Below are 72,089 nucleotides of genomic sequence, written 5' to 3'. Positions count from 1 at the left end.
ATTAGGAATGGGCAATAAATGCTGACCCAGCCGGCAACACACATGAATTAAAAAAACGATAACTACATTCGGTTAGTACTTCATTGGAGGTAAAGCGCTTTGGAACACCTTGAGATCATGAAAGGTAAAATATAAATGCGCGTCTTTGTGGCAACATAAAAAAGTCTCCGTCATAGAATCAATCGTAGAATCATAGAGTCCCTACAGTGCAGAGCAGGCCATTTGGCCCACCGAGCCTGCACTGACAACAATCACACCCTATCCCTGAAACCCCATGTTACCCTGCTAATCCTCCTGACACTCAGGGGCAATTCAGCATGGCCAACCCACCTAACCCGCCACATCTTTGGAGTAATTTAAATTGACATTGTTATTCTCTGTGTCAAAGTTAGGTGAGAATTTGCAGGTGTTATTGTTGTCTCAAATAGCCTTGACTACAATTCCAACAGAGGCAGATCAATGCTAAAGTGACAGCCCGTTGGTCTTTTTCGTAACAAGGCAAATGAAAACAGATTGAATGTTTTAAACAAACGCTCAGTCAGAAAACCGCTAAGTGAGTTTATCCGACTCATTCTGGATATTTGTCTTTTGTATTAACTCTTGTCTTTCCCTGGCCTTCAAGGTCAACATGCACAACTAGTGTGAGTTTCAATCCAAGTTTTCTTTGGACCTCGTGCCAGTTTTACTCAACTGATTTGGGAGAGATGAGATGCAGGATGTCCAAGTTAATGTACAAGACCGGTTGATATGTACGTCACATTCAAGAGGAAGTGAAACCCTTCCACACAGTTGCACCACGTCCCTATAGTTGTTTAGTTCAAAGATCAGATCGAGGACATCCAAAAATTTCCATTACCAAGAACTCACATGATTTTTATTTAATCAGTTGGATCTCTTATTACACAGTGGCAGGCACCAATAATAAAGAGAGCAAAGTATACACAAGTATACATTCATGTAGTGCTTTTCACACAATGAAACATCCCAAGGCTCTTCATTGCAGTGTTATCAAATCCAATTTGACATGCAGACACATAAACAGATATTAGGTTCGGCGACCAAAAGCTTTGCCAAAGGAACGGTTCTCAAGGAGTGGCTTAGAGGAGGAAAGAGAAATATCGAAAATCTAAAAGGGGAGGCGTATGGAACAAGCGTAATATTCACAAAGACCAAGTGGGTCAGGGTGAAGTTCCTCATGACTAGAGCAGCAAATAAATCCCCTTTTATCCTATATGTAAAAAAGAATCCAACTGCATTATGCAGCTGGAGGCCATTCAGCCCATTATGTATGTGCTATCCTGCCAAAAGAGCTATCCAGTTTATCAGCCTCCCCCCCCCCCCGACCTTTATCTAAAAGAATGTTTCTATTAAATCTCCTTCCGTCTGTTCAGACAATAATAATGGTTGAGTCAGCTAGATAATCCTTATCCCTCTCCACCGTCCCCCCCAATAAAATATTTGTTGCGGCCAAACACCTAAAAAGTGCTTAATGGGACAAAAATTGCTGATGGTGTTACTAAGAGTTGAACACCGATTTAAAGTGGTCATTAACTCTTTTATTGTCAATGCGTTCATTCTTGCAGATTGGAACAGTCAACAGAAGAAGGTCATAATATTGGACACGCAGCTAATAATATCACCGTCTGTAACTTTTGGCTGCGTTGTTTAACTGCTTGTGGCAGCTGTAACTGTTTCTGAGTTTAAGAGCACGTCAGTACTGTGGTGACACCGTGTGGTGGACAGTGTTGCTTTCTGCTAACTACACCTTTAGAGATTTAACGCTCTGACAATAAGTGGTGGCTGCCATTATGGGTTCCTTTTAAGAGGGTAAAGTCCGTCTCTAGAAAAGTCTTTTTTTCCAAGATGGCGTCTTCTTGCAAGCTGTGTCTAGCATGCGTTCTAACTGTATCTTTTACGCTTGTTCTATACTTCTAAAACTTCATTCTCACTACATTCTGCCCTCTCTCTTTTCCTGCTCAATGAACAGTATGCTTTGTCTATATAGCATGCAAGAAGCAATACTTTTCACTGTGTACTATTACAGGTGACAATAATAAATCAAACCAAAGCAAATCCAACCTATATTCCTGGGGGAGATGGTGGCATCGTGGTATTCTCGCTGGGCTAGTCTTCATATCCCACCACATCAGGATAAGAATTCACTAAAAATCTGGAATTAAAAGTCGAATTGATGCTCATGAAACCCAAAGGTTTTGCCAAATGAATGGTTCTCAAGGAGGAAAAAGCAACATTGAAAATCTGAGAGGGAAAGAGGCTCAATATTCACAATGGCAAAGTGGGTCAGGGTGCAGTTCCTCACGATCAGAGCAAAAAAAAACCCTTTCATTTCTTTATAAAAAACAATCTAATTATATGATGCAGCTGGAGGCCTGTGCTGTCCTACTGAAAGAACTATCCAATTTATCACACCCCCTCTCCCCTCAAACTTTTTTTAAAACATGTATCCAATTCCCTTTCGAGTTGTAAAACCCCATCTGGTTCACTAATGTCCTTCAGGGAGGGAAATCTGCCGTTCTTACCTTCTCTGCCCTACAAGTGACTCCAGGCCCACACCGATGTGGTTGACTCTGAAATGGCCTAGCAAGCCACTCAGTTCAAGGGCAATTAGGGATGGGCAATAAATGCTGGCTCAGCCAGTGATGACCACGTGTGAAATGAAAGACAAAAAAAATCTAATGATTACATTCTGTTGAATAATAAAAAGGGGGCATGGTGACACAGTGGTTATCACTGCTGCCTCATAGCATCAGGGACCCGGGTTCAATTTCAGCCTTGGATCACTGTCTGTACAGAGTTTGCATGTTCTCTGCATATCTGTGTGTGTTTCCTCTGGAGGCTCTGGTTTCCTTCCACAGTCCAAAAGACATGCTGGTTAACTGTATTGGCCGTGCTAAATTCTCTCTCAGTGTACCCAAACAGGCGCCGGAGTGTGGCAACTAGGGGTAACTTCACAGTAACTTCACTGAAGTGTTAATGTAAGTCTATTTGCGACACTAATAAATAAACTTTAATAAACTATTACGGGACAGTTGCAAATGTAGAAACAAGTGAAATAAGATACTGGAAGATACAGTAGGGAAATTGGAAACAGTAAGTGATTAATGACCTTGCTATGTTGCCTTCAGGTCCAAATTACCTGATAGGTGAGCAAGACAAAAGGAAAGCACAGCAATATCTTGCATTTACATAGCACCTTTAAATTAACCAAACGCCCCAAAGCATCACACAGTGGCATAATCAATAAACGTATTACTGAGCTACGTAAGGAGATATTAGAACAGGCCCCAGGTCAAGGCTTGGGATTGCAATGACTTATTAAAGGAAAGGAGAAAGGCACTGAAATGGAGAGATTTCAGAACAGAATTCCAGAGCTTTGGGGCTGAGATGGTGGTAAATACAGTCAGCAGTGATTGAGAAGGAAAGCTGGGAATGCAAAGAGCTGGGATAAGTGTGGGGCTGGAGGGTTAGGAAGGGGCGAGGCCATTCAGGATGGCACTGGAGTGAGACAACTTCTTACGAGCTGTCCCCAGCACACCCTCTAAATCTGTCTTTTACTCTCGTTCTATAAAACTCTACTCTAACTCTTATAAACTCTCTAACAATGCTACATTCTGCATCCTCCCCTTTCCTTCTCTATGAATGGTATGCTATGTTTTTATAGTGCACAAGAAACAGTACTTTTCACTGTATACTAGTACATGTGACAACAATAAATCAAACCAAAGGATGGAGAGATTTGAACATGAGGATGAGATTTTTAAATTAGCTTTATTGTTAGGCTGGGGGCTACTGTTGTTCAGGGAGTACAGTAAATAGTGAAGACTAATCGAACCAGTCAAAGGCTTTGCATTCTATTCAAAGTCTCCAAGCTAGAACGTTATCTCCTATGAGGAGTAACCTGGTGTGATAGAAAAGGGGGGAATTTGAAAGCAAGGTTTATTTTCACTTTTGCTTCCCTCCTGGCCCTGCAGTCATTAGAAAAAAACAATGGTTTGAAGTATAAGACGTAACCAGAGTCCACCTAAGATATACTGGATAATGGGACATTCACATCAAATATGATTCTCATTACTTTGCTCAATGACATACATTCCCCTGATATGTGCTCCTTTGTAAGTTGGCAGGATGAGTGACTCTCCCACATAGCCTGCGCTCTGCAGTCCCTTATCTTTTGGCTTAACACAGTGCTTGTTTTTCAAGTCTGACTGTGCTCATTCCTTAATTCGTAATTGGCAGGAGGAGTTGCTCAGAAGCTGCCTGGAATAATGAAATGTACTGGAGATCATGAACCGGTGCTGCGGTAGCAGAGAGCCATGTTGGTTCAGATGGAATAGCTTTAACGAGGCGGAGGGCAGAGAAATTTCACAGAATCGCTGAGGGGTAGGAGGAGGCCATTTGACCCATCGTGTCCGTCCCAGTTCTCCAAGTGACTTAGTGTCATTCGCCTGCCTGTATCCCTGCACATTGTTTCTTACTCTTTTATTCTTTTGTGGGACATGGGCATTGCTGGCTAGGCCAGCGTTTATTGCCCATCCCTAGTTACCCTTGAGAAAGTGGTGGTGAGCTGTCCTCTTGAATCACTGCAGCCTACGTGCTGTGTGTTGACCCACCATGCCATTCTATTCAAGTAAGCATCTAATGGCCTCCTGAATGTCTCGGGCCAGACCCTATGGACTGTCGAGTCAAGAAGCTGAGACAATCAGGGGCAAGGGCGCATATCCTGGGTCGAGGAGGTTCCACAGTTGGAGCCTGGGAGCAGAGTTGTACAGTTAATTCAATCTGACACTGTGATTGCATATACTTATTTATTGTTGGCAAAATTTGAGCCACCCTCGATTTATTACAATAGCCTTGTTCACCATGGTGTTACAAAGAACTAAGAAAATTACAGCACAAGAACAGGCCCTTCGGCCCTCCAAGCCTGCACCAACCATGCTGCCCAACTGAATTAAAACTCCCTACCGCTCTGGGACCATCTCCCTCCATTCCCAATCTATTCATGTACTTGTCAAGATGCCCCTTAAAAGTCACTATCATATCTGCTTCCACTATGTCCCCCGGCAGCGAGTCCCAGACTCCCACCCACCACCCTCAGTGCAAAAAAACTTGCCTCGTACATCTCCTTGAAACCTAGCGCCTCACACCCTTAAACCTATTCCCCCAGTAAATGATTTTTCCACTCTGGGAAAAAGCTTTTCCAACTCTGTCCATGCCCCTCATAATCTTGTAGACTTCAATCAGGTCGCCCCTCAGCCTCCATCATTCCAGTGAGAACAAACCAAGTTTACCCAACCTTTCCTCATAGCTAATGCCTTCCATACCAGGCAACATCCTGGTAAATCTTTTCTGTACCCTTTCCAAAGTCTCCACATCCTTCTGGTAGTGTGGTGACCAGAACTGATCACTATATTCCAAGTGCAGCCTAACTAAAGTTCTACAAAGCTGCAACATGACTTGCCAATTTTTAAACTCAATGCCCTGGCCGATGAAGGCAAGCATACCGTATGCCTTCTTGACTACCTTCTCCACCTGCGTTGCCACTTTCTGTGATCTGTGTACCTGTACACCCAGATCCGTCTGCCTATCAATAATCCTAAGGGTTCTGCCATTTACTGTATATTTCCTATCTGTACTATACCTTCCAAACGCATTACCTTACATTTGTCTGAACAGGTGCTGGGTGACTGGGGGAATTTCACAGTAACTTCATTGCAGTGTTAATGTAAGCCTTACATGTGACTAATAAAAAAATTTTAACTTTAATATCTTGGTGAATCTCCTCTGCACCCTTTCCAGTGGGATCATATCCTTCCTATAATGTGGCAACCAGAACTGTACACAGTATTCTAGCTGGGGCTTAATGAACATTTTATCCAGCTCCATCATAACTTCCCTGCTCTTATATTCAATGCTTTGGCTAATAAAGGCAAGTATCTGATATATCTTCTTACCCCCACCTAATCCACCTGTTCTGCTGCCTTCAGGGATCTATGAACATGTACCCCAAGATCCCTCTGGTTCTCCGCATTTCCTCGCATCCTACCATTCATTATGTACATTGTGGACTCCTCAGACCATAAAACCCCTCAGCCCTGCAATGCCTGAGTGAATCTCCTCTGTACCCTTTCCAACACTTTGACATTCTTCCTAAAGTAGGACACCGAAAACAGGGCACTGTCAGCAGTGTTGTGAAGTTAGTGTCTGTAAAAGTATTTTAAAAATTGTAAAAATGCTGAGAGTTGTAAAATTGCATTGTCTGTTTTAAAAAATGGTAGTTTTTTTGCTATGCTTAGAATTTTTTTAAAAATGCAGGTGCAAATGCAGAGAGACCCAAAGTGAAATGTTGTATTGAGAGGTTAGACAGTAGTGTTGCCACGTAAAGAAAATAGCAAAGAGAGAAGATTCCGAAGAAGACTAACCTGACTGTATTTTTAGGTTTAGATCACCAACAATCTGTCCTGATGCCCCCCCCCCCCCGCCCCCGCAATGCCGACACTATAGTTAAGAAAGCATACCACTTTCTCCAGAAGATTAAGGAAATTTGGCCTGTCAGCTACAACTCTCACCAACTTTTACAGATGCGCCATAGAAAGCATTCTTTCTGGTTGTATCACTGCTTGGTTGGCACGGTGGCACAGTGGTTGGCACTGCTGCCTCACAGAGCCAGGGACCCGAGTTTGATTCCCAGCTTGGGTCACTGTCTGTCTGGAATTTGCACATTCTCCCCGTGTCTGCGTGGGCTTCTTCCAAAGTGCTCCGATTTCCTCCCGTAGTCTGAAAAACATGCTGGTTAGATGCATTGACCCGAACTGGCACCGGAGTGTGGCGACGAGGGGAATTTCAGAGTAACTTCATTGCATTATTAAAATGTAAGACTTACTTGTGACTAGTAAATAAACTTTAACTTTAACTTTGGTACGGCTCCTGCTGTTCCCAAGACCAAAAGAAACAACAAAACGTTGTGAATGTAGCCCAATCCATCACTCTAACCAGCCTCCCATCCATTGACTCTGTCTACACTTCCCCCTGCCCCAGAAAAGCAGCCAGCATAATCAAGACCCCACGTACACCGGACACACTAATTTCCACCTTCTTCCATTGGGAAAGTATACAAAAGCCATCTTCCCTGACAGGGAACAAGCTGTTCTTGAGCCGGTCGGTACGTGACCTCAGACTTTTGTATCTTTTCCCATCAGACATTTGAATGGACCTACCTTGCATTAAGTTGATCTTTCTCTACACCCTAGCTATGACTGTAACACTACATTCTGCACTCTCTCCTTTCCTTCTCTATTTACAGTTTGCTTTGACTCTACAGCATGCAAGAAACAATACTTTTCACTATTTACCAATACATGTGACAATAATAAATCAAATCAAATTTTGAGTGTGACTAAAAGCTCTATTTTTTGTTAATGAGTGAGAATTGTATTTATCTAAACAGCACTCCATTAGAATAGTATTTTTTCAGTTTGTTAATAGTTGAGGTAACATGTTCATTGTTAGGTAAATAAAGTGTTATGTGTTTATTTTACAGAGAGAATCTCAGGTAGTTATTCTGGTTTAACCACTAAATGTTGCTGAAGAACGTATAATCCCTCTTCTCACACACATTAACAGGGAGATACTTCTCTTTGAGTGGTTGAGTGTTAGTTCTTCAAGAGGAGATCAAACTCCACTTTGTAACAGCACTAAATGAAGAGCATTTGTCATTGACCTCACTGGACTGTGTCACAAAGATTTATTCAGCTCCTCAGCGTTGATCTGCCCTAATCCAGCATCTGATGTGGTAGAACTCCCTCTGCAGGGGATCAGCATAATATCATACAAGTGGGAGTTGGCCGACCAGCCCCCTCGGACCTGCTTTGTCATTCAGTATGGTATGGAAGGAGAGTTCCCTTCCTGTTGGGGAACACTTCAGCTGTCAAGGGCACTCAGACTCTGATCTTTGGGTAAGAGTTCTCCAAGGCAGCCTTCAAGACACACAACGCAGAAACGCCGAGCAGAAACTGATAGCCGAGTTCCACGCACATGAGGATGCCCTCAACCAGGACCTTGGGTTCATGTTACACGACATGTAACCCCCACCATTTAGCCTGGGTTTGCAAAATCTCACAAACTATCCTGGCTTGGGGCAATTCACACCTCTTTAACTTGTCATTATCCCCCTCTCCACTTACACTGTCTGTACCTGTAAAGACTTGATTACCTGTAAAGACTTGCATTCCAGCCATTATCTTGCCATTGAGTCTCTATCTATAAACGCCCTGTCTGTGAACTCAGCTCTCCATTCACCAGGTGAAGGAGCTGAGCTCTGAAAGCTCGTGATTCCAAATAAACCTGTTGGACTTTAACCTGATGTTGTGGGGCTTCTTACTGTGCCCACCCCAGTCCAACACCAGCATCCCCACATCAATCAATATGATCATTGCTAATCTGATCTTGGCTTGAACTCCACTTTCCTGCCTGTTCCTCACAACCCTCGACTCCCTAACAGCCCAAAACCTTCTCGATCACAGTCTTGAATATATTCTGTCACTCAACAGCCCTCTGGGGTAAAGAGTTCCAAAGATTCACCATCCTTCAAGGGAAGAAATTCCTTTTCATTTGTGTCTTACATGAGTAACCGCTTATTCTGAATTCTGTCTCATTCAAGCGCTAAAGAATCATCAATTAAGCCGAAATACCGTCATGGCTCATATTCAACCCAAAAGCCTATCTTAAACTTCCTTGAGGAAGGATCCCAGAAGATTGTTAGGGGACTGTTACCACTTATATTCCCTGTTAGTTACCATTCATTAATAAGGCAACAGTTACTTAAATATCCTTTGACATTCTGTTTTTGTTATAGATATCTTAATCATAGAATCCTACAGTGCGAAAGGAGGCCATTCAGCCCATCGAGTCTGCGCCAACAACAATCCCACCTAGGATTCTATCCCCCGTAACCCCTTGCATCTACCCTAGCTCGTCCCCTGACACTAAGGGGCAACTTAGCACGGTCAATCCACCTAACTCTGGAGTGCGGGAGGAAACCAGAGCACCTGGAGGAAACTCGCGCAGACATGGGGAGAATGTGCAAACTCCACACAGACAGTGACCCAAGGCCGGGGTTGAACCCGGCCCTGTGAGGCAGCAGTGCTCACCACTGCGCCACCATGCTGGTGCAGGCTCGATGGGTCGAATGACCTCCTTCTGCACAGTAGTGATTCCATGAGAACATTAAACTCATTGTCTCCAATATCCCAGGATGCTCACTCATGCAGTAAACTGTTACAACTGGACCAATGCCGTGAAATGTTATCCCAACAAACTCATTGGCAGGAGTTTGTAAGCGCAAAGAGCGTTGTTTTCCATTTTCAATGATTGACATGTTTCTCAGAGTTTATGCTAAAGTGTTCAATTCAAAGTTGCAGATGTAGATGGACTGCGAAATGTCTGCAGGAGCCATTATTTTATCTTTCTCACTTACACTGGTCATTTTTAGCGCATTTCCTCTCAGACTGATTGTTGCACACCACCTAAAAGAGATAAAACTGGTTTCCAATCCTTCACCAAAGTACGCAGTGCTGACTGAAAGGTGTCGGCCAGTTATAGTTATTGAAATGTCAGTGTTGTGAGAATGGACCTCAATGCAGCAGATTGGAGTGTTTGACAACCACATGTGGTTTACCAGTGTTCGTGCGTGAGGCTTTACCTAACATTCTCTTGCAACGCAACAAAACGCTGCAAAGTATTTCTAAAACGTTTGCTGCCTGCTGATTTCTCTAAATGTTTTATGGGATTCTGTTGCCCCCAGCTGAAATGATTCGGAATAACAAGCGCTGCTCAAACCATGACGCATGTCAAACAATAGCTGTGACATTTATTTGCAGAGAGGAAATCTATGGATGTATTTACAAAGTCTGAAACAATTTACTCATCCTAGGCTCTGTTGCCCATTCGCTAACCCATCTTGTTCATCTGTTACCTCTGCTCACCTGTATATTGGCTCCCAGTCTAACAGTACATACATTTCAAAATTCTTGCGTACTAAACACCTCACAGCCTCATCCCTCCCTATCACTATAGCCCTATATAGAATTGTGGAATCCCTACAGTGCAAAAGGAGACCATTCAGCCCATCGAGTCTACGCAGATCATCTACCCCAGGCCCAATGTCCATTACCCTATATATTTACCCACCAATCTACACATTAGTGGGACACTGAAGGACAATATAACACGGTCAATCCACCTAACCTGCGCATCTTTGGACTGTGGGAGGAAACCAGAGCACCCAGAGGAAACCCTCTCAGACACAGGGAGATTATACAGACTCCACACAGACAGCGACCCAAGCTGGGAATCAAGCCCAAGTCCCTGGTGCTGTAAGATAGCAGTGCTATCCACTGTGCCACCATGCCACCAATATTTGAGATATCTCAAGTAAGTTGCACGCAGCCCAGAATCCTGTCCCTCCCCTGCACTCAATTGCCTTCAATTCTGTGTTGCAGGAAATGACCCAGATGCTCCGGGTCTGTCTAGAATCGCAGCCCACCCCTCCCTATCTGCCAAAACTCCAGAAGACAATCCGAAGATTCCTCGCAGGAAAGGCAGAAGGAAACCTCCGAGGCTGGCACCAGTTTCTACATCACCAATTCAGAGATTATCGCCTCAGTGGGTCAAGTTAATGGTGGGACTAAGAGAGAAAATGCCAGAAAATCTCAGTAGGTCTGGTAGCATCTATAAGGAGAGAAAAGAGCTGATGTTTCGAGTCCCTTTGTCAATGATTAGCAGCAGGGCTTCTGGATCACTCTGTGCACCCACAACACATCTGTTGACGTACATCAGGTGGAGGCGAGAATGTCTGAGGCCTCTGGCACGTGGAGATAAGGACTCAGCTGGCCCTATGCCAGATGTTGCACCTCTGCGATTGGTTCTCCCTCAGTTGCTGGAGATGCCAAATCACAGCAGGCCACAGCAGAGTGCCAGAGGGCCAAGGTCAAGTCACAGTGAGGCACTGGGCAGCCTAACTGAGATTCTGCAGCCCATGGCCAATAGACTCGACAGGTTGCAGGACACCCAGTGGGACAGTGCCAAGGCACAGCGGGCTATGGCCACAGCGGGACATGGCTTATGGGCGGCAGAGCATGGCCCAGTCTCTGGGGGGCACTTGCTGCTGCCATCGAGAGTTATCCCCAGACTCATAGTGCCATTGGCGAGGGTTTGCCAACCATGGCAAGAACACGGGTGAGCTTCCAGCTCTGTTCGAGCCAGGTGACGCTGGAACTTCTGGAGCTCAGTGCAGAAGCGCCACCATCCCCTGGAGATACCCAGGGTCCCATTGGCAACCTGAGGGAGGAGGAAAGGCCGCAGTCCGTGCTGGGGGCCTTCCACCCGGGAGACAGCGGCCGTCGCTGCGCCTTCTGACTCTCTTTTTTCTAACCCCGGTGCATCTCAAAGGCCGCAGGATGAACAGGGTGGCATGGATATGTCCCTGAAACCCGAATGCCGGCTGGAGGCCCTCCCGGTGTCGGATCTCCAGGGGATGGCCGCCAAGAACTTCACAGGCCACAGAGTGCACAACGCAGCTGATAACCTCCACCTCCAGTATACAGCCTGGGGACACACCCAGATGTAGTGGTAGGCCATGTAAAGTTGAAGTATCACCTTGGTTGAGGGAATAAAGCAGAGATAATTTTCAGGAGCACATGTTGAGAATGAGCATTTGTATATACACTTAACTTGATAAATAAATGTACTCCACAGTTGTGACGAATGTGTTTCTGATCATCCTCCAGCAGGGTGACCATACCCCAACCTTAGCCGGAGGAGATGGCAACAGTATTGTCTTTGGGTGAGGGCCCTCAGTGCCCCCGCTACTGCAATCCCCAAATCCAGGCGCGTGTTGCATACCTGTCACTGCACTTACAATCGAGGCACTCAAAACCATCCTTGCCACTTCCGGATGCCACGCAGAGCCACCGAGTAACTGAACTTGCCATGGGATCCCCAGAACAAGCAGCTGTTGATACCCTCTTGCCCACCACCCCCTCCAACCCCGTCCTGAGGCCCTAGGGTGGTAGCTCATGTTCCTTCATTCCCACCCAGACATGGGCCCAGTTGCCAGCATGCATGCAGAGCTCGGGTAGGAGTCAGACTTGTTTGTAGCAGGGCACCATCACATTGTGCCACGTCGCGAGTGGTCATCACCCTTCTGCTTTCAGTGTTATATCCCTAACACAGGTTGCCCAGGCCCATCATCCTGGTTTACTATGGCAGGGGGATTTCCTGAGGTTATAGCAGGAGGGTGGGAGCTAGTTTCCACCAGCTGCAACACATGGTACTGGTGTGCATGCCTGGTTGTGAGGAAGGCCTCCCTCGCCCCCCTCCCCCCCCCCAGGCACGCCAGACTCTTGGCTTTGTTTTGGGGGAAAGGGGGGAGACATTGAAAGGATCAATAAGGTCTACAACCAGCTAGCCCCATTCCCCACACGCTCCATTTCCCCATCCAACGCCCCCCCCAACAACCCACCCACACCACACGTCTCCCCAACCCCTCAGTCTCCACAGGCCTCCTTCTCCCCATCACCACATAATCCACCCACATCACCCAATCCCCCCCATCCCCTCCCACGCCCCCACCCCATCCCCCCCCACCCCACACTCCCACATGTCCCATCCTCCCACATCCCACCACCCCACACCTCACCACACCACACTATACCTCCCCCACCCAGCCTCAGCTCTACAGGCCCCCAGCCAGTGTTGCCACAATGCTGCTGCTTCCCCAAGCTCCCTCCCTCCCCGCACCCAGCATCCATATTAAATCAGTCTCACTTATTGCTGGCTGTGTGAGAACCCAAGATCAGCACTAACGTCTAAGGTCAGCGCTAAAACCTGACTTCAGACACCAGTGGCAGCTTGCTACCCCCAGTGGGTCATTAGCTACATGGAGTCTGCACGTTCTCCTCATGTCTGTGTGGGTTTCCTCAGGGTGCTCCGGTTTCCTCCCATAGTCTGAAAGGCATGTTTGTTGGGTACATTGGCAATGTTAAATTCTCGCTCCGTGTACCCGAATAGGCACTGGAGTGTGGCAACTTGGGGATTTTCATAGTAACTTCACTGCAGTGTTAATGTCAGCCTACTTGTGACAATAATAAATAAACTTAAACTTAAAACCCCCTTTAGTGTTTTCCATCTCTCTTGGCTGTCCATAGAATAGAATCCCTACAGTGCAGGAGGAGACCATTCAGGCCATTGAGTCTACATCGAACACAATCCCACGCAGACCCTATTCCCCTGCCCCTTCATATTTACCCTGCTAATCCCCCTGATGCTAGGGTTAATTTAGCATGGCCAATCAACCTAACCTGCACATTTTTGGACTGTGAGAAGAAACCCACACAGACACAGGGAAAATGTGCAAACTCCACACAGACAGTGACCTCAAGGCCGGAATTGAACCCAGGTCCCGGGAGCTGCGAGGCAGCAGTGCCAACCATTGTGCCAGCACACACAAGACCTTTCATCAGTGACTTATTTCCTACAGCCTTGGACAATCAAACAATGTACGCCTCTTAAGTTTCTGACTACTTACAAACTGTTGCTTGGAGAATTAAAACACAAGTCCACTTGCTGAAGCATATAAGTTAAATATGTCTGCACATTCCTCTGCACTTCAAAGGAAACAAACTTTGCTTGTCAATCAATGTTAGCTTTTGTTCTCCTTGTAGCCTTCAGAACACTTAAGAGGAACTGTATGAACATTTTCTAAAACATATCAATCCCTTATCTTCATGTTTTCAGACATCATGTCCCACAGTTTCTTTCGTAGATGTAAATCTTCTCCAAAGATGGACCCGACCTCAAAATGAATCAGAGCTTTTCTTTATTGGTTGCAACACATTTTATGACCTTTTGTGAGCTTCAGAATGTTTTTATCAGCAACTCTGTTCACCAACCTTGGAAATCAGCCTGAACTGTTACAGCAAATTTAAACTATTAATACCTCCCCCCGTAACTAGTTCCTGCAAATCTCCCACACAAAAAAAACCATACATTTTGATTCATTCGGCCAAAAAATATTATAGCCTCTTACAGAAAGTTGTTAAAAGAAGAAATGTAATGGCCAGGGGATTTTGTGGTCAACATTATCTATTCATTCCGCTGTGCATGGGAAGTTGTGGTGACGAGAGAATTGTTTTGCATGGCGCGCACACACACACACACACACACACACACACACACACACACACACACACACACACACACACACACACACACACACACACACACACACACACACACACACACACACACACACCTACAGGTCTGAGGTCTTCGTCAACAGGAAAATAGTTCATCAATCTCCGTAACCAAACAAACTGAAGATTCTTTACTGAATCACACCAAGGCTACCCCAGGAAATACAAGTAAAAATAGTAACTTTAAAGGCAAACAATATACAGAGAGCAAAGCAAGGAGAGGAAGAGGAAAATGGGTGTAAAAGTTTAAAGATGTAAAAGGAAGACTTGGGGTGGCGCAGTACCACAGCGGTTAGCATTGCCCGCTCACAGTGTCAGGGACCCAGGTTCAATCCTGGCCTCGGGTCACTGTCTGTCTGGAGTTTGCACATTCTCCCCGTGTCTGCGTGAGTTTCTTCCGGGTGCTCCAGTTTCCTCCCACAGTTCAAAGATGTGCGGGTTAGGTTGATTGGTCTGGCAAGATTTCCCCTTAAGTTGTGGCGGACTAGAAGGGTAAATATGTGGGGGTTATGGGGGTGGAGCCTGTGAGGGACTGCTGCTGGTCCAGGCTCGATGGGCCAAAAGGCCCCACTGTAGGGATTCTATGACTTTTCTTTAATTCCTGAAGCTCCAGGTCAAATCTGAAGGGTTGCTAACCCTACGGTGTGAATCTCATTTCAGTGGATCATAGAATCCCTCTAGTGCAGAAAAAGGCCATTCGGCCCATCGAGCTTGCACCGATAATAATTCCATCCAGGCCCTAGCCCACAACCCTATGTATTTACCCTGCTAATCCCCCTGATACTAATGGACAATTTAGCACGGCCGATCAACCTAACCTGCATATGTTCGCAGTGTGGGAGGAAACCAGGGCACCCAGAGGAAATCCACACAGATACGGGAAGAATGTTCAAATTCCACACAGACAGCGACCTGAGGCTGGAATCGAACCTGGATACTGGCGCCATGAGGAAGCCATGCTAACCTTTATGCCATTTTTTTAAAAATCATTCACTTGCAAATCTGAAGGTCAAGATTTGCAAGACCAACATTTATTGCATGTTCCTCACTGTCCTGTGGCGAGCTGCCTTCACGAATGACTGTAATCTATGCAGTGAAGACACACTCAAAGCGCTGTGTGTCTTCATTAGTACCTTGGGAGCATAGTGGCAGAACGTACCTGCTGCCAACACAACTGGGCCTGACCAGTGGGAGTCGCTCCAGTCCACACAAATATGCCTCCCCGCCCACCTTTGTAGAAATGTTGAAGGCAATTTGCCAACCAGGATATCCTGGGACTGTTTCATTTCTGGCTCCCTCAGGCACACGCAAACATTAAATTCACTCTGCTCACTAAAAGACTGAGACTATGAAATGAACTTTAATCTCTGACGCTTTAAACTCATTTATTAGTGTTATCGTAGCACACGAGCGCCAAGTAGATTGGCCAATAGTATCACTGAATGAGGGGTGTGGGGTGAGTCGTGTAAATAGTGGAGGAGTTGAGTATTATCTAACTGGGAGGGATGGTAGGCCAGGGGTGAATGCTGAGAGAGGCAAGGGAGGAAACTACTAGGACCTTGAGAGAAATCTTTGTATCCTCGCTGGCTACAGGGGAGGTCCCAGAGGATTGGAGAATAGCCAATGTTGTTTCTTTATTTAAGAAGGGTAGCAAGAATAAACTAGGTAATTACAGGCCGGTGAGCCTTACGTCAGTGGTAGGGAAATTATTGGAGAGGATTCTTTGAGACAGGATTTACTCCCACTTCGAATTAGTATTAGTGAGAGGCAACATGGTTTTGTGAAGGGAGGTCATATCTCACTAACTTGATCGAGTTTTTTGAGGAAGTGACGAAGATGATTGATGAGGGTAGGGCTACATGGACTTCAGTAAGGCCTTTGACATGGTCCCTCATGGCAGACTGGTGCAGAAGGTGAAGTCGCATGGGATCAGAGTTGAGCTGGCAAAGTGGGTACAGAACTGGCTTAGTCACAGAAGACAGAGGGTAGCAGCGGAAGGGTGTGTTTCTGAATGGAGGGCTGTGACAAGTAGCATTCCTCAGGGATCAGTGCTGGGACCTTTGCTATTTGTAATATATATAAATGACTTGAAGGAAAATGTAACTAGTTTGATTAGTAAGTCTGCAGATGACATAAATGTTGGTGGATTTACAGATAGCGCTGAGGGCCATCAGAGGATAAGTAGGATATAGGTAGTTTGGAGGCTTTGGCGGGGAGATGGCAGATGGAGTTTAATCCGGACAAATGTGAGGTAATGTATTTTGGAAGATGTAATAAAAATAGGAAATGTACAGTAAATAATAGAACCGTTAAGAGTATTGATAGGCAGAGGGATCTGGGTGTACAGGTACACAAGTCACTGAAAAGGCAACACAGGTGGAAAAGGTAGTTAAGAAGGCATATGGCATGCTTGCCTTCATTGGCTGGGGCATTGAGTTTAAAAATTGGCAAGTCATGTTGCAGCTTTATAGAACCTTAGTTAGGCTGTACTTGAAATATAGTGTTCAATTCTGGTCGCCACACTACCAGAAGGATGTGGACGCTTTGGAGAGGGTCCAGAAAACTTTGCCTGGTATGGAGGGCATTAGCTTTGAGGAGAGGTTGGAGAAACTTGGTTTGTTCTCACTGGAACAATGGAGATTGAGGGGCGACTTGATAGGATTCTTCAAGATTATGAGAGGCATGGACAGAGTAGATAGTCAGAAGCTTTTTCCCAGGGTGGAAGTGTCAATTACTAGGGGCATAGGTTTAAGGTGCGAGGGGCAAGGTTTAAAGGAAATGTACAAGGCAAGTTTTTTATACAGAGGGTAGTCGGTGCCTGGAACTTGCTGCTGGGGGAGATAGTGGAAGCAGATACAATACTGAATTTTAAGGGCTGTCTAGACAAATACATGAATCGGATGAGAACAGATGATATAAGAAATAGGAGCAGGAGTAGGCCATCTAGCCCTTCGAGCCTGCCCCGCCATTCAATAAGATCATGGCTGATCTGTCGTGGCTCAGTTCCACTTTCCCGCCCTCTCCCCATAACCCTTAATCCCCTCTCTTATCAAAAACCCATCAACCCGCGTCTTAAAAATATTTAGCGAGGCAGCCTCCACCACTTCAACGGGCAGAGAATTCCAGAGATTCACCACCCTTTGAGTGAAGAAGTTCCTCCTCAACTCCGTTCTAAACCGCCCCCCCCTTTATCTTGAGGCTGTGCCCCCTAGTCCTATTGTCTTTTTTGAGCGGGAAGAGCCTCTCCACCTCTATCCTATCCATCCCATTCATCATCTTATACGTCTCAATGAGATCTCCCCTCATTCTTCTAAACTCTAACGAGTACAAGCCTAGTTTATTCAGCCTCTCCTCATAGCTCGACCCCCTCAACTCCGGTATCAGCCTAGTAAACCTCCTCTGCACTCCCTCCAAGGCCAAAATATCTTTATATGATATGATATGGTCCCCGGAAGGGCAGCAGGTTTTAGTTCAGTCGGGCAGGATGGTTGACTTGCAGGGACGTAGGGTCTGTTCCTGTGCTGTAATTTTCTTTGTTCTTTGGTTGAGCATGGGCTGGAATGGAAGCTTAAGGAGGAGGCAAGGCCTGTAGGAGCAATGCTTATGGTGGACAATTGCTCTGCAGCAATGGTGCTTTTGGTCTTCAGGGGCTGGGGAAGGAACTATCACTATGGGCTGGCAATGTTATAGGGGAGAAAAAACTAAAACAAATAGTGTAAGTATTCATTGAGTTATTTCTTGGGGGGGGGTAATGTAGTTAATATTTCAGGTTGATGCCGAACTCAAGAAAGAAAGATAGAAATGTGAGAGTTTTTGAGCCAATAGAAAGGGGGAAGGACATGAGGAACTCAAAAGAAGGTCTATGGGACAGTGGAGGACATATGGTTAAATAACAAAAAGATTGTATGATGCAAACGCCAAGGGAGTAGTTATGGTTACGGTATCGAGGCAAGTGGGCAGTGATCAATGGGTAGTGATGCAGTTGGACTTTAACCTGCTGTTGTGAGACTTAGTGATCCAGTGGGCAGTGTGTCAGTGAGTATCTCTGGGCAGTGTTTGTTAGTGATCCAGTGGGCAGTGTGTCAGTGAGTATCTCTGGGCAGTGTTTGTTCGTGATCCAGTGGGCAGTGTGCCAGTATCTCTGGGCAATGTTTGTTAGTGATCCAGTGGGCAGTGTGTCAGTGAGTATCTCTGGGCAGTGCTTGTTAGTGATCCAGTGGGCAGTGTGTCAGTGAGCATCTCTGGGCAGTGCTTGTTAGTGATCCAGTGGGCAGTGTGTCAGTGAGTATCTCTGGGCAGTGTTTGTTCGTGATCCAGTGGGCAGTGTGTCAGTGAGTATCTCTGGGCAGTGCTTGTTAGTGACCCAGTGGGCAGTGTGTCAGTGAGTATCTCTGGGCAGTGCTTGTTAGTGATCCAGTGGGCAGTGTGTCAGTGAGTATCTCTGGGCAGTGCTTGTTAGTGATCCAGTGGGCAGTGTGTCAGTGAGTATCTCTGGGCAGTGTTTGTTAGTGATCCAGTGGGCAGTGTGTCAGTGAGTATCTCTGGGCAGTGCTTGTTAGTGATCCAGTGGGCAGTGTGTCAGTGAGCATCTCTGGGCAGTGCTTGTTAGTGACCCAGTGGGCAGTGTGTCAGTGAGTATCTCTGGGCAGTGCTTGTTAGTGATCCAGTGGGCAGTGTGTCAGTGAGCATCTCTGGGCAGTGCTTGTTAGTGATCCAGTGGGCAGTGTGTCAGTGAGTATCTCTGGGCAGTGTTTGTTCGTGATCCAGTGGGCAGTGTGTCAGTGAGTATCTCTGGGCAGTGCTTGTTAGTGACCCAGTGGGCAGTGTGTCAGTGAGTATCTCTGGGCAGTGCTTGTTAGTGATCCAGTGGGCAGTGTGTCAGTGAGTATCTCTGGGCAGTGCTTGTTAGTGATCCAGTGGGCAGTGTGTCAGTGAGTATCTCTGGGCAGTGTTTGTTAGTGATCCAGTGGGCAGTGTGTCAGTGAGCATCTCTGGGCAGTGCTTGTTAGTGACCCAGTGGGCAGTGTGTCAGTGAGTATCTCTGGGCAGTGTTTGTTAGTGATCCAGTGGGCAGTGTGTCAGTGAGTATCTCTGGGCAGTGCTTGTTAGTGATCCAGTGGGCAGTGTGTCAGTGAGTATCTCTGGGCAGTGCTTGTTAGTGACCCAGTGGGCAGTGTGTCAGTGAGCATCTCTGGGCAGTGCTTGTTAGTGATCCAGTGGGCAGTGTGTCAGTGAGTATCTCTGGGCAGTGTTTGTTCGTGATCCAGTGGGCAGTGTGTCAGTGAGTATCTCTGGGCAGTGCTTGTTAGTGATCCAGTGGGCAGTGTGTCAGTGAGCATCTCTGGGCAGTGCTTGTTAGTGACCCAGTGGGCAGTGTGTCAGTGAGTATCTCTGGGCAGTGTTTGTTAGTGATCCAGTGGGCAGTGTGTCAGTGAGTATCTCTGGGCAGTGCTTGTTAGTGATCCAGTGGGCAGTGTGTCAGTGAGTATCTCTGGGCAGTGCTTGTTAGTGACCCAGTGGGCAGTGTGTCAGTGAGCATCTCTGGGCAGTGCTTGTTAGTGATCCAGTGGGCAGTGTGTCAGTGAGTATCTCTGGGCAGTGTTTGTTAGTGACCCAGTGGGCAGTGTGTCAGTGAGCATCTCTGGGCAGTGCTTGTTAGTGACCCAGTGGGCAGTGTGTCAGTATCTCTGGGCAGTGCTTGTTAGTGATCCAGTGGGCAGTGTGTCAGTGAGTATCTCTGGGCAGTGCTTGTTAGTGACCCAGTGGGCAGTGTGTCAGTATCTCTGGGCAGTGCTTGTTAGTGACCCAGTGGGCAGTGTGTCAGTATCTCTGGGCAGTGCTTGTTAGTGACCCAGTGGGCAGTGTGTCAGTGAGCATCTCTGGGCAGTGCTTGTTAGTGACCCAGTGGGCAGTGTGTCAGTATCTCTGGGCAGTGCTTGTTAGTGATCCAGTGGGCAGTGTGTCAGTGAGTATCTCTGGGCAGTGCTTGTTACAATGTAGCGGGAAGCGGATGTGTATCCAAGATGCGGCTCTGAAGGGGGCGCAGCGGGAGAGAGGGGGGGGCAGCCAAGGGCCAGGTCGCGGAGCTAGGGGCGGGGCTAGAAGGGAGGGGGCGGAGCAAGGGGCCAGGGGGCGGGGATAGAGGCGCGGGGGCGGAGCTAAGCGCGCGGGGGGCGGAGCAAGGCGCGCGGGGATGGAGCTCGTCGTGCGGCGGGCGGAGCTAGGTGCGCGGGGGCGGAGCTAGAGGTATTGGGGGCGGAGCTAGAGGCGCTGGGAAGAAGCTCGACGCGCTGGAGGCAGGTCCAGAACGGGCGGGGGCGGGGACGGGGGCGGAGCAAGGCGCGCGGGGGCGGAGCTAGAGGAGTAGGGGGGGAGGGGCAGAGTGGGCAGGGGCGAGGCTAGGTCTGAGGGGGCGTGGCCGGTTCCAGAGACACGCAGGCAGCGGAGGGGCTGCCGGGTGCATCGTCTGGGTTGGTTTTGTTATAATGAATGGGATGGCGGCGTCGCGAGTTAACCCTTACCCACTGCGCAGCCAGACCGAGATCCAGTCGAAGAGGCCGCGGCTGAGCCCGGGCAGTGGGCGGCAGCAGCAGCAAGGCGCGGGGAAGGGGAAGCGGCAGGCGAAGGGCCCAGGCAAGAGGCTGAAGTCAGTGCAGAGTGATGGGCCGCGGAGCGGGCAGCGGAGGCACTTTGCCGCCCTGGTGCTAGCCCGGGGAGGCAGCAAGGGGATCCCGCTGAAAAACATCAAGCTGCTGTTTGGCATCCCCCTCATCGGCTGGGTGCTGAGGGCGGCTGTGGACAGCAAGCAGTTCGACAGGTGAGGGGGAGGGGGGGAAGGGAGGGGAATGAGGGGGAGGGGGGTGAAGAGGGGGGAGTGAAGGGGGGTTGGGGGGTGAAGAGGGGGGGGTTGGGGGGTGAAGAGGGGGGGGGTTGGGGGGTGAAGAGGGGGGAGTGAAGAGGGGGGGGGTTGGGGGGTGAAGAGGGGGGAGTGAAGGGGGGGTGGGGGGGGTGAAGAGGGGGGGGTTGGGGGGTGAAGAGGGGGAGTGAAGGGGGGGTGAAGAGGGGGGGTTGGGGGGTGAAGAGGGGGGAGTGAAGGGGGGGTGGGGGGGGTGAAGAGGGGGGGTTGGGGGGTGAAGAGGGGGGAGTGAAGGGGGGGTGGGGGGGTGAAGAGGGGGGAGTGAAGGGGGGTGGGGGGGTGAAGAGGGGGGAGTGAAGGGGGGGTGGGGGGGTGAAGAGGGGAGAGTGAAGGGGGGTTGGGGGGTGAAGAGGGGAGAGTGAAGGGGGGGTTGGGGGGTGAAGAGGGGAGAGTGAAGGGGGGGTTGGGGGGTGAAGAGGGGAGAGTGAAGGGGGGGTTGGGGGGTGAAGAGGGGAGAGTGAAGGGGGGTTGGGGGGTGAAGAGGGGAGAGTGAAGGGGGGGTTGGGGGGTGAAGAGGGGAGAGTGAAGGGGGGGTTGGGGGGTGAAGAGGGGAGAGTGAAGGGGGGGTTGGGGGTGAAGAGGGGGGAGTGAAGGGGGGGTGGGGGGGTGAAGGGGGGAGAGTGAAGGTGGGGTGGGGGGTGAAGGGGGGTAGGGGAGTGAAGAGAGTGGGGGGGGAGGGGGGGGAAGGGGGAGGTTGGGGGGAAGAGAGGGGGGGTGGGGGGGAAGAGGGGGGGGTGGGGGGGGTTGGGGGGAGAGAGGGGAAGGGGGGGTTGGGGGGAAGAGAGGGTGGAGGGGGGTAGGGGGAAGAGAGGGTGGAGGGGGATTTGGGGGGGAAGAGATGGGGGGTTGGGGGGGAAGAGAGGAGGGAAGGGGGGTGGGGGACGGGAGGGTAAGGGGGGAAGGGAGGCGGGGTAAGGGCGTGGAGGGGGGAAGGGAGGCGGGGTAAGGGCGTGGAAGGGGGAAGGGAGGGGGCGGGGTGGGAGGGGGAGGGGGGAGGGGGGGGCGAGAGGAAGGCGGGGGGAGGGCAGGAGGGAGAGGGGTGGGGGGGTGAGGGGGGGTTGAAGGTGGGTGGGAGAGGGGGGTTGAAGGGGGGTGGGAGAGGGGGGCTGGAAGTGGGGAGGAGGATGTGGGAGTTGGGGGAGAGGGGGAGGAAGTGGGGGAGAATTTAAGATTGTATGGGAGGGTTGGGGAGAGGTTGCGGAATCAGGTGAGGTCTGGGGTGGAGAGGGGGTGAGTGTGAGGTAGGGAGACTTGGGGAGGTAGGGAAGAAAGGATTGGAGAGGTGAGTGATGGGCTGCACGAGGGTTTGGAGGAACGATGAGGGAAGAGGTAAGATAGGGTTGGGGAATTGTGGGGGTGGGCAGGTGTATGATGTGGGGGTGAGAAGGGGGCTGGGATGGTTAGGCGGGGAGGGGTGAATGGTCAGGAAGTGAAGCAGGTCATTGAGATGCAGAATGCCCAGCTGAATACTGTCGTGGTCTCTCTTTGAAGTTGCTTTGACTTTGGCCAAGCTTTTGGTCACGTGTCCTGATAGAGTGGTGGTAAGGCAGGTATTGAGGGGAAGTATATGCTAAGTATAAGTTAATGTGGTTTGATGGCTATATGACAACTTTTATGGCATCTTTTGTCTGGTCTAAGACAACATATAACTGCAAGTTGGTGTGCTGCCTGTTTGTGCTGTTTTGTTGAATGTTTTGAATCAGGTGAGGTTATGAGTTTGCATTGTTCGCTGAAACGTGAACTTGAGTCACAAACAATGTACAGCATTGCTCGTGTATTCTTCCAAACCTTGAGCTGGAACGCAGGTGTCCCCAGCCCAAGTACAATTTCTAACACTGGGAGCAATTTGCTGGTCTCAACTGGGAAGGAGGGTTTGGGGTTATTTGAAGGGTTTTACAAGAGTGAGGTACCAGAGGTAGCCAAGAGCATATTTTTCCATCTGAGTTCCCTCTGTTCCATAACTTACCGGTGTGCTGAATCTGGGAGCAGCTTGGTGTTGCTAGGAGGTTTTTTCCCCCAGTACACCTGTTCTTTGATCTACCTGTTGTACCTGCAGCAGTTCCTGATTCAAAGGCAGAAACGTTTGATAACGTGTCCCTCACACAATTATGTTAATGCCAATACAGCAGAAATGCAAAGGACATCCAGCTCCCGAGTGCAGTAAAGCTCTTGTCAAAAAAAATCTATTTGGGAAGGGCTGTGAGAATTTAACTAGCTCAGCATGCTTCACCCGGAGAGTGGTGAATGTGTGGCATTCCCTACCACAGAGGCCAGAACAAAGAAAATTATAGTACAGGAACAGGTCCTCCACACCTGCATCTTCCATGCTGCCCGATTTACCTAAAACCCCTTACCCTCCTGGAGACTATATCTCTCTATTCCCATCCCATTCATTTGCTCGTCAAGATGTCCCTTAAAAGTCGCTACCATATCCGCATCCACTACCTCTCCCGGCAACGAATCCCAGACACCCACCACCCTCTGTGTAAAAAATCTGCCTCGTACATCTTCTTTAAACCTTGCCCATTGCACCTTAAACCTAGGCCTCCTAGTAATTGACTCTTCCACCCTGGAAAAAAGCTTCTGACTATCCACTCAGTCTGTGCCCCTCATAATCTTGTAGACTTCTATTGGGTCTTCCCTCAACCTCTGTCACTCCAGTGAAAACAAACTAAGTTTCTCTAACTTCTCCTCGTAGCTAATGCCCTCCATACCAGCCAACATCCTGGTAAACCCACTTCAAAACCTCCACATCCTTCTGCTAGTGTGGCAACTGGAATTGAACACTATGTTCCAAGTGTGGCCTAACTAAGGTTCTATAAAGTGCAACATGACTTACCAATTTTTAAACTCAGTACCCTGGGGGATGAAGGCAAGCATGCTGTATGCCGCCTTGACTGCCTTCTCCATCTGCATTGCCACTTTGTGGCCTGTGTACCTGTACACCCAGATCCTTTTGTCTGTCAATACTCTTGAGGGCTCTGCCATTTACTGTATATTTCCTATCTGTATTAGACCTTCCAAAATGCATTATCTCACATTTGTCTGGATTAAACTTCATCTGCTATCTCCCCGCCAAAGTCTCCAACTGATCTATGTCCTGCTGTATCACCCGATGGCTCTCATCACAATCTGTAAATCCACCAACCTTTGTGTTGTCTGCAAACTTACTAATCATTGAAGTTGCATTTTCCTCCAAATCGTTTATGTATATCACAAACAGCAAAGGTCCCAGCACTGATCGCTGAGGAACACCATTTGTCACAGCCCAGTCACAAAACATTGCATGATTTCAAGAAGAAATTAGATGTATCTCTTGGGGCTAAAGGGATCAAGGGACATGGGGAGAAGGCAGGATCAGGATACTGAGTTCAATAACAAAAAAAACTTGCGTGGGTTTCATGCCACCTCCGCAGTAGCCAACCTCTGATTAACCCACACAACCGTCAGTCACAGTGCAGATAGAGGCAGGGATTTCCCAGGGAGCCAGCACTCACTGGATTGATGGAGGCCAGGAGGCTGCTGGGCCCCAGTCAGATGACGAGTCTCTGGACTCAGTCATGCCACAGTTGCTGGAGCTCCAAAGTCGAGTCAGGAAAAGATGTCAGCTGCACTCCTCAAATTGAGAGAGAATGGAGGAATCCCAGTGCCTTCTGTCCAAGGCGACCGTGCTGATGCTCCAAGACAGCCAGGCCAACACTGCGAAGGCGGCTGCATCAGTGGGGGCCTTGGTGCAAGAGTTCTGTCCTGTACTGGCACAGGCTGTGCATTCCTTAGTGCAGGCACTTGTGGGCATCCATTGCAGGCAGAGGCTCAAAATTCCAACCAGGGGCTGGGTTTAGGTGCGACAAAATACATAACCCGTAATAATGCAACTATTTAGCCACATGGAGGAATTTTACAGAGGACACAATGAATAGGCTCACTTTGTACATTTGCTTACCAGCCATCACCATGTTAAACGAGTACAAAATTCACCATGGTCAAAGAATTATCCCTGCCCTTTACTTTTTGGTCTGTTTTAAAAATTCTTTCTTGGCATGTGGGCACCACTAGCAAGGCCATCATTTGTTGCCATCCCTAATTGCCCTTGAACTGAGTGGCTTGCTAGGACATTTTGGAGGTCATTTAAGATTCTGCCATATTGCTCGGGATCTGGAATTGCCTATAGACCAGGCCAAGTAAGGAAGGCAGATTTCCTTCCCTAAAGGATACTTGAGCTCTAATTGTTTGCGTGGCTTTCAGTTTTGGACTCCCACTTCCATAAGTTAATAATTGTTTTCATTGTGCCTTTTCATAGTAAAATACAAAAGTGAAGTTTAAAGTTCTTTATTGCTTGAAAATGTGTACTGGAAGAGGTTTCATGTATGTGTCAGAATTTCAAGTGTGCTATTTAAATGTAACTAACTTTGACATCCTGGTCCATAAATGAGACATTGCTTAGAAAGCTGTGTTTCTTTTAATTTATTTCTCAGTATATGGGTGTCAACTGACCATGAAGAGATTGCGAAGGTAGCAAACAAATTTGGAGCTCAGGTGCATAAAAGAAGCCCAAAAGTGTCAAAAGATTCGTCAAGTTCACTGGAAACCGTACTGGAATTCTTGAAAAAACACAAAGGTACTATAGTTCACATGGGATCACCAGCTAACAGTGGTATAAAAAGAGTGATGCTTTTCACTCCGGCTTTGCATGTAAAGTTCAGATAGGGGGTGATGTCTTGCTCAGGCTTAGAACTGAGGCCTTTGAGATGAGTAATCCAGAATGTGAAGCATAGAAATGCTACCTAAAGGGTCCACACCAGGAATTATGCTTCATGTGACCCTCCTCCCTCTTCAGCTAACCCCCTCAACAGAGCTTGAGATTTTTTTTGTCTCCTTCAGGCCATTACCAAACTCGCCCTTAAATGGTCCGATCAGTGAAAACATGCACGTTTAAATTGCTGCCTGGTTAAATATGATTTCCCTATATTCCCTAGTGGATATTTTAGTGACAATCTCTTATTTTTGGCCCTTAGTTTTAATCTTTTTGACGAGCAGGACCATATTCTCTCCACCTATAAGGAATGATTGGGGAAAGGGTGGGTTCAGTGACCTGCAGTCAGCTTTACAGAAAATAATTAGATATTGTCTATTTTTTATTCATGGGCTGGGGGCTTCGCTGCCTAGGCCAGTATTCACTGCCTATCTCTCGTTGCCTTGAGAAGGTGTTGGCGAGCTGCCTCCTTGAACTGCTGCAGTCCACTGCTGCTGGGAAGGAGCATCCAGGACACTGAAGGAACAGTGATATATTTCCAAGTCAGGACGGTGACTAGCTTGGAGGGGACCTTCCAGCTGATGCTGTTCCCATAATCATCTGCCCTTGTCCTTCTAGATGGTAACAGCTGTTAGTTTGGAAGGTGCTATCAAAAGAATAGATTTCTTCAGTGTAGCACAGCAGATGGTACACACTGCTAACTGTGTGTCTGGTGGAGGGTGAGTGTGTTTGTGGGTGAAATGCCTGAAGCCTGTAAGTTAAATATCAGGAACTTCACTGAATGTATCTTGCAAGTAAGCAGGATGGATCATTACCCTTGGGAATGAAAGGGAGAACAACCTCAGAAGCTAGGAAGTAAAACGCTTATCCTCCTCATGTGTCTACTGTCATCTGACCCACCATGGGGGAAGTGGTATTGTCACTGGACTAGTAATCCAGAGATTCAGGGTGATGCTCTGGGGACCTGAGTTTGAATCCCACCACAGCAGATGGTGAAATTTGAAATCAGTAAAAACCTGGAATTAAAAGGCTCATGATGACCGTGAAGCTATTGTTGATTGTCGTAAAAACCCATCTTGTTCACTAATGTGCTTTAGGGAAGGAAATCTGCCGTCAATGAGGCTACTAGGCGAGATTTAGGATACATAGGGTGGAGTAGGAAATTGCAGGGGCTGGGAACATCTGAAATGTGGAGCTTATTCAAGGAGCAGCTACTGCGAGTCCTTGATAAATATGTACCTGTCAGGCAGGGAGGAAGTGGTCAAGCGAGGGAACTGTGGTGTACTAAGGAAGTTGAATCTCTGGTGAAGAGGAAGAAGGAGGCTTACGTAAAGATGAGACGTGAAGGCTCAGTTAGGGCACTGGAGAGTTATAAATTAACCAGGAAGGAGCTAAAGAGAGAGTTAAGAAGAGCTAGAAGAGGACATGAGAAGACTTTGGTGGATCGGACCAAGGAAAATCCTAAAGCTTTCTACAGGTATGTCAAGAATAAAAGATTGGTTAGGGCAAGATTAGGGCCAGTCGGAGACAGCAGTGGGAAGTTGTGTGTGGAGCCTGAAGAGGTAGGAGAGGCACTGAATGAGTATTTCTCGTCAGTATTCACGCAGGAAAAAGTCAGTGTAGTCGAGGAGAATACTGTGATACCAGGTAGTAGACTAGATGGGATTGAGGTACATGAGGAGGTGTTGGCAATTCTCAAGAGTGTGAAAATAGATAAGTCCCCTGGGCTGGATGGGATTTACCCTGGGATTCTCTGGGAGGCTAGGAAGGAGATTGCAGAGCCTTTGGCTTTGATCTTCATGTCGTCATTGGCTTCAGGTATAGTGCCGGAAGACTGGAGGATAGCAAATGTTGTCCCCTTGTTCAAGAAGGGGAGTAGAGACCATCCTGGGAATTATAGACCAGTGAGCCTTACTTCTGTTGTGGGCAAAGTTTCAGAAGGAATTACAAGGGATAGGATTTATAATCATCTAGAGGGAAATAAATTGATTAAGGAGAGTCAACATGGTTTTGTGAAGGGTAGGTTGTGCCTCACAAACCTTATCAAGCTTTTTGAAAAGGTGACCAAAGAGGTGGATAAGGGCAAGGCAGTTGACGTGGTGTATATGGATTTTAGCAAAGTGTTTGATAAGGTTCCCCATGGTAGGCTATTGCAGAAAATGCAGATGCATGGGATTGAGGGTGATTTAGCAGTTTGGATCAGGAATTGGCTAGCTGATAGAAGACAGAGGGTGGTGGTTGATGGGAAGTATTCAGCCTGGAGTTCAGTTACAAGTGGTGTACCTCAAGGATTTGTTTTGGGGCCACTGCTGTTTGTCATTTTTATAAATGACCTAGATGAGGGTGTAGAAGGATGGATTAGTAAATTTGCTGACGACACCAAAGTTGGAGGAGTTGTAGACAGTGAGGATGGATGTTACTGTTTGCAGAGGGACATAGATAAGCTGCAGAGCTGGGCCGAGGGGTGGCAGATGGAGTTTAATATGGAAAAGTGTGAGGTGATTCACTTTGGTAAGAATAGCAGGAGTACAGAATATAGGGCTAATGGAAGGACTCTCAGTAGTGTTGACGAGCAGAGAGATCTCGGTGTACATGTGCATAGCTCCCTGAAAGTTGGCACCCAGGTTGATAAGGTTGTTAAGAAGGCGTACGGTGTGTTAGCTTTTATTGGTAGAGGGATTGAATTTCAGAGCCGTGAGGTCATGTTACAACTGTACAAAACTCTGGCGTGGCCGCACTTGGAGTATTGCGTACAGTTCTGGTCGCCGCGTTACAAGAAAGATGTGGAGGCATTGGAAAGGGTGCAGAGGAGGTTTACCAGGATGTTGCTTGGTATGGTGGGATGGTCTCCTGAGGAAAGGCTGAGGGACTTGAGGTTATACGAGGTGACCTGATTGAAGCATACAAGATGATTGAAGGATTGGATAGGGTGGACAGTGAGAGCCTTTTCCCTCGGATGATGATAGCTAACACAAGGGGACATAGCTTTAAATTGAGGGGTGGTAATTATAGGACGGATGTCAGAGGTAGGTTCTTTACTCAGAGGGTAGTAAGGTCGTGGAATGCCCTGCCTGCAGCAGTTGTGGACTCGCCAACTTTAAGGGTGTTCAAATGGTCAGTGGATAGGCATATGGATAATATTGGAGTAGTTTAGGTTAGAGGGTCATTAGATTGGTTCCACTGGTCGGCGCAACATCGAGGGCCGAAGGGCCTGTACTGTGCTGTAATGTTCTATGTTCTGTGTCCTTACCTGGTCTGGCCTACGTATGACTCCAGATCCACATCAATGTGGTTGACTCTTAAGTGGCCTAACAAGCCACTGAGTTCAAGGGGTAATTAGTTATAGACTAAAGGCTGGCCCAGCCAGTGATACCCAAATCCCATGAATGAATGTACAAAAAAAGTTATGAAAATGTGGAATGTGGCACTGTCCTGATCCTGAGGCTGCCAAATTTTGGACATTAATCATTTGGTTATCTCACCATAGAAGGGTAAATGAGGACTAATGGTGTCTTAAAATTAATATGACATTGATCTTGTAAAGAGTGCGATCCTTCTCTAGAATCGTGCAAAATCATTTGGCGTATATTAGATAGTAAACAAAATGTGGAAGTGGCTGTTTGTCTCAATGCAATTTAAATCCTTATTTTTAATTATTATTAACCAATGAATGATACTCTTTTATAGTATACATGTGAAAGGTAGTTTTTATGTGTAGCTGTATTGCCTGCTAATGACGGGGAAAGAGAAACCATATGTAAACTCACTGCAAAAAAAAAGAGTCAACTTCCATCATGGTCTGTTAAAGAACTTTGCAGTCAATGTCTGCTGCCCTGGATATATTGTTCTGTGCGTATATGGCTGCACAATGGGACTAGCAAACTTCAGGTGCCTCCATTTGAAAGATCTCCTTACTTCCCTCATTCTATCGTGGACTTTAAAAATGATAACCATTCTTCTCATTTCATTGGCAGACGTTGACGTGGTCTGTCAAATACAATGCACTTCTCCTTGTCTCCATCCGCACCATCTGAAAGATGTAGTGAAGATGATGAAGGAAGATGGATATGATTCTGTCTTTTCTGTTGTAAGACGCCATCATTTTCGCTGGCAGGAGGTGCCAAAAGGTAGACCATTTGTATATTCGTCTTTCAATGAAATACTAGCCGAGATTTTCCAACCTGATGATGTTTTGATGATTAAAAAATTAAAAAGATTAAAAGTCTGAGGTCACGTATCTTACCAATTGACTCAAGTACAGTTCTTCCTGGATGGCACGGTAGCACAGTGGTTAGCACTGCTGCTTCACAGTTCCAGGGTTCGATTCCCGGCTCAGGTCACTCAGTTTGCACATTCTCCCCATGTCTGCGTGGGTTTCCTCCCACAGTCCAAAGATGTGCGGGTTAGGTTGATTGGCCATGCTAAGAAATTGCCCCTTAGTGTCCAGGGAAGCGTAGGTTAGAGGGATTAGTGGGTATAATGTGTAGGGATGTGGGGGTAGAGCCTGGGTGGGATTGTGTTTGGTGCAGACTCAATGGGCCAAAGGGCCTCTTTCTGCACTGTAAGATTCTGTGATACTTCCCTGTTGCCATCAGACTTTTAAACGGACCTACCTTGCATTAAGTTGATCTTTCTCTACACCCTAGTTATGACTGTGACACTACATTCTGCACTCTCTCCTTTCCTTCTCTATATATGGTATCCTTTATGTAGCGCACAAGAAGCAATACTTTTCAATGTGTTCATGTGATAATAATGAATCAAATCAAATTCATTTTTGCTGGCTGCAAACCTCTTAAAGTAAATGGGTTAAAATAATGTAGATGGTGTAATCTAATCCCATTGGTTGCGCACGTGAAATGGAAAGTTTCACGGTAACTGTTCCCAGAAGTAACAGCGTGATTCTAACTGGCAATTCATCTTACAAAGCCGTTACATATGTTTATTACGTGCTGCAGGAATCTTGCACTTATCCCTGCAGGTGACAGCATGAATATTCTCTCACAGCGTCGCCATCCTAATACTTCTGCACTTGAGCTCCACCGTACCGACAGCCCCTAATGCTGATTTCTCTCCCCTCTTCACTTCTCCCCCTCCAATGCGAGGCCCCTGATCTGCCCTCATCATATCGCTGACCCGCCTCTAGTCTCCGATTTCTCCTGACCCTTGCCTCCTCGATCCAATCACCCCCTCTTTCGCCTGTCCTGAAATGTCCAGACTCCAATCTTTGCTGTAAAATTTTGTTTTCCAACTTTGGACCAGACCACTAGCTCCGCACTTCGGAGTTGATGTTTAGCTTGTGGAGTCAGACAAGTTTTTAAAGCAAGAAGTGTTTGGAACAAGATAAGGGGTCTTAAATCTGGGTGGAGGAGCACATTCGGCTTAAAGGGTGTTGCGCAATAGCTGTTACAGAAACCTGCCTACAAGCTGGACTTTGAACTGACTATTAAACAGGACAGAGAAACTGGAAGAGAGGAGGACCCATGTTGATAAAATACATACTTACAATAAGATAACGAAAGGCTTTTAGTAAAATTAACTCCTAAAATGAAGTGTGAATTGGGAAGCACAGCTGATTTTGCATAAAAATAATGAAGCACTTAAAGTACTGTAACTTTTGGTTGATGTAACTGGCTGTTAGTTTTACTCATGAGTGTTTTGGAGGAAAATGTAACTGGTTTAATTAATAAGTTTGCGGATGATGCAAAGGTTGGTGGATTTGCAGATAGTAATGAGGACCGTCGGGATACAGCAAGATATAGATCGGTTGAGACTTGGGCGGAGAGATGGCAGGTGGAGTTTAATCCACATAAATGTGAGGTAATGCATTTTGGAACATCTAATACTGATAGGAAATATACAGTAAATGGCAGAACCCTTAAGAGTATTGATAGTAGAGGGATCTGGGTGTATAGGTACACAGGTCACTGAAAGTGGCAATACAGCTGGAGAAGATAGTCAAGAAGACATACAGTTGGAGCATTGAGTTTAAAAATTGGCAAGTCATGTTGCAGCTTTATAGAACATTAGTTAGGCTGAACTTGGAATATAGTGTTCATTCCTGGTTGCCACAGTACCAGAAAGATGTGGAGGCTTTGGCGAGGGTCCAGAAAAGATTTACCAGGTATTGCATGGCATGGAGGGCTTTAGCTATGAGGAGAGTTTGGAGAAATTTGGTTTGTTCTCACTGGGGTGACCTGACAGAAATCTACAAGATTGAGGGACGTGGACAGAATAAATAGAAGCTTTTCCCCAGGGTGGAAGAGTCAATTACCAGGGAGCGAAAATTTAAGTTGCGAGGGGCAAGGTTTAAAGGAGATGTACAAGGCAAGTTTTTTTACGCAGAACATGGTGGGTGCTTGAAACTTGCTGCCAGGGGAGGTAGTGGAAGCAGATAAGAGAGTAACTTTTAAGGGGCATCAGGATAAATACATGAATAGGATGGGAATAGAGGAATATGGCCCTCGGAAGGGTAGGGGGTTTTAGTTCAGTCGGGCAGAATGGTCAGTACAGACTTGGAGGGCCAAAAGGGCCTGTTCCTATGCTGTAATTTTCTTAGTTCTTTAAGTATTGTGGCCTGTAGCAATTATGCTTCACTAATTGAATTTGAAGATAGGTTACCAGTGAAAAGGTATTATATCAGAGTGAGAGGGGATCTGATAGAAATTTATAAAATTCTAACAGGGTTAGAGAGGGTAATTAAGAAGGCAAATGGAATTTTGTCCTTCATTGCTAAAGGGATGGAGTTTAAAATCAGGGAGGTTATGTTGCAGCTGAATCAGAAATAATATTCCAGATGGCAGGGAGTCCAGAATCAGGGGTCATGGTTTGAGGGTAAGGATAAAATATTTAGAACTGAGATTAGTAGAAATTTCTTTACCTGGAGAGTGGTGAATGTGTGGAATTCACTACTACAGAATGTAGTTGAGGCCAAAATGTTGTGCGATTTCAAGAAGAAATTAGATATAGCCCTTGGGACTAATGGGAATCAGCTGAAATGGAGGGAAGGTGGAATCAGGATATTGAATTCGATGATCAGCCATGTTCAAAATGAATGGCGGAGCAGGCTCGACGGGCCGTATGGCCTACTCTTAATTTCTATTTCTGCAGAGATAATTTGGAATTGGGGACCGAGCATGATGTGTCCAAGCTCGCCGATGACACTAAGGTGAGTGGTAGAGCAACGTATGCAGAGGACACTGGATGTCTGCAAATGGATACAGATACTTTAAATGAATGGGCGAGGGTCTGGCAGATGAAGTACAATGTTGGTAAATGTGAGGGCGTCCATTTTGGTAGGAATAATAGCAAAATAGGCAATTATTTAAATAAATAATTATTTCAGTTAAAAAAAAAACCAGCATGCTGCTGTGCACAAGAGCCTGCGTGTCCTCGTGCAGGAATCAGAAAAAGTTGGTTTGCAGGTACAGCAGGTAATTAAGAAGGCAAATGGAATTTTGACCTTCATTGCTCGAGGGATGGAGTTGCAGCAGTATAAGCAGCTGGTGTGGCCACACCTGGAGTACTGTGTATGGTTTTGGTCCCCTTACTTGAAGAAGTATACTGGCACTGAAGAGGGTGCAGAGGAGATTCACTAGGTTGATTCCGGAATTGAGAGGGTTGGCTTATGAGAGACTGAATAGAGTGGGGCTATACCCATTGGAATTCAGAAGACTGAGGGAGGATCTTATCGAAACATGAAATTATGAAGGGAATAGATAAGAACGAAGCAGGGAGGTTGTTTTCGCTGGCTCGTGAGACTAGAAGTAAGGGCATAGCCTCAACATAAAGGGGAGCAGATTTAGGACTGAGTTAAGGAGGAACTTCTTGATCCAAAGGGTTGTGAATCTGCCTGGTGAAGCACTTGAGGCTACTTCATTATTTTTAAGGCAAAGATGGATTTTTGAACAGTTAAGGAATTAAGTGTTACGGTGAGTGGATAAATGAAGCTGAGTCCACAAAAAGATTAACATACTACTGCTCCTAGTTCTCATGTTCTTATTTATTAGTACCTCCATTGACATACAGGATTGGGTGCACTGTTGACTTAGTAATATGCCCGGTATTATTCTAAGTCGTTGGGGAGTAATACAAACAGAAAATGCTGATCTGGGGAGACAGAAACTGTGTTAACATCTAAGGATGATGAACCTTTGCTGGAATGCCAATATTCAGGATTGTAAAGAGATTTGGAGAGAGGAGGAAAGGTCGAGAGGGAAGGTCTGTATTGGGGTGGCATGAGATGAGAGATGGCTGAGATTAAATGACAAAGGGGTGGAGGGGCACAGCAAATGAAAGAACATGTTTCCTTCCAGTATTAACTGGAAGGAAAAGATGCTGCACTTCGCGGAGCTGCAAATGATGATAACCAGGATCATTGCTAACATCTGCAGAATGACAGAGACAGAGGTCATGATGTGAAATGGGGGAGCTTGGAATTGAGTCCAAAACGCAGCAAGTGCCAAAGTGGAAGATGAGGTGCTGTTTGCAGAGCTCCTGGTGAGCCTCATTAGGATGGGACAGGTGGCTGAGGCCAGAATGGGAATGAACAGCGAACTAAATGACTGGAAGCTCAGGGTCACGCTTGTGGCCTCGAGAGGTTTTTCACAAAGCATTTGCCCAATCTGCGTTTGGGTTTCCCAGCGTAGGGGGAAGGACGCATTGGGTCGCATCTGTTATTGTACATGCTGAATTGAGCAAAGCATGATATTCGTTTCATGTGGAAGGAGTGAAGAGGGGAGAAAGTAATAAGGCAGCTGATGCTTTTCCTGTGCTTGCAGGAAAAGGTGTCAATGTGGGGTGCTGCTTTTGGTGTGATTGTGGGGTCATAGAGGTTTACGGCGTGGAAACAGGCCCTTTGGCCCAACTTGTCCATGCTGCCTGCATTTAGCCCATATCCTTCCATGTCCCAATTGCCCACATTTGGCCCATATCCTTCCATACCCACCGTATCCATGTAACTGTCTAAACGCTTTTTAAAAGACAAAATTGTACCCGCCTCTACTGCTACCTCTGGCAGGCTGTTCCAGTCACTCACCACCCTTTGTGAAAAAATTGGACACTTTTGTATCTCTCCCCTATCACTTTAAACCTGTGCCCTCTAGTTTTAGACTCCCCTACCTTTGAGAAAAGATATTGACTATCTAGCTGATCTGTGCCCCTCATTATTTTATAGAGCTCTGTAAGATCACCCCTCAGCCTCCTACACTTCAGAGAAAAAAGTCCCAGTCTATCCAGTCTCTCCTTATAACTCAATCCATCAAGTCCTGGTAGCATCCTAGTAAATCTTTTCTGCGCTCTTTCTAGTTTAATAATATCCTTTCTATAATAGGGTGACCAGAATCGCGCACAGTATTCCAAGTGTGGCATTACCAATGTCTTGTACAACTTCAACAGGACATTCCAACTCCTGTATTCAATGTTCTGACCAATGAAACCAAGCATGCCAAATGCCTTCTTCACCACTCTGTCCACCTGTGACTCCATTTTCAAGGAGCTATGAACATGTACCCTTCGATTTCTTTGTAACTCTCCCCAGTGCCCTACCATTAACTGAGTAAGTCCTGCCCTGGTTCAATCTACCAAAATGCATCACCTCGCATTTGTCTAAATTAAATCCATCAGACATTTGTCAGCCAGCAGGCCCAATTGATCAAGATCCCATTGCAATTGGAGGTAACTTTCTTCACTGTCCACTATGCCACCAATCTTAGTGTCATCTGCAAACTTACTAATCATGCCTCCTATATTCTCAACCAAATATGAATGACCAATAACAGTGGACCCAGCACTGATCCCTGAGGCACACTGCTGGTCACAGGCCTCCAGTTTGAAAAACAATTCTCTACAACTATCCTCTGGCTTCTTGACACAAGCCAATTTTGTATCCAATTAGATACTTCACCCAGGATCCCATGAGATTTAACCTGATGCAACAGCCTACCACATGGTACCTTGTCAAAAGCCTTGTCGCAGAAGAAACATCTCCTTTGGAATGATGAAAGGGGAGGGAAGTGGGGTGTTATGCTGGAATGAGTAATAATGACCGTGGGTCTAGCATATGGAGGATGATGGGCAGAAGGTGAAGAAAAGGGGGAACCTATTGTGAGGGGAGGAGAAGGGGTGGTAGTAGAAGTGCAGAAAGTGGGATCAGCGTGAAAAGTAAAAGCACTGGAAGCACTGGTATGGAAGGTGGCATCGTCAGGGCTGATGGAGGGTCCAGGATAATGGAACGAGTCCCTGAAGCAAGTGTCTTGGGAGTTAGTATAATCAAGGTTGCTGTGGGAGTCAGGGTCGTCAGTGGGTACTAGTTGGCAGCCCAGTCCCAGAAATGGAGTTGGACAAGGTAGGGAGAGAGAGAGAGAATCAGAGGTTAACTTGAAGGGAAGAGAAGGTTGGATATTGGAAGCAGAGTTGGCAAAATGTTCTATTTGGGGCAAGAGCTGGAAACGGGACTTGTACAGCCTCCAGCGCACTGGAAAAGGAAGTGACCAAAGGAACTTGATTAGGATTGGAACATTGTAAATATTGAGTCTCACATGCACAGGCAGATATGGCTAGGACCCATCAGAGTTCCCACAGCGGGGCCTTCTTTGAGGAGGAAATGAGTAGGATGAAATGAGCGGTTGAATGATTTCTATTGTCTTTTTGTCTGCAATAGGTCAAATAACAAAGCCTTTAAATCTGGATCCAGCTCATCGACCCCGGAGGCAAGATTGGAGTGGGGAACTCTGTGAAAATGGATCACTCTACTTTGCCACTACAGAGTTAATTAAGAGTGGACTCCTCCAGGTAAATGGCTAACATTAAACATGAGAGGGATTCAGCTTCCATGTGACAGGATGGCACGATGGTTAGCGCTACTGTCTCACAGCGCAAGGGACCCGGGTTCAATTCCAGACTTTGACTGACAGTCTCTGTGGAGTTTGCACGTTCTCCACGCATTTGCATGAGTTTCCTCGGGTGCTCTGGTTTCCTCCGACACTCCCAACATGTGTAGATTAGGAGTATTAGTGGGGTAACTGCATGGGGTTACATGGAGTTCTGGTGTTTATATATATATATGTATGTTTTGTTTGCATCGCGCAACCTTGTTCACAGAGACTACTTATGCAGCTCCCAAGTCCACGATTTAAACAGCTGAGACAGACATGGGCAGTAGTTGAATGTGAGTGTTAGCACTTCCAAGTCTATGCATCATTTCAACCTGGAAATAAATCAATGATTTTGATTTGATTTATTGTGACATGAAATGTTATATAGTGAAAAGTGTCGGTTTTTGCACACTATTCAAGGCATACCGTTCATGAGAAGGAGAGAGTGCAGAATGTAGTGTTTCAGTCGTGGCTAAGATGTAGAGAAAGATCAACGTTCTGTACACCATAGCTGTGACTAGCTAAATCATACAGCTACCTTGCATTTAAGGTACAGTCCGTTTAAAAGTCTGGCAGCAAGGAAGAAGCTGTTCTTGAGTTGGGGTTGGTCTGTGTCCTTAGACTGTTGTATCCTTTTTCCGACAGAAGGTGGAAGAGAGAAAGTCTGGGATGCGTTGGATCCTTAATTATGCTAACTGCTTTTCTGAGGCAGCAGGAAGTGTAGACAGAGTCAATGGATGGGAGGCTGGTTTGCGTGATGGGTTGGGCTACATTCACAACCTTTTGTATTTCCTTGTGGCCTTGGGCAGAGCAGGAGTCATACCAAGCTGTGATACAGCCAGAAAGAGTGTTTTCTGTGGTGCATTTATAAAATCACCTTCATTGCTGTCGTGTCAAAATCCTGGAGCTCCTTCCCCTACAGTGTTGTGGGATAACCTTTTGTACACATGCTGCCGGCATTCATTCTTGACAGCATCAGACTCACCTGATGAAGGGGCAACGCTCTGAAAACTCGTGCTACCAAATAAGCCTGTTGGACTTTAACCTGGTATTGTGAGACTTAACTGAGGGAAATTAAGGAGGGGCAATAAAACATCTCCTGCCAGCAACATCCGCATCCTGAGTAAATAATATGCAGGTTCAGTCTGGGCTAGAGAGTCATGTTGATGCAATAGGACAAAGGTTGGATATCTGTCCGATGACTGTCGCAGTCCTGGTTAAAGAAATGCATGCTGATCCCATTGCTGTACTAACTACAGTGTACCATCAGAAATTCTTTGGTCTATCTGGTGTACTTGCTGCTTTTAGGAAGGAAAATTTAAGCCCCCATCTTACAGACAACATCAAAAATGCACAAAACTACTATCAGTGAAGAAAGTGTATGGCCTTCCCACTCCTGCCTCAATGCCTGAAAGAAACAAGTGTTATTTTCCCCTCAACTCACTCTGTACAGAGTGACATTTTAATGTTCTGTTCAAGCAATTTGCAAAATAGTTTCGTAACTGGAATCCCCAGAACTTGCTGCATGTTCGTTGTTCAGAGCTTCCAATAGTTAAGTATTTGATACTGTTGTCAATAGGACTTTGAAAATTTGAATTCAGAAAGCCAAAAAATAAAACAATTTTTGATCATAGTTGACAGCAATGTCCAAAGATTGTAAGATGTTGATTTGTACACTACTGCATGGAGTGGTTACTGGAACATGGCTTCTCTTTGCTGACCATAATTAAACAAAAGGGTGGCACAGTGGTTAGCACTGCTGCCTCAAAAGTGCCAGGGATCTGGGTTCAATTCTGGCCTTGTGTGACTGCAAATTACACAATTCTGCCTTAGTGTCAGGAGAAATAGCATGGTAAATATGTGGGATTATGTGGATAGTACCTGGGTGAGATTGGTGTTGGTGCAGGCTTGATGGGCTGAATAGCCTCCTTCTGCTCTGTATTGATTCTATGAAAACATCAAACCTTGAAACACTCGCTTTGGATCTCTCTATGGCAGAACATAGACAGTAGCTAAATTTGTGTCCAACATACTCACTGTTAGAGACTACTTTCATTTTTCCTATGTTGTAAAATTAATAACAAAATTGTTTGATTATTGGAACAGAAGAGACCATATATATTTATTACACTTAGTTTATGTATTTGTAAACACTTTGCAATGACGTACTTTTGAACTGTAGTCCCTGTTGTAATGTAGCAAGCAACATAAGGAGCAACAATAAAATACAATAATGACCAGATAATGTGTTTTAATGATGCTCATACTGGCCTTGACAGTGAGGCAGAACTCTTTTGCTCATCTCTGAACTGAATTTTCATCAGAGAGGAAAGATGATTTAATATATAGCGCAACTCAGAAGTTTAACTAGTCATTCATTTCATTGCTGGACTTTGTGTGCAACTTGACCGTATGTTTGCAGGATAAAAACTGATGTAATTCTTCTCAGTTCATCAGCTGTTGTATAACGAAAGTTGCTCCTCCTTTCTATAGCAACTTGCAGATAGGTAATGGCAGTAGGAGTTTTTTTTTAAGCCTTGATACACTTCAGAAGTGGAAATGGTTGGGGACATAAATGGAGGGAGAGGCTACGCGCAATGAAGCTCAAAGTCTGGTGGAAAAGTTGGGTTTTGAGGAAGTTTTTAAAGGCTGAAGTAGGTACATAACTGGGATAGGGAGGAAGTTGTGGAGACTGCGGCCAAAGTTTTGCCCTTCTGGCTGTCGGTGATGGGACACGGAGGTAAGGGGGGTGCGCATACTAAAGATGTAGAGAAGCATAGACATAACACTGGAGGTAGAATGAAATGATGAAAGCTTTCCTTTCCATTAAAGGAGAGAAGTATTCTTGGAGTAGATTGATACATTTTTGTCATTTTAAGGAATGCTAACGTATCGGAGATAAACAGCCATACTGCATTAAACCCTTTAACAAACTCTTCTTAAGCAGAAGGTGCTTTGAATTATTTTTTAAAAAGAATACATGATGTGTTTTCCTCATCATTTAATTTTTCTGTGATCCAATTTTACAGAAGTTTAAAGTTTATTTATTAGTGTTACAAGTAGGCTTACGTTAACACCGTAATGAAGTTACTGTGAAAATCCCCTAGTTGCCGCACTCCGGCGCCTGTTTGCTTACAGTGAGGGAGAATTTAGCATAGCCAATGGACCTAAGCTGCACATTTTTTGGACTGTAGTAGGGAACTGAAGCACCTGAAGGAAACTCACGCAGATACCGGGAGAATGTGCAGACTCTGCTCAGACAGTGACCCAAGCTGGGAATCAAACCCAGTCCCTGGTGCCATGTTCTATGAGACAGCAGTGCTAACCACTGTGCTGCATTAGGACTCAAATTAGGATTAACTTAGGTGGTTATTTTATTTTCCACATTCAAAATCCATGGAATGTTTCACAAGCACCCACGTACACATGAGGTTTTATATTACAGGATTAGAGTGTGGTGGCACTGGAATTAACGTTCTGGAGTGCTCCGGTTTCCTCCCACAGTCCAAAAATGTGCAGGGGTTAGGTTAATTGGCCATGATAAATTGCCCCTTAGTGTCGGGGGATTAGTAGAGTAAATATATGGGGTTATTATGGGAATAGGGCCTGGGTGGGATTGTGGTCAATGCAAACCCGATGGGTCAAATGACCTCCTTTAGTTTACTCAAGTTCCAGGGGAATTCCATTGAGAAATTCTTTCACGTTGGTGTTTGAATGCAGCTGGCTGAAGACCAGAGTTGTCGGTTTTGCTGCTTGGTTGGTGCTAATTCACAAGCTGAAGTAACTATGGAGAGATTGATTCATTTCTGTCAGTGATGGTACAGAATCTTCCAGCAGAGTTAAATTAGACAGCTAAGTTGTTGCTCTGCCTGGAGGAGCTGGCTTCTTTGTGGCTCACCAGTGGAATGTTAAATCAGGAGACTGGCAATGAAACACGGTGATGTCATGTTAAAACAGTCTAAAAGGCCAGAGGCTTGAATCAAGTGACCTGATCTATTAATGGTTAGTTACAGCCTAACAATCAGTTTCTGTGCTTCTGGCTAGAATTCTATTGTTCCATTGAGACAAACTAGTTATTAGCATCCCTTCCAGTATAATGAGTTTCGGTCTTCTCCTTTTCAGAGAGTTCAGGACAGAGGGACCAGCTTATTTGCCTTGTTCTGCTTTCAGGTGTTTTTGTTTACAATGAAGTATGGGATTCCAGAGATGGGAAAAGAATCATTTTGTTCTTGAAACTCCTGGTGATAGCTCCCAGACAAAGGGCCAACCCTGTGGTCAAATGACTTGTAGCAGCCACCCCTTTGTTCAGCAGAGTCCTCTTTTATAAAGTTTGGAACACAGTTTCTTTTCGTGTCGTAAGAACCCAGCAGGTAATCCTTTTTATTGTCTGCTGTGAGCCAGCTGGGTGCTTTGTTTTTGGACGGTGCAACGGTTGAAAGCCAGGCCTTACAAAAATGAATTATTTTATAAAGAACCTTAGCACATTATTCGTATGACTGAGTGTTTTTTAATTCCTATCATTGTGAATGTTTATCTTGATTACCTGTTTTCCTACCTAGGGTGGTAAACTAGCCTATTACGAGATGGAACCACAATTTAGTGTCGACATTGATGTTGACATCGACTGGCCTATTGCTGAGCAGAGGGTAATGAGGTAAGATGATAACCTCAAAAAAAAATGCATCTGAAGCTTTATTGATGCAATTAACTGCAGCGTACAAGTATTTTTGTGTGGCTATATAATTTCATTGTTGTGCGATGTCATAGAATCCCTACAGTGCAGAAGGCGACCATTTTATCCATCGAGACTGCAGCGACTCTTCAAAAAGAGCATCTTACCCAGGCCCTATTCTGGTAACCCCACACATTATCCTGCTTAGATCCCTAATCTACATCCCTTGAGACACTAAGGGACAATTTACCATGGTCAATCCGCCTAACCTGCACATCTTTGGACTGAGGAAGGAAACCAGAGGAAACCCACGCAACCATGGAGAGAACTGGCAGACTCCACACAGACAAGGTTGGAATCGAATCCAGGTCCCAGGTGCTGTGCCAGCAGTGCTCACCACTGATGACCTAGTTGCTTATTTCTGTGGTATGTTGATTTTCCAACAAGACTGCTTCCTCATTTATTCAGCAGAATTCTTCCATGCTGCAATTGAATGAAATACCAGCTCGTAAGATTTCCTAAAGAAAGCCTCAAAATTGGTCCAGAAATGACTTTAGTAATTAAACGTCCCATCCTAAGGTGTACCCTAATTTCCTTTGGAACAAAGGACTTAGGGCTGAATGGCCTATTCCTGATCTTTCGAGCCTGTTCTGCCATTCAGTAAGGTCCTGGCTGATCTGATTGTAGTCTCAACTCCACTTTTTCAGTCTGTCCCCCATAACCCTTGACCCCCATCCCTTGTCAATCAAAAATCTATCCAACTCTGCCTTGAATAATTGTAAACACCCTTCATCTATCGCTGTCTGGAGAAGGGAATTCCACATACTGAAGACCCTCTTAGAGGAAAAAAAATTTTCATGTGCGTTAAGTGGTACACCTCTTATTATTGAACTGTGTGCACTGATTTGAGTCTGTCCCACAAATGGAAATAGTATCCTGGTCTCTAGCCTATCCAATCCCTTTAGGATCTTGTTTCTGAGATCACGTCTTGTTTCTTGAAACTCCAAAGGGCATAAGCTTAATTTGTATGTTATGTGCCAGATGTCTGTTATGTGTGTTGTGTGTGTCTCAGTTGCTTTGTGAAAATTGGTTGATGCGTTAGTCTCCATTGCAATAGTAACCAACCAAGGTAAAGTCACCATAGTCCCAGGTGACCACATGCAGCTGTCTCCTTTGGGGAGCTGACTGATGGCAATTTATACCTTTGCATATTTTAAGGTTGTGAAAGATGCTATTTAAAGCGGGTTTACCTTTCAATTCCTATCCCTCCATTTATGAGCATAAATCTTGTTTCTATTCTCAGTCTCACAACACAAGCTATTTGACCATTTTGCGAACGCCTGTTTTAGAATCTTGTGCTCTAAGAGCAGCACAATGGTTAGCACTACTGCCGCACATCGCCAGGGACCCAGGTTCAATTCTGGCCTTGGATGACTGTGTGAAGTCTGTATGTTCTCCCCATGTCTGGGTGGGTTTCCTACCACACTCCAAAGATGTGCAGACTAGGTCAATTGGCCATACGAAATTGCCCTTTGGTGTCGGGGACTTTAGTAAATGCATTGGGTTACGGAAACGGCCTGGGTAGCAACATTGTTGGTGCAGACTCGATGGATCAAATGGCCTCCTCACAAGGGGTTCTATAACTTGAATTCAGTTTTATTTTTCCAATTTGCTACACGCATTAGTTAACTTCCAGTGAGTTTGTGTGTTGGGCATTGCATTGAAATATGGAACATGGAGAAGGACTCGCCAGGGTCATTCAACCAATAGTCCTTTGTCAAAATGACTCGATTCTGCCAGCAGCCAAACTCCATCCCCCCCATCCCCCCACCTCCCCAACGTGCAGGCCCACGCACAGCCATAGGATCTGTAAGCAAATGCTGAAGAGGAATTCTACAAGTACAGTTCAGAGTTAGACAGGATCCAAGGCCAGTGAGGGACACAGTCTGAGGTCATGTACCAACGACTCAAGAACAGCTTCTTCCCTGTTGCCATCAGACTTTTGAATGGACCTAACTCGCATTAAGTTGATCTTTCTCTACACCCTAGCTACGAGTGTAACGCTACATTCTGCAACCTCTCCTTTCCTTCTCTACATATGGTATACTTTATACAGTGCAAACCAAGCAATACTTTTCACTGCATACTAATACATGTGACAATAAATCAAATCAGAAATGAAATCTTTCACTCTGCAATTGTGTAGCTGACGAGGAAGCTTTGTTCCAGAGCTACAGATTGCCGCTTCTTACAGATGCTCTCCTGATGGTAGGTATTTTACTCTTTGATGTCTACGCAGATTACTGTTGGGGGGAAAGGGACATTCTTGGCATAGAAGGGGGAGGGCCATTTGGCCCATTGAATCCATGCTGGTTCTTCAAGTAGCTCAGTTGATTCTACTTATTTGCTCAATCCCGAAGGCCCCGCCCTTCAAACGCCCAAACAATTTTGTCTTGAACCAGCTGATGCTTTCTTTTCTTTCTCATTTAGCTATGGTTACATGGGCAAGGTCCCCATGAAAATAGAACTGCTGGTGTATAACCTGGTTCCAGATGTCCATGGTGGCTCAAGTGTGCTTAATAAATGTGATATTCCCATTCTGGAAACGCTAAAACACAGAGGTGTTAAGGTATGAATACTGTTACAGAACACATTATTTTTCTACTTTATTAACTTACCTTGTATATATTAATCACATTAAAAGCATTGTTTGGTGATTGCACCGCAGACAATTCTTGTGCCATTGCTGTATGAACATACCTTGTACATAAAATTGGCCTTGAATGTATTTAATAATCAAGCCTTCACTATTCTCTGGGGAAGAGAATTCCAAAGATTAATGACCCTCAGAAGAAATTCGTCTATCTCTCTGTTTTAAGAGGACCAAACAAAAACTCCCCTCAACATTACAACAGCTCGCACTTGTATAGCACCTTTAACATAGTAAAAGTGCTGCTCCTTCATCAATGACTCACCTGATGGAGCAGCACTCCAAAAGCTTGTGATTCCAAATAAACTTGTTGGACTTTAACATGTTGTTGTGAGACTTCTTACTGTGCCCATCCTAGTCCAATACTGGAATCTCAACATCATAGTAAAGGTGACCGTGGTACTTCACAAGAATGTCACCAAACAAAATGTGACACTGAACCTAATGAGGGAAAGATGATCAAAAGCTCTTGAAAGAGTGGGGGAGGAAGGGGGAAAGAAGGTGACATTGAATCCAGGGGCCCAGGTTCAATTCTGGCCTCGGGTCACCGTCTGAGAGTTCGCACATTCTCCCTGTTTCTGTGCAAGTTTCCTCCTGGTGCTCCAGTTTCCTCCCACAGTCCAGAGATGTGCAGGTTCGATTGATTGGCCCCCACTAAATTGACCCTACTGTCAGGGGATTAGCAGGATAAATGTGTGTGGTTATGGGAATAGGGCCTGGGTGGGATTGTAGTTGGTCGGTGCAGACTTGATGGGCTGAATGGCCGCCTTCTGCACAGTAGGCATTCTATGTCCTGTAACCATGTTTTAAAATGATGATCATAGAATTGTGTCTTTGAAAGAGTTATCTGTTAGTTCTACTCACCAACTTTTTCCCATTAGAGCATTTGGTCATGGTAGCCTTTCTCAATATAGGGGGCCCAAATGTTTAGGATTTGCACGCACACCTCCACTACCCACCTCCCCCACCCCAGAGAGGTTTATCAGTGTGCCCATCTGTTGGAATGTGCAGACCCAGTCCTAAATTCGAGTCGGGGAAATTCCTCAGCAAAGGATACTTCAGCACCAGCGTTCACTTTGAGGTCTGGGAGGGTGAAATGATCCACGCCTGATTCACCTCTGGCAAAAACCCTTCCCAGATCTTTTCTCATGTGAAAAGGAACTTGCAACTCCAGAGGAAAGCAGTGGCAAGGCTTTTCACACATTGGAAGAAGGCAAGCGGGGGAACAGATTGGGAGGCCAAGAGAGAGGGATGCAGTTGAGAAGATAATGATCAGTAAGAGGGTGCAGATATTTTAAGCGAGTACGTATGCAGTTGAGGAAGAGGACAAATTCAAGTGGTACTGCCAAATGTCAAACTATGTCGAGGAGAGGGAGCAAGAAATTTTAATGTCAGTTTTTTAAAAATGTGATGGAGAAAATAATAGCTGTGAAATTGTCAAGAGCCCAGATTGATAGGTTTTAAGGAGCTGGGCTACAGATCAAAGGCAGTTGAATGGAACTGGTACACATCAGCTGTGATCTGATTGAATGGCAGAACAGGCTGAGGGGGTTGAAAACCCATCCCATTCTTGTTCTAACCATTTGTTGCAGGAAAGAGGTTTTTCTCTTTCATGTCACCTCTGGTTCTTTTACAAATTCCCTTTAATCAGTGGGTGGTTAGCGCTGCTACTTCACAGCACCAGGTACCCAGCTTGGGATACTGTCTGTGTGGAGTCTGCATGGGTTTCCTCTGGGCCCACCAGTTTTCTCCCACAGTCCAAAAGACGTGCTGGTTAGGTGGATTGGCTGTGCTAAATTCTCCCTCAGTGTACCCGAGCAGGTGTCAGTTTGACAACTAGGGGATTTTCACAGTAACTTCATTGCACTGTTAATGTAAGCCTACCAATAAATAAATGAAAAAATGATTTACATTTATCGGCTCCTTCGTTGTATGATTTGATAACTGGTACAGACGAAGTGAATAGAGGGCCAGGCATTTGGGTGGGGGTGGAGGGGGCAGGCAGACTAGGTTAGGTTTACTAATGGATCTACTTATGTACATGTGAATATTACAGCAAATATTGGAGCGCAAGGATCACTTGAAATATATCGCCATAGTCTTGAGTGTTGTTTTCAGGCTAGTAACAAAAACGTTCTGCTTTGCTAAAATTTAACTTTGGTGTGAATCCAGTCAGTTGCTAACACTTGCCTATGGTGCCAGCATCTGGTATCTGCAAAGCTTCCACTAAAACTTAGTTGTTTCGCCAACAGAATTTAGTCAGTTTATGGTTTGTGTTACAGATATACCTTTGGGTGACTAAAGATGAATTCGTACTATAGGTTTCTAAATGGCGCATTGAACAGCGTGAAGTTGCTTTTCTAAGAAATCTGATACTTAATCATTCTGTCATATGTTGGGCTGCTTGAAAATAGAATTATAGGTTTCATTAAATTGTGTTTAAAGTTTATTTGTGTCACAAGTAGGTTTACATTAACACTGCAATGAAATTATGATGAAAGAATCTCATAGCCGCCACACTCCAACAGCTGTTCGGGTACACTGAGGGAGAATTTAGCATGGCCGATGCACCTAACTACGTCTTTCAGACTGTGGGAGGAAACCAGAGCACCCAGAGGAAACCCAGGCGATATGGGGAGAATGTGCAAAGTCATTACAGAGAGTGATCCAAGCTGGGATTCGAACCTGAGTCCCTGATACTATGAGGCAGCAGTGCTAATCATTGTGCCACCATGCTGCTCCTTTTGTCCATTTTTAGATATCCTTGCAATTTATTTGAATGTTAATAGTTGAACCTATTATTTATTTGTGAAGTCAGATATTTTTTCATGTGTACAGAATGGAAGCTGATTATGTGAGAAAATTGTCCATTTCTGGAGCATCTTAACACATCAGGACATCCCAAAGCACTTTACATTCAAGGCAATACTTGGAAAATATGGTCATTATTCTAATTTAGCACATAGGTGGCTGATTTGTGCTCCCACAATGTGACAATGACCAGATAATCACCTTTAGGGATGTTGATCATGGCGGAGAGATAAATATTGACGAGGTTGAGGGATAATCACAGGTACAATTTCAGCTTCTTTACACAGACTTGTGAATCCAAAAGAGTTGACATTTGAGGTTAAATTGGATAGGCCCGTGAAGGTAAAAAAAAGATAGAAGTGGGGAAGGTAAGTGTGACTCCCCTTTACAAGAACACCATTCTAAATGTTAATACACCTGTTTCCCATGTTGTAATATGTGCATGTGATACTCAGTCAGTGACACAAGGGCTGTTAACGCCTAGTTTCCACTCGCTTTGTAGCCCTCTGCCAATATGTGAATCTAGGCCTCAATTCAGAGCTAACTGGCTTTATATTTTTGAGTTAGGGAATGGGTGAACGAAGGTGGAAAAAAGCTTTTCATATGCAACGTAATAGTAAAACAAAGCCTATGTGAGGGACCCTTGTGTGGGGCAGTGTTCAATCCTCATCAAACTGTTTATGTGATTTAATGGCAGCCGGCTGAGTAGGGGAGAAAATTGAGCTAATCACTGTCTCCGTTCTCCTCAGGTGGAATCCTTTTCAGAAATCAACACTAATACATTGCATACAAAAGATGCCCAGACCAAGCTGAAAATTGTGCAAGACTGGGAGAAGGAACACCAAGTCACTTGGGAAAATGTGGCTTACTTGGGTGAGTTTTTCCACTGTAATCCAACTAATCAAAACAAATTAATACACCAGTCATTTCCACTGCACGTGCAATTCTTAAAGTCCTTGGAAGATACTTTCTGCCTTTTCAGCCTGCTTTTAACAGACTCCCCCAGTGTCCCCAGAAATACTTTCAAGCATTTACTTCTATAAAATCATGAGCAATGTTTTTACTTTAATGATAGTTGCCATCTAATTTTACCATATGTAATTACAGTAATTTAAGGTGTTTAATAAGATAATCTATCTTTAAGTCCCCAAAAGCTCTGTGCCGATTGCCTTAACTTGCGCAAAGTCCTGTTTCCCCTAACACCCCTGTGCTCATTGAACTTCACTAGCTCCCATTAGGCAAGCACTGTTTGGATTTTAAACTCCCAGCGTATTTTAAAATCTTTTCCATCTCTTCCCTCCCAATTTTTGTACTTCCATCCAGTCTCGCAAACCTCTGACATTTCTGCGTTCTTCTCGTTCTGGTTTGTGGTGTACTTCCATTCATATCTGCGTCACCACTGGTAGTTGCCCCAGGCTCTGGAACATCCACCCTCTGCAGCTCTTTACCTTGCCAGCTTCTTTTTAAGATGCTTCTTAAAATTCCTTGTCCATCTGATTAAATATCAGTTATTATGGCTTGGATTATTGTAGTTTTAGACTAAGACCATGAAACGTAGAAGCAGGAATTTGGCCCATTGTCTCTGCTCCACTATTCAATGAGATCGTCTGTGACTCCACTTTCCCGCCTTATCCCTATAACCCTCGATTCCCTTACTAATTAAGGATGTTCAAGATTTTTAATGACCCAACCTCTATAGCCCTCTTCAGTAAAGGATTCCACAGATTCACAACCCTCTGAGGCAAGAAATTCTTCCTGATCTCTTTCTTCAATGGGTGACCCTTTATGCCATCCAATCCTAGACTCTCCCATGAACCAAACTCTCAGCATCTACCCTGCAAAAGCCGCCAGAGAATCTTATATCGCTCCATAAGGTCACCCCTCATTCTTCTAAACTCTAATGACATTAGTACAGGCCCAATATACTCAAACCTCTCCTCATAAGAAAATCCCTCCATATCCAAGATCAGCCTAATGAACCTTCTGTGGACTGCCTACAATGCCCATATATCTTTCCTAGATAAGGGGACCAAAACTCTTCAGTATTCCAGGTGTGGTCTAACTAGTATCTTGTATAGTTTAACAAGACTTCCCTATTTTTATACTCCCTTTTCAATTAAGGCCAACATCCCATTTGCCTTCCCAATTACCAGTTAAACTTGTATGCTATCTTTTTGTGAATTCTGCACAAGGATCCCCAAAATCTGTGCTACTGCTTTCTCCGTTTAAATAATATTCGTGGTTCATTTATTCTTCCTATCAAAGTACATAACTTCACATTTTCCTACGTTATATTCAATGTGTCAAAGTTTTTGCCCACTCACTTAACCTGTCATCCTCACCACTTGCCTTCCCACCTATTTTTGCATCATCTGCAAATGTAGCAAAATAGTAATTTCCCTTGACCAAATCATGTATATATGTTGTAAATAATTGCAACCCTAACATTGATTTTTGTGATATTCCACCAGTTACAGGTTGCTATCCTGAAAATGCCCCTCTTAGCCCATCTGTCTACCTTCTATCAGTTAGTCAATCCTCTATCCATGCAAATATACTACTCCCACCACCATGCGCCTTTTGTAATGTTCCTCTGAAATGCATTGGGACATTTAATTATGTTAAGTGCACAATATAAATAATTGCAAAAGCTGTATAGTTTTACAAGATGGGCAGCTGTTCTGAGCAATGCATTCAGGTCATCTTTAAATAGAATGTGTCTTGGATCAGAATGTTTGGGTTCAAGTCCTAGCACACAATCTAGGCTATCTAATCAAGGCATTAGTGATGGGGAGTGCTCTACTGTCAGAGCTGCCACCTTTAAACCAAAGCCCTACCTGCTTTCTCAAGTGGATGTAAAAGATATCATGGCACCATTTGAAGAAAAACTGGAGAGTTTGCCCAATGTCCTGGCCAATATTTATCCCCCCAGTCTACACTTGAGCAAAAAAAGTACTCCAGTCATCATTTTACTGACTGTGGGATTTTACTATCACATTTCCAACATTACAAGACTGACTGTAAAGATTTCTTGGGGGTTTTGGGCAATTTTCCTGCATGCAATCATATCTGAAGTGTAGCTAGAGTTTTTTAATTGTTTTGGCTGAAAATGCAAAATAAACGTTAACACGTGGAAGTTTGAAAGTCTGCCTTGATCCTGTACTTGGAATTACTGTGGCACCTGATGGCAGCAGCATAGTGGTTAGCACTGCTCCCTCACAATACCAGGGGCCCAGGTTCGATTCAGACCTTGGGTGACTGTCTGTGTGGAGTTTGCACGTTCTTCCCATGTCTGTGTGGGTTTCCTCCGGTTCTTCCAAACTCCAAAGACGTGTAGGTTAGGTGGACTGGCTGTGCTAACTTCCCCTTAGTGTTCAAAGGTGGGTAGGTGAGGTGGATGAGCCTCAGTAAATGTGCAGAGTTACAGGGATAGAGCGAGCAAGTACAGATTAGCGTGGGTGAGATGTTCTTTTGGAGAGTTGGTGCAGACTTAATAGGCCAAGCCGCCTCCTGCACTGGAGAGTTTCTATGATTCTAACCATAGAGACCCTCTAGAAACCATAGAGGAAGCCTACTCATTCTAGTCATTTAACATGATAGAAGATTGGGCAGGATGTCTTTTCCCCCTCTCTGTCTTGGCAAAGATGAAATTCTCATTCTGGAGTTCAAATCTCTCCATGCCCCTCTCCACCTCTGGAAAGTTGATGATCTTCAGTGCAGGGTATGCACAGTCTATTTTTCAAAAAAATAAAATTGTATTTCCTCTTTCTCAAACAATAGGAATCGCTGAATCTGACCTGGAGTGCATAAGGAAAGCTCAAGTTAGAGGAGCTTCTCAAGATGCAGCACCTGCTGTTCAGGAGGAAGCACACTACATCAGTAAGCACGATGCTGGCATCCGATCAGTCGAGGAGTTTGCTGAATATGTTCTCGTGCTGCTTAATCAATTTGAAAAGAACTCAAACAGTGAAAAGATTGCTCTACCTGCAAATTAATGATAATATGTAAATATTAAATTAATTAGAATATTTTAACTGACATCCCTGTATTTCTATGTACATATAGAACACTGAACATTACAGTGCAGTACAGGCCCTTCGGCCCTCGATGTTGCGCCAACCAGTGGAACCAATCTAATGACCCTCTAACCTAAACTATTCCAATGTTATCCATATGCCTATCCACTGACCATTTGAACGCCCTTAAAGTTGGCGAGTCCACAACTGCTGCAGGAAGGGCATTCCACGCCCTTACTACCCTCTGAGTAAAGAACCTACCTCTGACATCCGTCCTATAATTAGCACCCCTTAATTTAAAGCTATGTCCCCTCGTGTTAGCCATCACCATCCGAGGTAAAAGGCTCTCACTGTCCACCCTATCCAATCCTTTGATCATCTTGTATGCCTCAATCAGGTCACCTCGTAACCTTCTCTCCAATGAAAATAACCTCAAGTCCCTCAGCCTTTTCTGATACGACATTCCCACCATACCAGGCAACATCCTGGTCAATCTCCTCTGCACCCTTTCCAATGCCTCCACATCTTTCTTATAATGCGGCGACCAGAACTGTACGCAATACTCCAAGTGCGGCAACGCCAGAGTTTTGCACAGTTGTAACGTGACCTCACGGCTCTGAAATTCAATCCCTCTACCAATAAAAGCTAACACACTGTACGCCTTCTTAACAACCTTATCAACCTGGGTGCCAACTTTCAGGGAGCTATGCACATGTGCCCCGAGATCTCTCTGCTCATCAACACTACTAAGAGTCCTTCCATTAGCCCTATATTCTGTACTCCTGCTATTCTTACCAAAGTGAACCACCTCACACTTTTCCATGTTAAACTCCATCTGCCACCCTTGGCCCAGCTCTGCAGCTTATCTATGTCCCTCTGCAAACTGTAACACCCATCCTCACTGTCTACAACTCCTCCAACTTTGGTGTCATCAGCAAATTTACCAATCCATCCTTCTACACCCTCATCTAGGTAATTTATAAAAATGACAAACAGCAGTGGCCCCAAAACAGATCATTGAGGTACACCACTTGTAACTGCACTCCAGGTTGAATATTTCCCATCAACCACCACCCTCTGTCTTCTATCAGCTAGCCAATTCCTGAACCAAACTACTACATCACCCTCAATCCCATGCATCTGCATTTTCTGCAATAGCCTACCATGGGGAACCTTATCAAACACTTTGCTAAAATCCATATACACCACGTCAACTGCCTTACCCTTATCCACCTCTTTGGTCACCTTTTCAAAAAGCTCGATAAGGTTTGTGAGGCATGACCTACCCTTCACAAAAGAGTGTTGACTATCCCTAATCAATTTATTTCCCTCTAGATGACTATAAATTCTATCCCTTATAATTCTTTTCAAAACTTTGCCCACAACAGAAGTAAGGCTCACTGGTCGATAATTCCCAGGATGGTCTCTATTCCCCTTCTTGAACAAGGGGACAACATTTGCTATCCAGCAATAATGTAACTCATTATTCATTCAGCATTGAGTGCCATGCCAAGTGGCAGAGCAATCCATTGCCTTTCCAGCTTCCTGATCGTAGCAACAGTGGATGACCTTGTTGTTGGAGTTCTGGTTAAGCCCATCTTTAATGTTGTCGATCTGCTTCCTTCACTGCCAACCTCTTGCACTTCTTCCGTTAGCCCTTCTGGTGGTGATTAACTTCCTCTGATAACATTTCCAAAGGACTCAATTTATCATCTTTTGATATATTTTAAGGGTTCTCTTGTTTTTCTGACCTCATTCAGTAATTCTTTGTTGATTCTTTTCTTCGCTCAGCTAACTCTTAGGCTGCTTCTTCACCACATTCCAAAGCTGTTGCTTTTCCTTTCTTCTTCTTTCCTGATGCACTAAGCTTCAAAATTCATTACTGACCAGACATTTCTTTTTTAAGATTTGAGCTGCAGAAGGGCACCAATTTAACTAAGAATGTCCCTGTGCATTAGTGCAGCAAAAGATATGAATGTACCTGTTAATGGCATCTCCCACCTGCTTTTTTACCCCAATAACAATTAGTGCTATTATGTAAGTAACCTCATAGTTAACACTAAACCAATATTGTGAGCAATTAGCTGTTCCTTTGTTTACAGTGCTTGAAATTTGAAGCAAAGTAATTGGAATACTCCCTATTCTAATTCAGGTAAGCAAGTATGTGCCCTATGAGAAGAGACCAAGACTTGGGTGATGTTAATTGCCTGTTGGCCTTGGTTTCTGTCTGATAAGCAAGGTTCAATATTTCCCTTTGCTAGTTCACAATTTTCAACACACTTTTATTGCACGTTCTGTAAGATCTCGAGTTTAGAAACTAGAAGCAGGAGTTGGTCGTTCAGCTCCTCGAGCCTGCTCTGCCATTAATGTTATCATGGCTGATCTTCAGTCAATATCCTGATTTTGCCCACCCCCACCACCACCCCAAGATCCCTTTACTTTCAATGGTGGGGGGGGGGGGTAGGGGTAGTGGGGGGGGGGGGGGTAGGGGTAGTGGGGGGGGGGGGGTAGGGGTAGTGGGGGGGGGGGGGTAGGGGTAGTGGGGGGGGGGGGGTAGGGGTAGTGGGGGGGGGGCGGTAGGGGTAGTGGGGGGGGGGGTAGGGGTAGTGGGGGGGGGAGGGGGTAGGGGTAGTGGAGGGGGGAGGGGTAGTGTGGGGGGGGGGGAGGGGGTAGGGGTAGTGGGGGGGGGGAGGGGGTAGGGGTAGTGGGGGGGGGAGGGGGTAGGGGTAGTGGGGGGGGGGAGGGGGTAGGGGTAGTGGGGGGGGGGAGGGGGTAGGGGTAGTGGGGGGGGGAGGGGGTAGGGGTAGTGGGGGGGGGAGGGGGTAGGGGTAGTGGGGGGGGGAGGGGGTAGGGGTAGTGGGGGGGGGAGGGGGTAGGGGTAGTGGGGGGGGGAGGGGGTAGGGGTAGTGGGGGGGGGAGGGGGTAGGGGTAGTGGGGGGGGGAGGGGGTAGGGGTAGTGGGGGGGGGGAGGGGGTAGGGGTAGTGGGGGGGGGAGGGGGTAGGGGTAGTGGGGGGGGAGGGGGTAGGGGTAGTGGGGGGGGAGGGGGTAGGGGTAGTGGGGGGGGAGGGGGTAGGGGTAGTGGGGGGGAGGGGGTAGGGGTAGTGGGGGGGGAGGGGGTAGGGGTAGTGGGGGGGGAGGGGGTAGGGGTAGTGGGGGGGGAGGGGGTAGGGGTAGTGGGGGGGAGGGGGTAGGGGTAGTGGGGGGGGAGGGGGTAGGGGTAGTGGGGGGGGAGGGGGTAGGGGTGGGGGGGGAGGGTAGGGGTAGTGGGGGGGGGTAGGGGTAGTGGGGGGGGGAGGGGTAGTGGGGGTAGTGGGGGGGGTAGGGGTAGTGGGGGGGGGAGGGGTAGTGGGGGGGGTAGGGGTGGTGGGGGTAGTGGGGGGGGTGGGGGTAGTGGGTGGTAGTGGGGGGGCAGAGGGGGGTAGGGTTGGTGGGGGGGCAGAGGGGGGTAGGGTTGGTGGGGGGGCAGGGGGGGTAGGGGTGGTGGGGCAAGGGGGTAGGGGTGGTGGGGTAGAGGGGAGTGGGGGGGTAGGGGTGGTGGGGGGGTAGGAGTTGGGGGGATAGGGGTGGTGGGGGGGGCGGAGGGGTAGGGGGTAGTTGGGGGTTAGAGGGGAGTGGGGGGATAGAGGGGAGTGGGGGGATAGAGGGGAGGGTAGGAGTGGGGGGTTGGGGTGGTGGGGGATAGAGGGGAGTGGGGGGATAGAGGGGAGTGGGGGGATAGAGGGGAGTGGGGGGATAGAGGGGGTGGTAGGAGTGGGGGGTTGGGGTGGTGGGGGGTAGAGGGGGGGTAGGGGTAGTGGGTGGGTGTAGGGGGTTGGGGTGGGGGTTGGGTGGGTGTCCGGGGTTGGGGTGGGGTGGGGGGTGGGTGTCGGGGGTTGGGTTGGGGGGGGTGGGTGTCGGGGTTTGGGGTGGGGGGGTGGGTGTCGGGGTTTGGGGTGGGGGGGGGGTGGGTGTAGGGGTGAGGGGGTAGGGGTAGGTGGGGTGGGGGGCAGGGGGGGTTGGGTGGGAGGGGGGTGGGTGTGGCTTTAGCTGAGTTGTGGTGGTGGAGGCTGCCTCGCTAAATATTTTTAAGATGCGGGTTGATGGGTTTTTGATAAGCGAGGGGATTAAGGGTTATGGGGAGAGGGCGGGAATGTGGAACTGAGCCACGACAGATCAGCCATGATCTTATTGAATGGCAGGGCAGGCTCGAAGGGCTAGATGGCCTACTCCTGCTCCTATTTCTTATGTTCTTGCAGAAATTGGGATGGGCACGATCCTTCTCCGCTGTACCCATTCTATGTTTAAAATTATGAATATAATTGGCAACGAAACTGGACTAACTCCGGTTGTGGGGTTTAGACAAAGTTATAAAACAAACGTAAGAAAATTAAAAGAGAGCAGGAGGAGTTTCATTACAGTTATATTGGTCATTGTTAATTGTATCAAAATAGCAGAGAAAATTATTTTGTCATGCATCAGGTACTGTGGTGATAGGCAGGTAAAACATCTCATCATAAATTATAGAATCAGGCACTCATAGAATACCTGCAGTGCAGAAGGAGGCCATTCAGCCCATTGAACCTGCACCAACAGCAATCCTATCCAGATCTTACTCATGCCGTCCCACATATTTAAGCTGCTAATCCCTCCGACACTGAGGAGCAATTCAGCATGGCCAAACAAGCGAACCCGCACAATTTATTTGCACAAGTGTGTGCAGTACGGTTTGAAAAGCATGGTGATCTGTTCCAATCATCATGTATCCAGATATGATCTAATGTTACAGATGTAATGGAAGATGGTATAGCTGCCTGCTTTCTTCATTGATTGGTAGCATAAAATGCAAAGACTGCCGTCATTGTGCTCTGCGGAGAGGTGATCTCACCAGAGGGCATGGATCACTGCAAGACTGGGAAAAGTAGAACGTGAATCATCTATTAGTGGGATTGTATTTCAAAAATTCTCCACTTAGTGCTCTGCCCTGCCCCCTCCCCCCACTTTGCTCTTAGAATCTCCTAATTGCTTATCCGAATATACCTGGTATCAGTCATTCCGATCATGGCTAAAGCCACGTACATTTCTCAAAAATCGGAGTAGTTGATTCTGCACCTTACTGACACACATTCTGCAATGTCGGTAGCACTGGGAGGGTTGGAACATTGAGAGAGTCATTTATTTTGTCAGTAAAGGTTACTATTAAGCTAGGCGTAACCAGAATGAATTGTGGAGACGATGCCAAAGAGCTGCCGCGTTTTGGGATGTTTGGTGGCAAATCCATTTCCACTACTGTTCACAAATAAAACCAATTACCCTTCTTCCATTCCCCACACCCCAACCCCACCTCCATTCCCCATTCCCCACACCCCAACCCCACCTCCATTTCCCATTCCCCATTCCCCACACCCCAACCCCACCTCCATTCCCCGCACCCCAACCCCACCTCCATTCCCCATTCCCCGCACCCCAACCCCACCTCCATTCCCCATTCCCCACACCCCAACCTCCATTCCCCGCACCCCAACCCCACCTCCATTCCCCATTCCCCGCACCCCAACCCCACCTCCATTCCCCGCACCCCAACCCCACCTCCATTCCCTGCACCCCAACCCCACCTCCATTCCCCATTCCCCGCACCCCAACCCCACCTCCACCTCTGTACATTGGTGCAAATACAATGCCTTCAATCAAAGCTCGACAGAATCGTGGCGCAATAGATTTTCATGGACACTTCCGTGCTGAATAGTGCTCTACATGAAAGATAGGGAGTGATCATTGAGTGGAAGGCCAATATCGCTGCATAATCCTCAGTTGTTATCCCACAAGGGATCCTGTATTTTTTTAATTCATTCTTGGGACATGGGCTTCGCAGCTGGCCAACATTTATTGCCCATCCTTAGTTGCCCTTGGAGGGCAGTTGAGAGTCAACCACATTGCTCTGGAGTCACATGTAGGCCAGATCAGGTAAGGATGGCAGATTTCCTTCCCCAAAGGGGCATTAGTGAATCAGATGGGTAGTGGTATTGAGTATCTCTGTCTCTGTTATCCCATGGAGGAGGGTGTGCACCATGGGGTGATGCACTCATGATTGTACCCTGTTATCCTGAGATCCCCCACTCTTCTTTGTATCCTTTCATTATCTGTACAAGAGGAGACACTGATTGCAATGAACGATAATTAGAATCATTTGTAAAAATATTCACTGGTCTTTTCTGTATGTTTATGAGGAGTAATGGTTGCTTTATACTGCACTGGATCCTGGATTTTTGTTGCATTTTGTGGAAAATGGAAACCTTCTAATAAAGATATTCTGTAAAAAAAAACTTGCAGGCAAGGGTGTTGCTATTGATGTCTGGTGTGCTGACCTCTGTCTCATAGAGGCTGAGCACCAACTCTCAGACGCTTCCTCCTATTTCCCCCTGGACCTGGACCATGGCCTCACCACCCAACATCAAGCCACTTTTTCCAGGACTGTCACTGGTCCCCTCCGGAGATCTTCCCTTCACAGCCTCCGACCTCATCATCACCCAACCCCAGACAGTCTGATTCTACTCCCTTCCCAAAATCCGCATCAGGCTGGCCTGCCAGACGCATCGTTTCAGCCTGATCCTGTCTCACTGAAATTATTTCTTCCTAACTTGACTTTTTTTTTTCTCACCCCGAGGCCCTTCCCACCATGTATTTTTGATTTTTTTGATGTCCTACATCACAGTCCCAAGATGTGTAGGTTAGGTGGATTGGCCCTGCTAAATTGCCCCTCAGTGTCAGGGGGACTAGCTAGGGTAAATACATGGGGATGGGGCCAGAGATGAGATAATTGTCAGTGCCAGCTCAAAGGGCCAAATGGCCTCCTTCTGGTCTGTAGGGATTCTATCATTCTGTCAGATCAATTATTTCCAGTTTCTTAGCCCTGGTTCCCTCCTCTTCACGAGGGATGGTCAATCTTAAGACAGTACAACAGAAATGAGTCCCTTGGCTTGAAGGACCAAATGGAAATGAGAGTGAGTGCTGACATCAGAGAACGGGGGAGTCCTCTCTTGGGCATTTTACTTCTGAAAGTATGTTGTAAGCATATAGAACCGGGCTCTGCCTCCGTGCTACCTACCAAATTCTCTTACAATAAATACCTTTTGTTCCTTACAAAATCTGGAACCTCTTGACAACACCATAATAGCCACAACATAGCAGAGGGTCTGAGGGCTCCCTGCTTCTGTACATTCACTGGTCTTTTCTGTGTGTTTGTGAGGAATAATGGTTGCTTTGTATTGCACTGGATTCTGGATTTTTGTTGCATTTCGTGGAAAATGTGAAATGGAAACCTTCAAATAAAAATATTCTAAATAAAACTTGCTGGCAAGGGTGTTGCTGTTCTTGTCTGGAGATGTGGAAGCATTGGAAAGGGTGCAGAGGAGATTTACCAGGATGTTGCCTGGTATGGTGGAAAGGCTGAGGGACTTGAGGTTGTTTTCGTTAGAGAGAAGAAGGTTAAGAGGTGACCTAATTGAGGCGTACAAGATGATCAGAAGATTAGATAAGGTGGACAGTGAGAGCCTTTTTCCTCGGATGGTGATGGCTAACACAACGGGACATAGCTTTAAATTGAGGGGTGATAATTATAGGACGGATGTCAGAGGTAGGTCCTTTACTCACAGGGTAGTAAGGGCATGGAATGCAGCAGTTGTGGACTTGCCAACTTTAAGGGCATTAAAATGGTCATTGGATAGGCGTATGGATCATATTGGAATAGTTTAGGTTAGAGGGTCATTAGATTGGTTCCACTGGTCGGTGCAAGATAGAGGGCCAAAGGGCCTGTACTGCGCTGTTATGTTCTATGATCTACTGACCTCTGCCTCACAGAGGCTATGCATCAACTCTCAGATGTGGCACAATGGCACAGTGGTTAGCACTGCTGCCTCTTTCCTATAGCATCTGTACTTTGGAACATTGAGCTGCCAGTCCTGTCCCTCCCTTCGCCATGTTTCAGTAATTGCTATAATATCCCAGTCCCATGCACCACCCATGCCCTGAGTTCACTTGCCTTGCCCATCAGACCTCTTGCACTGAACTAAATGCAGTTTAATTTGGACTTCCCTTGCTCTCTGCTCTGCAGAGGACTGGCAACTCGATGTTCCAGGGTACAGATGCTATAGGAAAGATAGAACAGGAGGTAGAGCAGGAGGGGGAGTTGCACTTTTGATTAGGGAAAGCATCACGGCAGCACCGAGAGGGGATATATCCAAGAGTTCGCCCACTGAGCCTACATGGGTAGAATTGACGCACAGATTAGAGGGATTAGTGGGGTAAATAAGTGGGGTTACAGGGATAAGGCCTAGGAGGGGTTGATGCCAGTGCAAACTCGATGAGCCAAATGACCTCCTTCTGCACTATAGGATTCTATGATTAAACTCGTTACATTTCCCCCTCTCTGGATTTATGAGGAATATGGGACTCTTTACACAGATGCTGCCAGACCTCCAGAATTTTTCTGCCTGTTTCTATTTTTATGTCAGATCTCCGGCAGAATTTTTGCGTTTATGATTACAGACATGCTTTCTGCCCCAGCCGTCAAACCAGGAAATGGCCAAGCTGTCAGGCTTCAGTTCTGCACCAAACTCTAACCCGTTCCACAGGTGTTGGGGCTGAGGAGCACCAGATTAAAGTGCCGCTGGAGTTACCCTTGTGGGGGACGAAGGTGCAGGAGTGTTTTCCAGCAGCTCCAGCTGGGAGGACCACCTTGCAGGAATGTGACCTCTTCCCCCCACCCCACCCCACCCACCCCACCCCACCCCACCCCAATTACCATGCTTGTGACAGCCCTTAACCAACCTTGCTGGATCAACCACCTCTCCCCACCCATTCACCCAAAAGCCAAAACCAACTCCAAATTCCAGCAGATCTCCTCGCTCACAGCTTGTAGAAGCCATCCAATTTCAAAATCAGTAGATATGAGAACCAGACAGGATTGATCATAAGTGACTAAATATTTCACCCACTTTATTAGGGCAGCTCAGTGGCACTGCTGCTTCACAGCGCCAGGAACCTGGGTTCAATTCCCGGCTTGGGGTCACTGTCTGTGTGGAGTTTGCACGTTCTCCTGCGTGGGTTTCCTCCGGGTGCTCCGGTTTCCTCCCACAGCCCAAAAGACGTACTGGTTCGGTGCATTGGCCATGCTGAATTCTCCCTCAGTGTACCCGAGCAGGCACCAGAGTGCGGCAACTAGGGTTTGCACAGTAACTTCATTGTAGTGTTAATATAAGCTTACTTGTAACACTAATAAATAAACTTTCAACTTAACCCCACATACCTAGAAAGATTAAAAGAAAAACTGACCCCAACTTCCATGTGGTAACCAACAGGTTTTAGGAGCTATATTTTCCCATCAGAAATATTAGATTCAGTTCACCTGAAAAACGCTGGAGATTATAAATTATTCAGTCTGTAACTGAACCAACAGGCCCAGGGGAAGGGGAAGGGTTGTATTCTGACTCCCTATCAATTTGTGATTTTGTTTGAGCGTCACAGCAGATATAATGTCAGTTTTTCCAGTTCAACGTGGCACCAGTGGCTTAATAACGTCAACCCAGCAATTTACAAGGCAAACAATTCAATTAGCTTAAGTAATTCCCTGACACACCCTCCCAGGGATTTAAGTCATACTTGGGTCACGAGTTAACTTACAGCTGCAGACTGAAGTGTACCCAAACAGAGGCCAGAGTGCGATGACTGGGGGATTTTCACAGCAACGTCATTGCAATATTCATGTAAGCCTACTTGTGACACTAATAAATAAACTTAAGCTTATTCATAAGAACATAAGAAATAGGAGCAGGAGTAGGCCATCTAGCCCTTCGAGCCTGCCCCGCCATTCAATAAGATCATGGCTGATCTGAAGTGGATCAGTTCCACTTTCCCACTTTCTCCCCATAACCCTTAATTCCCCTGTCTATCAGAAACCTATCTACCTGTGACTTAAATATATTCAGTGAGGTAGCCTCCACCACTTCAACAGGCAGAGAATTCCAGAGATTCACCACCCTTTGAGTGAAGAAGTTCCTCCTCAACTCTGATCTAAACTGCACCCCCCCTTATCTTGAGGCTGTGCCCTCTAGTCCTGCTATCCTTTCTGAGCGGGAAGAATCTCTCTACCTCTACCCTATCCATCCCCTTCATTATCTTATACGTCTCTATAAGATCCCCCCTCAGCCTTCTAAACTCCAACGAATACAGACCCAGTCTATTTAGTCTCTCTTCATAGGCTAACCCCCTCATCTCCGGTATCAGCCCAGTGAACTTTCTCTGCACTCCCTCCAAGGCCAATATATCCTTCCGCAAGTGTGGCGACCAAAACTGCACACAGTACTCCAGCTGCGGCCTCACCAGTGCCCTATACAGCTGCAGCAAGACCTCCCTACTTTTATATTCTATCCCCCTCGCTATAAAGGCCAACATTCCTTCCATTGATGTGAACCTAAATTGTAGATCCTGTAACATTTGGGCATTTAGAAAAAAAAATCAATGACAGGATTACCTTGAGGACCATGCTGCCACTCCCGTATGCATTTATTAAAACACAAAGCCACCTTACATTGTGCAAATGTGGAAAGCAAGAACATGCACTTATTGCTTTCCTGACCTCAGGATGTCACACAAACAAGATAAGACAACTCGTTGTGATGTTGCTGAATAATACCGGCTTTGCTTTTGTAATCTTTGAAATGCAGTGTATGTAATCATAATTCGCAATAAGATAATCAATAACATTTGCAGCAAATAAGAAAGAACAAAGAGCAAAGAAAAGAACAGCACAGGAACAGGCCCTCCAGCCCTCCAAGTATGCACCAATCATAATGCCTACCTGAACTAAACCTGTATGCACTTTACACAGTCCATATCCTTCCATTCCCATCCCATTCATTTATTTGTCTAGCTGTCCCTAAAATGTTGCTATCGTACCTGCTCCCACCACCTTCCCGGACAGCGTATTCCAGATATTCACTACCCTCTGCGTAAAAATTTGCCTCGCAAATCTCTAAACTTTTTCCCATGCACTTTAAACCTGTGTCCCTTAATACTTGTCTTTTCTATCCTGGGAAAGAGCATCTGACTATCCACTTTGTCCGTGCCACTCGTAATCTTGTACATCTCTATCAGGTTGCCCCTCAACCTCCATTGTTGCAGTGAGAACAAACCAAGTTTTTCCATAGTTTTATAGGGAGGGGATAGCTTGATCTTGGGATTGGACATAGCTCGGCACAACATTGAGGGCCGAAGGGCCTGTACTGTGCTGTAATGTTCTATGTTTCTATGTAAGTCATCTTACATTAACACTGCAATGAAGTTACAATGAAAATCACGTAGTTGCCACACTACGGCACCTGTTCGGGTACATAAGAACTAGGAGGAGGAATAGGCCATCTGGCCTCTTGAGCCTGCTCCGCTATTCCATAAGATCATGGCTGATCTTTTTGTGGACTCAGCTCCACTTACCCACCCACTCACCAAAACCCTTCATTCCTTTACTGTTCAAAAATGTATCTATCCTTGCCTTAAAAACATTCAATGAGGTAGCCTCAACTGCTTCACTGGGCAGGGAATTCCACATGTTCACAACTCTTTATGTGAAGAAGTTCTTCCTCAACTCAGCTCTAAATCTGCTTCCTCTTATTTTGAGGCTTTACCCCCTATTTCTAGTTTCACCCACCAGTGGAAACAACCCCCTGCTTCTATCTTATTCATTCCCTTCATAATCTTGTATGTTTCTATAAGATCTCCCCTCATTCTTCTGAATTATGATGAGTATAGCCCCTGTCTACTCAGTCTCTCCTCATAAGCCAAACTTCTCAACTCTGGAATCAACCTCATGAATCTCCTCTGCACCCCCTCCAGTGTCAGTATATCCTTTCTCAAGTAAGGAGACCAAATCTGTACACAGTACTCCAGGAGTGGCCTCACCAGCACCTTATACAGCTGCAACATAACCTTGCTGTTTTTAAACTCTATCCCTCTAGCAACGAAGGACAAAATTCCATTTGCCTTCTTAATTACCTGCTGCAACTGCAAACCAACTCCTTGAGATTCCTGTACAAGGACACCCAGGTCCCTCTGCACAGTAGCATGCTGCAATTCTTTACCATTTAAATAATAGTCCATTTTGCTGTTATTCCTACCAAAATGGATGACCTTACATTTCCCAACACTGTACTCCATCTGCCAGACCCTCGCCCACTCACTTAGATTATCTGTATCCCTTTGCAGACTTTCAGTATCCTCTGCACACTTTGCTCTTCCACCCATCTCAGTGTTATCTGCAAATTTTGACACACTACACTTGGTCCCCAACTCCAAATCATCTATGTAAATCGTAAACAATTGCAGTCCCAACACTGGTCCTTGAGGCACCCCACTGATCACCAACCAAAAAAATAACCATTTACCCCTAATCTTTGCTTTCTGTTAGTTAATCAATCCTCTATCCATGCTAATATATTACTCGTAACACTGCACCTTAATCTTATTTTGCAGTCTTTGGTGCACCACCTTCTCAAATGCCTTCTGGAAATCCAGATACACCACATCCTCAGGTTCCCTGTAGCCCACTGCACATGTAATGTTCTCAAAGAATTCCACTAAATTAGCCAAACACGACCTGCCCTTCATGAACTCACATTGCGTCTTATCAATGGGACAATTTATATCCAGATGTCTCATTATTTCTTCCTTGATGATAGATTCAAGCATTTTCCTTACTACAGAAGTTAAGCTAACTGGCTTATAATTATCTGCCTTTTGTCTACCTCCTTTTTTAAACAGTGGTGTCACATTTGCTGTTTTCCAATCTGCGGGAACAACCCCACTGAGGGAGCATTTGCCAATGCACCTAACAAGCGCGTCTTTCAGACTGTAGGAGGAAACTGTAGCACCCAGAGGAAACCCACGCAGACACGGGGAGAACGTGCAGACAGTGACAGTGACCCAAGCCAGGAATCGAACCCGGGTCCCTGGTGCTGTGAGGCAGCTGTGCTAACCACTGTGCCACCGTGCCGCCAAGCGTAAAGGAAGATGGTTGCGATAGTTGGAGGCCAATCATCTCACCGTGAAGATATTGCTTCAGGAGGGTCTCAGAGGACTGTTCTAGACCCCACTGTCTTTAACTGCTTCATCAATGACCTGCCCTCCATCATAAATTGAGAATTGGGCGTATGTGCTGATGGTTACAGTTTTAGTTCCGTTCCCACCTCCTCTGGTATTGGAGCTGTCTGTGCCAGCATTCTGAAAGGCATTCAGGCTTGTGTTGATAAGTGGTAAGTCACATTAATTCCAGAGGAGTGTCATACACAAACCATCACATTGGGTAGGCAAGCAAGTGAGGTGTAGCATCCTGAATGAGGTATCATTTGTGTTAGTTGCTGGGAAAGCAATTTCAGGCCTGTGGACCTTCCCATGCAAAAACAGGGAGAAGGTGCAGTCTCCACCTAGACAGTGACCCAAGCCGGGAATCGAACCCAGGTCCCTGACGCTGTGATTAACATTGACTCTACACCCCACGTTATACAACTCCAGCTCAAACAGGACTAAGGAAATCTGCTCATCCCCACCCACTGAAACTGCTCCCATTCTCCAAGCCTGCATAATTGATGAAGCCACACTCCTCCATCACAGCCACCATTTAAAGGAAGCGGTGATGGAAGTAAAGGCAGAGACAGTACTCAGGTTTCTATGTCAACCGAAACAGTAGCGTGAAATTGACATGACCGACAATGCTGATTCATCAATGACCTTCCGTCCGTCATAAAGTCAAAAGTGGGGAAATTCGCCAATGATTGCACAACGTTTGGCACCATTCGTGACTTCTCAGATACTGAAGCAGTCCGTGTTCAAATGCAACAAGACCTGGACAATACCCAGGCTTGGGCTGACAAGTGGCAAATAACATTCGCGCCACACAAATGCTAGGCAATGACCATCACCAGTAAGCCCTTTGACGTTCAATGGTGTCACCATCACTGAATCTCCCACTGTCAACATCCTTGGGGTTACCATTGACCAGAAACTCAACTGGACTCACCACATAAACACAGTGGCTACAACAGCAGGTCAGAGGTTAGGAATACTGTGGTGAGTAATTCACCTCCTGACTCCCCAGAGCCTATCCACCACCTACAAGGCACAAGTCAGGGGTGTGATAGAGTGCTCCCCGCTTGCCTGGAATGCAACTCCAACGACAGTCAAGAAGCTTGGCACCAACCAGGACAAGACAGCCCACTTGATTGGCACCACATCTACAAGCATTCAATCCCACCTCCACCAATGCTCAGTAGCAGCAGTGTGTACTATCTACAAGATGCACTGCAACAATTCACCAAAGATCCTTAGACAGCACCTTTCAAACCCACGACCACTTCCATCTAGAAGGACGAGGGCAGGAGATACATGGAGCACCATCACCTACAAGTTCCCCTCCAAGCCACTCACTATCCTGACTTGAAAACATATTGCAGTTGCTGATTCAAAATCCTGGGATTCCCTCCCTAACGGCATTGTGAGTCAACCCACAGAACATGGACTGCAGCGATTCAAGAAGGCAGCTCACCACCACCTTCTCAAGGAGCAACTAGGGATAGGCAATAAATGCTGGCCAGCCAGTGATGCCCATGTCCCACAAATGACTTTTTTTAAAAAGTCACTGACCATTGTGGCCAAGTCCTGACGGGTACAGCTACCAGACGGGGCCAGTCGGTGAAGGCACTGACTTGAATAGTTACCTATTTAACCACGTTCTCAACAAGCCTGTTCACATTAGCACAGTTAGAGGCCACCTCTGCACTAGCCTCATGAGCAGTGACCCTCTTCTCCCACTATAAGGACAGTCCACAGCGTGTGATGTTGCAATATTGCCACCAAGTTCAACAGACCAGCAGCTTAAAACTGGGCATCATTCCTCTTATACCATTAACCCAGGAGACCATCTCTTGCTCCGTGGGCAGAGCAGAAGGGTCAACCTGGCACACTGCCAGGGCATACAATGGAATGAGGTGCCATCCTGGTGAATCTGAAATATAGGTCTACTGGTGCACAAAACACCAAAAGTGGAGTAGATCATAGAATACTCCACAGTTCAGAAGGAGCACCAATCCTCTGACAGAGATTCTTACCCAGGCCCTCTCTCCCACCTTATCCCCGTAACCCCACACGTTTCCCAAGGTTTATCCATCTAACCTACAAAGCCTGGGACACTAAGGGGCAATTTAGCATGACCAATCCACTCAACCTCCTCATCTTTGGACAGTGGGAGGAAACCGGAGCATCCGGAGGAAACCCACGCAGACACAGGGGGAACATGCAAATTCCGCACAGTCACCTCAGGCCAGATTTGAACCTGGGTCCCTGGAGCTGTGTGGCAGCAGTGCTAACCAATATTCAGTCCTTGGTCTCTGGCTTCTTAGAAAGTTATGTTTCCCAGAGGTACCTGAGGGCCCGGTAACAGGAGAAGAACCGAGGCCCTTGATTTCTCTCCCTGACCCTGGTTCTGCCCCATCCCAGCCTAAGTAACTGCAGTAGACATTTAGATGTGATTGAGCGCTCTGGAAATAGTTCAGATTCCAGGCACCAATACAATCCAGACTGCAATGTTGTAGATCTGTTCGCCAGAGCTACGCCATCCATCTAAGTCAAGCTTATGATTGTGAAACTGTCAGCTATCTTACAAAAAGGAAGTTGCCCAAATATATTCTAGCACCACAAGCAGGGTAGACCTGAACCATATTACCGCTCTAACAGCCTATCTGAAGAAAAGTGAAAGAAAGTGTTAGAGAATCATAGAATCCCTACAGCTCAGACGGAAGCCATTCAGCCCATCTAGTCTGTACTGACCACAATTCTATCCAGGCCTTATTCCCTCAACCCCACACACTTATCTTGCTAAAGTGGCACAGTGGTTAGCACTGCTGCCTCACAGCACCAGGGACCTGGTTCGATTCCCAGCTTGGGTCACTGTTGGTGTGGAGTTTGCATGTTCTCCCCGTGTCTGCGTGGGTTTCCTCTGGGTGCTCCAGTTTCCTCCCACAGTCGGAAAGTTAGCTGCATTGGTCATGCTAAATTCTCCCTCGACGTACCCGAACAGGCACCGGAGTGTGGACTTTCACAGTGACTTAACTGCAGTGTTAATGCAAGCCTACTTGTGACACTAACAAACAAATAAAATAAATAATCCCCCTGACATTAGCACGGCCAATCAACCTAAACTGTACGTCTTTGGACTGTGGGAAGAAACCAGGGCACAGAGAGGGAACCCACGCAGAAACAGGGAGAATGTGCAGACTCCACATAGATAGTGACCCAAGGCCAGAATTAAACCTGGGACCCCAGTGCTGTGAGGCAGCAGTGCTAACCACTGTGCCACTATGCCACCTTCAATTGAGCCAACTTAGGGGTGATATCTGAATGGGATTTGGAATAGTTGGAGAGTTTTGGATGAGGTCAACTCTACAAGAGTTGGGAAGCCAGTCAGAAGGACATTGGAATAGTCAAGGCTGGGGTTACGAAAGATGTGGCTGAGGGTTTGAGCAGCAGCAATAGACTGAGGTAAGAGCGGAGGTGGGTGATACTAAGTTCAACAATTTAAATGTAAAATTTAGGGCAGGGAGCTCATGACTGTGCCACAAAGAAAGTTGATTCTGCCAGGACGTGGAGGCTTTAGAGAGAGTGCAGAGAAGGTTTACCAGGATGTTGCCTGGTATGGAGGGTCTTAGCTATGAGGAGAGATTGGGTAAACTGGGGTTGTTCTCCCTGGAGAGACGGAGAATGAGGGGAGACCTAATAGAGGTGTATAAAATTATGAAGGGTATAGACAGGGTGAACAGTGGGAAGCTTTTTCCCAGGTCAGAGGTGACGATCACGAGGGGTCACAGGTTCAAGGTGAGAGGGGCGAGGTTCAAATCAGATATCAGAGGGATGTTTTTTTACACAGAGGGTGGTGGGGGCCTGGAATGCACTGCCAAGCAGGGTGGTGGAGGCGGACACACTGGGATTGTTTAAGACTTATCTGGATAGTCACATGAACAGACTGGGAATGGAGGGATACAAACGAATGGTCTAGTTGGACAAATGGTTGGCGCAGGCTTGGAGGGCCGAAGGGTCTGTTTCCTGCGCTGTACTGTTCTTTGTTCTTTGATTACAGAGTGACAGAGCTACATTGGCAATTTCCATGATAAACGTGGACATCAGGTTAATAATTGGGAGTTACATTCACCATTGCGACCTAGCTGGTAATCTAGCAGTACAGTTTGCCCAGCTGTAATGAAATTTGCACAGTTTTGTTTTATTCATTTACGGGATGTGGGTACCCCTGACTGGTCAAGTGTTCATTGTCCTTCCCTAATTGCCCTCCATTTCAGAGGGCATTTGAGAGTCAATTGCACTGTTGTGGATGTGGAGTCAGATGTAGGTCAGACCAGGTAAGGACGGCAGATTTCGATCCCTAAAGGGCATGAGTGAATTAGATGGGTTTTTCCGACAATCAACAATGGTTCCATGGTGATTCTTAATTCCAGGTACTTCTATTGAATTCAAATTTCTCCATCTGTCATGATGGGACTCGAACACAGGTTCCCAGATCTTGCCTGGAGTCCGTGGATCACTAGTCCAGTGACAATATCACTATTCCACGATTGACAGGTTACCAGCCAGGCAGTGTCTCCGCCCAATGATGGTCCCTTGATAAAATATAGTTCTCGGTCTATTTTATAATATTATTCTTTTTCATAATTACAAAACCAATGTGCAGAATGGACAGGGGGGAACTCTAATACGTCTCCTTGCTTGCTCCAATATTGAATTCAAATTGTCACGGTCCTCACAAGAGAGACATACCAGGTCTAGGGTGACATGAACTAATTTAACAAGTCCAATGCGCCTAACCAGCACGTCTTTCAGACTGTGGGAGGGAACCGGAGCCCCTGGAGGAAACCCACGCAGACATGGGGAGAATGTGCAAACTCCTCACAGACGGTGACCCGTTCTGGGAATCAAAACTGGGTTCCTGGCACTGTGAGGCAGCAGTGCTAACCACTGTGTCACTAAGCCACCCCATCCTGGGCTTGATCTATTTCTTCATCTTAGCGCAAAGCTTGAGATGCTTTGAAAAAATGTCACAGGCAATTCTCTGTCGCTGCAGCTTTTGATGTGGGTATGCCGGCGTTGGACTGGCGTAAACACAGTAAAAAGTCTGACAACACCAGGTTTTAGTCCAACCGATTTATTCGATAATATACTCACAAGCTTTCGAGGGACACCCTCTTCGTCAGGTGAATGGAGAGTTCTGGCCTCAGACAGAGCACATAAAGCACAGACAGTTTAGAGATTACTGATTAGAATGCGAATCTTTACACCTAACCTGCTGTTCAAGACCTGAAGTGGCTGATAATGTGAGTGGAAGGAGCACTGATCACAGTTTAAAGACATGTGTATTGTCTCCAGACAGTACAGTAAGTGAGGTTTTGCAAACCCAGGCAAGTCACGGGGGTTACAGATAGTGCGACATGAACCCAAGATCCCTGTTGAGACCGTCCTCATGTGTGCAGAACTTGGCTATCAGCAAACCTCACTTACTGTACTGTCTGGAGACAATACCCATCTCTTTAAACTGTGATCAGTGCTCCTTCCACTCACATTATCAGCCACTTCAGGTCTTGAACAGCAGGTTAGGTGTAAAGATTCGCGTTCTAATCAGTAATCTCTAAACTGTCTGTGCTTTATATGCTCTGTCTGAGGCCAGAACTCTCCATTCACCTGACGAAGAGGGTGTCCCTCGAAAGCTTGTGAGTATATTATCAAATAAATAGGTTGGACTAAAACCTGGTGTTGTCAGACTTTTTGCTGCAGCTTTTTGACAGCAGAAGGCGGAAAATTGCTTGCAGTCGGTAACGTATTTAGGGAAGTACGTTAATAAAAGTGTGTACTAAGGGGAAAACATCTAAAAGTACTGATGTGATGCTGCTGAAACCTTTAACTCACCACAAAGATAAGGAACAAGCTTTAAATAAGGCCCCCGCAGCTTGGTGCTGTTTAATTCAGCTTTAATGAGAGACACTTTGCAGCAAATATTTGCATTGTGAGAAAGAACAAAGGTTCTAACTAGGTGACAGCATGGCTAGCTGCTTATCATGAGCTCCACCCTCACACACACACACACACACTGTGCTTTAGGCTCAGGACACAATGCAGCCAAGCTGCGAACTGTGCAATGGGGAGTCTTTAAAAAAATATTTTACGTATGTTTTCAGGTGACTTTGGCAAGGCAAAGTCGGTCGAGTAAGTCTTCATGACCTTTCTTCTAGAACCTTCTTTGTCTGTTTGCTGTTATGTGACGGCAACGTCTCTGTGTGTGTTCCTTGCCTTGACATTTCAAAAACAATGTTCATCATCACTGTCATTAAGGGTTCATTTCAACATCAACTTCTGTCAAAAGGGCCAACCGAGGCAAGTCTTACAATCAATCATTTTTTTCAAGTAATGTATAGCAGTACCCCACAGGATCGTACAGCAGAGTGAAATAATGCGTTGAATGTGTTCAAATGAACATGTGTCATGAACTATCAAAGTAATTTCATATTTGAAGTGTTGTTCCTCTTCTCTGTTCCTGCTGGACTACTGGAGTGGTGGCACGGTGGTTAGCATTGCTACCTCACAGCATCAGGGACCTGGCTTCGATTCGCGGATGTCTGTGTGAGTTTCCTCTGGGTCCGCCACTTATTCCCCACATTCCAAACAGGTTAGGTGGATTGGCCATGCTAAATTGCCCCTTAGTGTCAAGATGTGTAGGGGGAATTAGTGGGGTAAGTAAGTAGGGTTATTGGATAGGGTAGAGAGGTGGGCCTGGGTAAGATGCTCTGTAGTTTCATTGACAACTCAAGGAGTCAAAAGACAATTTTGACTCCTTATGTACCAGGAGTGTTTGTGTCTCAAAAGAAGAATTTACGGTTCGATAACATTTCACCAAAACTCACAAAATGCTTCACGTTCAACAAAATTGTAAGAATGATGGCAATCAGCCATTTTCCACAAACAACAATGAAATGAATGATTAATTAACCTGCCTAGGTGGCTGGAGGATTAACATTGGCCAGGACGCTTTATCACTGTTTGGTATTACACAGAGTGAGGCTAACGTGGACATACAGCACATGGCTATTATTAAACTCACTTTATTTACATCTCCTCAATAGACCAGAGAGGGCCAGCAGAGAGGGGAGCTCTTAGAATATACTCCCTACTTAAAAAACGACTACCACATTAAGAGATAAAATGGTACATGTGCATACTTCATCAGAATATAATACGACCACACCAATATTAATAATGCTTGAAAATTTAACGATTTAGGTTGTATTATTTAGTTCTGCTGTGACCACGGTCAAAACATATATGATTTACAGAATAATTTACATGCAAAGAAATGTATTTCCTTAACATCAATTTATGTTTCACATAAATATTATTTAATAAAAAGTAATGAAAAGAACAACCTATTTCTTCTCCCTTTCTACATACTTTCCAATTACACATCTATCCTTTTTCTTTCTATCTCCTTCCATTTCCATTTGTTGGACTCTGCTCTCTTAACCACTCTAACCGTGTCAAACCTAGCTTTGATTCTGACCGCCAAATTAATGCTCTACATTGTGGGTGGGACTGTACCATTGACTGATGTGCCTTAATCAAAATTCACTTTACTGGTGGGTTCTCTGAAAGCAGGAAGATTGAATGCCAATGGGGAGATGCTTGGATTCTCTCTTGTTGGAGTCCGCCTTGTGTCCAACGAGGGGCATACACACGATGGGTCGTACTGGGGCTGCTCTTGGTTGTTCGAGATTGGCCTAGTGCTTCATGTTGTTAGTGTGTGCCTAAACTGGACCAGATACTGGGCAAGACGACAGCTCAGTGACTATCGCTGATTGCTGTGCAGACACATGGATTTGGGCCGGTGTCTGTGGGAGTTTGCGCATTCTCCCCGTGCTTGCGTGGGTTTTCTCCGGGTGCTCTGGTTTCCTCCCACACCCCAAAGATGTGCTGTTAGGCTGATTGGCAGTAATG

The 72,089-nt window shown here is 46.1% G+C and overlaps 1 protein-coding gene across 1 annotated transcript; it reads left to right on the top strand.

Moving 5' to 3' along the window:
• Positions 1–20,718: 20,718 nt before the first annotated feature.
• Positions 20,719–53,475, top strand: cmasa (cytidine monophosphate N-acetylneuraminic acid synthetase a). Its single transcript, XM_080183600.1, has 8 exons — positions 20,719–21,087; positions 25,662–25,804; positions 29,914–30,066; positions 36,600–36,730; positions 41,373–41,467; positions 43,976–44,114; positions 47,756–47,879; positions 50,787–53,475. Exons 1-8 carry the CDS (start codon positions 20,756–20,758, stop codon positions 50,999–51,001), a joined length of 1,332 nt encoding a protein of 443 aa, XP_080039726.1. The 5' UTR covers positions 20,719–20,755; the 3' UTR covers positions 51,002–53,475.
• Positions 53,476–72,089: the final 18,614 nt, after the last annotated feature.

Source organism: Carcharhinus amblyrhynchos, unplaced genomic scaffold (assembly GCF_965287045.1).
Source record: "Carcharhinus amblyrhynchos unplaced genomic scaffold, sCarAmb.v2.hapA chromosome_344, whole genome shotgun sequence".
Taxonomy (NCBI): Eukaryota; Metazoa; Chordata; class Chondrichthyes; order Carcharhiniformes; family Carcharhinidae; genus Carcharhinus; species Carcharhinus amblyrhynchos.
The sequence above is the reverse complement of the archived record's forward strand: the minus strand, read 5'-3'. Positions and strand labels throughout refer to the sequence as shown.

What these genes read in the sequence shown, in the direction of transcription:
- cmasa (XM_080183600.1), top strand. Translation starts at nt 20,756, where the DNA reads ATGAATGGGATGGCGGCGTCGCGAGTTAACCCTTACCCACTGCGCAGC. An exon ending in GACAGCAAGCAGTTCGACAG is followed by an intron (nt 21,088 to 25,661) that starts GTGAGGGGGAGG and finishes TTTATTTCTCAG; the next exon opens with TATATGGGTGTCAACTGACC. An exon ending in ATTCTTGAAAAAACACAAAG is followed by an intron (nt 25,805 to 29,913) that starts GTACTATAGTTC and finishes TTTCATTGGCAG; the next exon opens with ACGTTGACGTGGTCTGTCAA.